The sequence below is a fragment of the Capsicum annuum genome, chromosome 9, assembly GCF_002878395.1.
Source record: "Capsicum annuum cultivar UCD-10X-F1 chromosome 9, UCD10Xv1.1, whole genome shotgun sequence".
In the NCBI taxonomy this organism is placed as follows: domain Eukaryota; kingdom Viridiplantae; phylum Streptophyta; class Magnoliopsida; order Solanales; family Solanaceae; genus Capsicum; species Capsicum annuum.
In genome coordinates, this window is record NC_061119.1 from 177,127,718 (window position 1) to 177,190,274 (window position 62,557).

The window sequence follows — 62,557 nt, forward strand, 5'->3', positions numbered from 1 at the left end:
AGTACCGCGCCACCAGTAAAGACATCTGTTGTGGAGTCAGTCCTCATCTAGTGGGTGACTCCTGGGATCAGTCCTATACACATAAATGTTATAACGCGTGACCCCTGAAATGTCAGTCCTATCTAACGGGTGACATCTCGTACCTACGTTGGCTACGCAATTTTTGAACTTAGGGATTGCTTCTAAGGATCTCAGTCCTAATCTAGCGGGTGAGTCCCCATCCCTAGGCTCACTCGATGCTGAATTCTACTCTCATCTGAAAGACACTGAACTGAATAACTGGGCTGAACTAAATAAGTTAACTGAACTTATTTGCTGAACTGATACGATTAACTGAACTAAAAATAGTGGTATTATTTAGCGGAGCTAAAACTGGGTTTTCTAGATTTCCCTGATGACGGATGGAATATAATGAGTTCTGAGGATTGATTAAGAGTACTGAAGTTACTGAGATTTACTGTGATTACTGAGGTTACTGAGCACTGAAATTACTGAGAATACTGAACTACAGAGATTACTGAGTTTTCCTGAGTCATATGACTGACTGATTTCTATAGATCATGGCTTGACTGAGAGAATCATGAAAACATGACATGGATCTAGGCACACAGCTATATTTTTTGAGTACGAATACCCCCCAGGGCTCGATGGAATAAAACTGACTCACACATGACATGACTTGATCACAAGATCGGAGTCCACAATTCACAATATCATAAGTAGGGGATATTATACTTCATGTATTTATTCAACATCTTAAGCATGGTAGGGGCAAGCATGGATGTATTTCATGTACATAATTCATATCTCCATTATTATACATGCTTCATACCACAACAATAACAACACATAAATAGCATGGAAATCCATATTGAAGTGTATAGATAACATGGACCTATCATTTAGATATCATGGAATCATGTAAATATGAATTTCTAGCATCCTAGGCATTTTATCAAATACTTTGCATGTATTCTTTAAGGCATAGGTGGATTTTATACTTGAATCATATCAAACCACCCAAAGTTTGTGCTTTTCAACTAACAACCACATATATTCCATGAAAACACCTTTAGATATCATCTTGAAACTTAAACAACAATCATCAACAAGTACATGCTCATATCACCACAAAAAGTTTACAAAATAACATTTAAAAGCATGATTCTTGAGCTCTATGAACTAATTGAATCCATAGATGAACATTACGCATACCTTAGATTAAGAATTCATGAAGATTGATGGCAAAATTTCCTTGAAATAGACTTTTCTATGAAAACCCTAGGGCTTGTTCTTGGGAGTTTTGATCTTGAGAGGAAACCCTAATCTTTTGGTTGAGACTGTATGATAGAGCTTTTTGAGATATTTAACTAAAAAGAATGGAAGATAATACTCTCCTTGAAGGTTATAAGTTGTGGGAAATGAAGGAAAAAAAATAAAATACCCTTACTAAAATAAATTCCCAGTTGCTGAAAATCATAGCTGACGACATTTGTGACAAGGTATCAAAAATGTGACCAACCATCAAAAATGTCATCACACAGGAGCTGGAATTGATGGTTTCTGCCTAAGTCTAACGACATTTGTGACAAGGCGAAAAAAATTTCACAGGCCGTCAAAAATATCATCACACAGGAGCTGGAATTGATGGTTTCTGTCTAAGTCTGACGACATTTTAGACAACGCATCACAAATATGGTAAGCTACCACAAATGTCGTGACTTAAGAGTTGGTTTCTACCTAAGGCCGACGACCTTTGTGATAGGGCATCATAAATGTGGTAAGCTACCACGAATGTCGTCACTTAGGAGATGGTTTCTGCCTAAGGCTAACGACCTTCGTGATAGGGTGTCACAAATGTGGTAAGCTACCACGAATGTCATCACACTATTTCCAGCCTGACATGCTGGAGTAAAATAGGAATAACTCTTTGTTTCTAAATCGGATTTAGGAAAAATTGGTATTATTGGAAAGCTAATTCAAATATATTTCATTTGATATTTATTAAACCACACATTTTATCATATACAACAAGTTATGGTTGATTTAATTTGGCCCAAGTTTTGACGCTCACTAAAACTTGAACGATAGGAAAGCTTTCAACTTGTACTTTAGTTAGGGGACCTATATGATCTAAATTCATTCTCAAATAGATTCTCACACTACATAATTGATTAACACACTAAATTTACTTAGAATTCGAGGCTTTTTAAACGTCTACGCATTGGAATGATGGATTTTCATCCTAGTACGAAATGTAGGGTATTACATTAAGGCACATTGTTGACTTGTTTAAGGCATTAAGTCATATGTTGTAGACTTGGTTATGGTATTGGGTCTTGTATTGTTGAATTAAAGTCTTGTTGTTGGACTTAACTTGACTGGAATTATTACTCTTGTTTAACTTATAATGGTTTGTTTAATAAGGCTCTTGAATATGTTTAAGTGTTGTAAACTGAATAGAGGTTTCCAAGTAGTGAGCATTTGCTGGCTTGTTTTATTGTTATAGTTATGTGGTCACATATCTCATCTTGGGTTGGACAAATAACCCTACTAGTACACTATTGTTTTCCTATGTATTGATACTACACTTGCACTTACTTATTTTGAGTGTAGAGCATCTTTCAGTGGCATTTGCAAGACCTCGGTTATGATTCTAACGTTTGATTCAAATTCAAGGGTGAGTTGCATCTTTTGGGCTACCATGGATTCTTCTATTAGTGTTTTAAGTCTCTTGTTCTGGACTTATGCATATTCTTATGTTTTTTGGTTGCCTCCCCTTTTGACATTCTTTATTAGAGTTTTGGTACAAATGACTTTTGGGTTCTAGGGAAACTATAAGTAAAATGTTGTCACAACTTTTATTGTGCTTATGTTTTACTCGTCATTGGATATGGGTTTGGATAAATAGAATTGATTAGATATTTACTTTTGGTTAAGGAATGATTAATGTTGGGATTAGTTAGTTCTCCCATTGGAGGGTTAGTGTGGGTGCCGCTCGCGATGGGTTTGGGTCGTGACATAATTGATATGTCATGTCCCAAAAACCAAGGTTTATGATGGCACTTGTCGCGACAAACCTTGACAAGTAAGACTATCACCCAAACTAATATAACAAGGTAATTTAATACCAAAACCTGAGACAAGGCTTCTAGAGCAAAGTCGAGCCACACAAACATGATAATAGCAGAAATATAATCAAAGATACCTAACCAAATCTCAAAACCTAGTGTGATAGTGTAAGAACTACTAAATACATCTCGAATGTCAAAAAAACAATAACAATATAGAAAGAATCAAAGTCGGTCTAAGAATACTAGATAAGACATGAAATAGATACGAAGTGGTAGTAGGCTAACTCCTGAAGCATAAGATGTCTACTAACTCAAATATATTCCAAATGCCGCCTAAATCAGATATCCATGCGGCATACTCATACCTAGATCTAAATCAAAAAGTGAGCAGTAGGGATGGGTATGATCCACTTGTACTCAGTAATATCATTGGCTGACTGAGTAAAGTTGAAAGTAAAGAATATAAACACAAACTATGGGCATATCACCTGCAATCAGAAAATGTTCCAGACAGTAGCCCACATCGTCTCCACTAATAGTTATACCATATACATATGTAACAAATACAGGTTGGGAAAAGAAGCACAAATATACACGTATGCTAAATACAAGTATAAGAGATAGAACAAATGGACAGATATCAAGTCAATGAAAGAAACACAATCACAGAATAAGCACAACACGTGGAATGAAATGAAGATGATGATGATGATGTGATGCACGAGATTGTTGCATAACCTCTGTATAAACCTACCAAGTTTTTCTTTCGAGGTAGGACCCATGGGTGGTTCGTCAACCCATATAAAAACAATATCCAACACCAATATTCATAACTCCTCTTTGACACATACATCGGTAAAGGGTTTTTAAAGATGTCATTTTTTCTATTAGAAAATACATTGTTTCCAGTATTTCCACAGTGGTTCCAATGTTTAATAAATGAATATGATAGGAGGATGTTATGCTCACAATCAACCAAAATGAGAATATCCAATATCCAACCTATAGACCAACCATGTGATCCAAGAATCTACTCAAGTCATCCAACCATCCATGATCCAATATAATCCAGAAATCATCAAGTGAAACATGCAAGAAAAATGTCATTAATACCACATAAATCCTAAAATCTAGGCTTTTCTACCAAAAGAGTGAAATGAAATATACATATATCAATACCAGGCTACAACATCATATAAGACCCCACATGGTCACACATAGAAAATATTATCTCAAAACCACAAAATATTATCCACATAGACCACCACACAGGCATATAAATCACCAAAACATATTTTCCATCATACAACCCCTTTCCCATAGCATGCTTTTACATTATTATCAACTACCAACCCAGTATGAAGAAAATTAAGCCACAACCTACCTCGAATGCCAAAACTAGAACAATTAAACCTTTATCACCAAGATCCTACCTTAAACATGGACTCAGAATCAGCTAAAACATACAAATGTAGAATCTATATATTAAAAGAAAGCCAACGATACCCACATTGCCCATTTGCAATTCAGGGTCAAAATGAACCCTAAAAATAGGTTTTTGAAAAAAGGGTAAAACTGGAATTTTAGTCCAAAAATATATTTTCCAAGATTAAAGGAACTCGTAACAGAAAATCCAAGTGAACATGGGATTAATTTGGTTTCAATTGAAGAAATATTAATTAGGACCTTTCGGGCCAAAATCCCCAAATTTCATCTTTAAATTCGAGTTTAAACTAGATTTGAATGATAAAAATTGAAGAAAATTTATTAAAATTGGGATTTTGGAGCTTACCCAAGATTAAAAATAGAAGAAAATACCAAAAACTCGAACCCCGAGCTCTAAGTCTCAAAAATAGTGAAAGAGTCTCAATAATTGGAGTTGGTCACTTAAGTGGCTACAGCTTAAACAACCAAGCGTAACTTACACAATGCTCACCTCATTGTATAAGCGACTTAGCTGTCGCTTAAGTGACAGACGTCTGGCATATAAGTGTCGCTGAAGTGACCAGGCCATTGCTTAAGGAACAATCTCTTAAACGAGCATGTGTTGCCTAAGCTATCAAACCAAGTCTCTTAAGGGACCAAAGTATTGGTTAAGAGAGTGGACCAACTGGAGACTTGGAGAATTCCAAGCTTTCGCGAACCCCTCAGAATTTATCCAGAATCTCGAGTACGTAAACAAACTATGATACCCTACTAAATTTGATGCTATGGACTCAAAGGCGATATAAGATTTTTGATAAAATATTGTTTTCATAGAATTGTCCCCTAAAACCCAATTTCACAACTTTTCAAATTGAGGGTCAAAATGAGATATAAAAGTTAAAAAATCACACCAACTATGTCACCAACCTAAAATTGATGTTTTGGATCTACTGGCATAATCTGTTTTGCCACCCGATGTACAGATCAATAAATGTTGACCGAAGTTAACAATAAGCTTTAAGACTACCAAAAATCACAAACTCGCATAAATCACACCAAAATGCATTGGGACCATGCCAATTATTCCCACACTCCATAAATACCACAATGCAACTTTGAGAAGGGTTAAAATAGTTAAATCACACAAAAATAAATATTTCACACAAATCAAAAAAAATTAGGTCATTAAATGATATCAAAACCTGGGTTTTCTGTTTGTGTTGTACTAAAATGGGTCTAGTGGAGTCTTGTAGAATAGTACAGAGATATTTGTACTTTTATTTGAGAGGCTATATGAACTTAGGAAACTATCAAGTTCTTTCCCTTTTAATTCTATAACTTGATTCCAATTGGTATATGGTAGTCCAAATTTATATCTAACCTCATCATTTGTTTGTTTATAGATATGGAACACCAAGTCTAATGGAGCATGAGAATTATCCCTAACATCAATAACTTCAGCTACAAAGCTCACCATTAAGGGGAGAGAATAAACAAAGGTTTAGGAAAAGAGAAAAAGAAGAGTAACACCCATCGAGGGTAGAGCTCAAGTAGTTGTTGACTAGGTTATTTAGAGGTCAGTATCACCCCCTACCCTAGGATTATTTTAAAAAGGTTAAGGTAATGGATTAATATAGTTTAGAGCTAGAGTTAGCGGCACCGACTAGAGGTTTAGCTCTTCCTTGGGTGTCTTCTGAGGTTATTCAATAGGTTTTCATTTTGCTAGCAGGTTGACTGGTGCTGAAGCCACCCCCAATGTGCTGAAACTTTAAGTTCTATATGCTCATTCCACTACTATTTTATCTCCCAAAATAAATAAGATTACGGGTACTGATATGCATTCCTATCCTGTATTAGGCCCCGTCATGACTAGAATCAAGCATGAATTATTGACTAAGTTTTTAAAAATGAATCCTCATTCATTTCATCATACTGAGACTGGGGATTCATTTGAATTTATCATTGGCTGCTATGAGAAACTTCATAAGTTAGAGATTGTGCAACAACAAGGTGTTGAGTTCATAACTTTTTAACTACAAGGGATGCCAAGTAGTGTTGGTGGCCTATGTGGATTATTAATCGCCAATTTTGCCTCTATTGTCTTGGGCTTAATTTTATGCCTTATTTTTGGAGAAGTATGTGCCTTGCTATCTTTGTGACCATAAAAAAGATGAGTCTTGGCCCTTGAACGGGGCAGTATGTCTATTGAGAGATATGACACCAAATTCCATGCTTTGTCTGGCTATGCTACCCAATTGTTAGGAACTGATGAGGAGAAGATCCAGTTATATGTTAGGGCTTGAACACCGATTTTGGGGTTTTGTCTATTTACATGACTTCTATAATAAAAAGCTTCAATGATATATCTGACTATGTGAAGAGGCGTGAGGGGGTTCAATAGGCTAGTCAGACTAAGGTATTACCAAGAAGTCCCAAAAATATGGGCAACTTTGGTGGTTTATGTTCTAGGGGTTACAACCAGTATTCTAATCCAACCCGCTCAATTCAGTCAGCATTGCCAACTTTTATTATGAGTCCAGCAAGGACATCTTCTCAACTGCCAGTTATTAAGGTCTAGGGGGCTTCTTACTTTTCTGTTGATCAGCCTTCTCTTGAGTGACGTTGTTAATATAGTGGTGCTACTAATAATTTAAACAAAAAAAGAGCGCTCTTTGAGACAGTCAAGTGGCCAGGCACAATATAGCAGACTCGAGCTAAAGTTCTAATAGATAGAGGTAAAGGTGGTAATGGCAGGAATCATTAATAAAGTTAACGGGTAATTAGTAAGACAGTAGGGGTGGTCGAGGAAATTATAGTAAAGAGAAGGGTAGTTATCAGCCATTGAGGGATTTAGCCTAGATTAATGATTGGGCTAACTAATATGCCTTTCCAAGCAAGTACGGCGTTATGGATTTTGATATAGTTACTACGAGTAATATTGTAGTTTGTGATCAGATGACTCTTGTTTTATTTGATTCGGGGTATACCTTTTCATATGTATTTATTATGTTTTCTTTAGGTCTTAACTTGGTCAATGATGTACTTGATTCTTCTGTGCATGTGTCTGCTTTGATTGGAGAATTTGTGGTGGTGACCTATGTTTATCATTCTTGCTCTGTGTTATTTATGAGGTTTTACATTTAGGTAGATTTAATCATTTTAGACTTGCTGGACTTTGATGTTATTCTGGGTATGACTTGGATAGTTACGTATCATGCTATCTTGAATTGTAATGCCAAGAAAGTGACTCTAGTTATGCCTAGGATGGATAAAATAGAGCGAGAGGGTATGTACAAGGCCAAACCTGTGGAAATCATATCCTCTAGTTGGGCTAGAAAGCTAGTGGGAAGGGGGTGTTCAGTCTTCCTGGCTCATCTTTTGGGTGTGTGTACCGACCCTCTTTATATTGAGTCAGTTTATGTGGTTTCATAACTTCAGGAGGCATTTTCCATGGATTTCCTAGTATACCTCTAGATAGGGATCTTGATTTTTGCATTGGCTTAGAGTTGGACACTCCCTCAATTTTAATTCCTATGTATTGCATGGCTCTAGCTAAGTTGAAAGAACTCAAAACTCAATTGCAGGAACTTTTGGATAAGGGATTTATTTATTCAAGTGCTTTGCCTTGGGGTGCATAGTTGATGACGTCCGAGCAACACCTCATTTTAGATGATGGTACAATCGTTGTCAAGATATAGTAACCCAACTAAGGTTGGGTCAAATATCAAGGGAACACATGGAATTGTGGTTATCAGTATTTGTAATCTACAGGAAGTACTGGAAAGTAAATGGGGGGATATGTTTATAGTAATCAATAGCAAGTAGAAATATTAACTCTGGTTGAAATCGGTTATGGGTGGACACTAGGATTGTGTTCCCCTGGCGTCTCTACTCCGTAGGTTTATCGTGCTATGTCGAACCAACCCAATACCTCCTACAATCTTTTGGATAAGTAGGAGGATTTCACCCTTTACCTTTTGAGTCTTGGGATATCATATTACTAACCCTTACCCTAATCCCAATTAACTATCACCTTTTGAGTCTCAAGTTATTCGATGAAAGCTAATAATCATTCAAATATACTGTTGTACTGCAATAGATCGACTATTAACTCTCAAATTATTGTTGTCATTATATTTTCCTAGTCACTACACTTTTTTCGGAGTAAGTAGCAATATCTAGGTGGGATCCTAAAGTTTTCAACCGTAAAGACAACTATTATAATGAAGATAATACAATCCATGCCATGAGTATTGGTTCAATTCAATAATCACACTTTCCTACTTCATCAGTCAGCCAGGGTTTGCACAACCCTAGCTATGGGTTTTAGACTCATGCTTTTGAAGAAATAAATAATATTCATATTGGAAAACAAAGATGAAATCACAATGATAAGATAAAGAAAAACTCACAACCGTAAACTAAATAATCAGTCAAAGTCAATACAATAAAATCCCTAGATCAAAGATGGATCTTGAAATCAAAATATGTTTCTAAGTGTTAAAAGTGCGTAAACTCTACTAAAAGTACATAGGGGGTATTTATAGTAGAAGAAAAAACCCTAAAAACTAAGCCCGGGATAAATAGGAGAAAACAGGGTCGGTGGCCACCTGCTTCCTGCACCTGTTATTTGGGCATGGGCGCCGGTGGTACCTGCGGTCTGCTCTGAGCGCAGGTAAGGACCGCAGGAATTGGATGGAAAATTTTCTTCAAGTTAGCCCTCAGGATTTTGGACTTTTGGTACCCGCTTTATATACCTGTGGTTCGTAGGTACTTCCTGCAGTTTGTGGGTCAACTTAGTAGGTGCCGAGAGTCAGTTTTTCAGTTCTTTTTTTATGCTTGAATATGCTTTGATCACGATCAAACTAGAAAATATCCCAATCATCCATGATCACTCCAAAAGTATCCAAAAACACCTGTTTTTACCATTTTCACGAACTTATCATCCAAATCATGGTTTTCTGCAAAATATACTCAAAAGAAATCATAACTAACAAAAATCCTCAGAAACTTGCTTATTTTCCAAATTTAAAGTGTCAAAAGTGATATATTTCTATAGCACATCAACACCCTCAACATAGAACGTTCGCATGTACTCAGGCAACAAAAACACAACACAACAAAAATGACACTTAACTAAGAGAATTTAAGATATTCAAGGTTGTCAGTCATCACATTAAGTTCAAATCATAACATCCCTTCCTATAACTCTCTTCAGAACTAACGGTGTATGAACATGAAGTGCAACAATGTGACATAAAGGAATCAAGCTATGGCAATTACATTAGCAATAGACAACTATTCATATGTACAAATTATACTACCAAAAAAAAGCAAATAGTTAGCGCATGACTCAAGTGCGCTCACAACAAAAATGTCCCACTCACTCATATGAAAACATGCATTTTAATGCATGGACAGTCAAGAGACACTCACACTCAACAAAGAAGTTCCAATCGATGCATGTCAAATACCATAGGCTTGCCCTTATTTTCTTTACCTTAGCACTTAGATAGTCAAGTCGGGATCACTAGATGACTTTTCTCAACTTGTAATGTAGGCTTGGAGCTGGTTAGATAGATATGGACATTTAAGTGACTAAGCCTCCTTGGCACTACACTAACTTTAGGGTCTCACTTACTAACGAATTTCTTTTTTAATCCACACTTATTTCTTATTTTTATTCTTTTATTGTACATTCAGGTTAGGTATGGTCTTTTTATTCTTTCTTTTTCACTTTTTCACAATTTTTTCTCTGTTTTTTCATACCCAACCTTACTTTCTTTTCCTCTTATTTTACCCTTCTTCATACCCATTTTATACTACGTACCCCTATGATATCCACCCTCAACTTAGGCTTTTTGTCTGTGTTGAGCTTCATACTGTCCAAGGAGAAACTGGGCCAAAATAGGTAAATTGTAACACAAATGGGAAGGTGAATGGTTAAAACAAGAAAAATAGGCTTACAAGGCTCAAAATAGGGATCAAGGGATACAATTTGCACATGGAATATCATTTAGGCTAAAAGTAGACTAAAATAAAAAATGGTCTATGATCATTTCCTAACCCGTTTATCCTTCAACCTAGGCAAGACTAACCAGGAAAGTTCTGAATTTAACATACAAAGGAAACTAGGTAGTATCTCACAATTACATAGCATAGAGTCAATGTCACCAACTACTACTTGTCGAACAAATGGTCATCATGTCCCTAGTACTAATTCCATAACAAAATCCACAAATTTCACACATATGTACACATCAACAGAGTTCTAAAAACTCATATTGTTGGAGGGATATCAAAAATCAGTCAAAATCTGACTACTGCCCTCAATACTCAAAATCTCCTAATTACACAAAACATCACAAAACAAAACACAATATGCCTAAATATGTTGGATCTAATAGGAACAAAACTCCGGTGAAAAGAGGCACGACAACAAAAACCCCAAGAGGATATCAAGACCCACAAGTAGCCCCAACCCCAACTGAAAATCATGCATTTTCCCCAATGCATCAAACCAAAATGAGAGAGATAGGAACATACCTGCGACACCATAGGTGCAAAGATCTGATGTCAATCATACAATATGAATACAAACAACACAATACCTTAGGATGCCTCCCACGAAGCGCCTAATTTACTATCGCAGCATGACTCAGCTCTCTTTACTACTCAGACTTCGTCAAGTTCCGTCCCCTCACAAACTCTAACTTGTTCCAGGTGTCCCATGTAATGATTCAAACACTCCCTGTTCACTTTAAACGGGACATCACCGTCATGCTTTACCTCAATAGCACCATATGGGGACACCTTAACCATAGTGAATGGTCAAGTCCATCTCGACCTCAGCTCTCCAGGAAATAAGCATAGTCTTAAATTGTATAGCAATACCAAATCACCAGGTTTGAACATTTTCTTTACTATCTTCTTGTCATGGTACAGCTTTATTCTCTCCTTGTATATGGCCGAGCTCTCATAATCACAGAGTTGAACTTTATCCAACTCATTCACCTTGCTCAACGTTAAATTTGTTGCATCACACCATTCAAAATCTATCTTTTTTAATGCCCAAAGTGCTTTATGCTCTAGCTTAACTGATAAACGACATGATTTTTCATATAGAAGCTGATATGGAGAGGTATGTATGGGGTCTTATACATTGTATGGTAGGCCCACAATACATTATGTATCTTTCTAGACCATTCAGTCCTGGTGGCATTCACAGTCTTCGCCAATATGAACTTTATTTCTCTATTGGAGACTTCTATTTGCCCACTAGTCTCTAGATAGTAAGTTGTTGCCACCGTATGCCTTATACCATATCTATCAAGCAAAGCCTTAAACAATCAATTGCAAAACTGAGAGCTACCATTGCTAATAATTGCATGTGAGGTGCCAAATCTGGAAAAGATGTTTCTCTTTAGAAAAATAGTAACACTTCTGCCTTCATTGTCTAGAAGTGCAATTACCTCCACCCATTTTGATACATAGTCAACCCCTCCCATAATGTACCTCATGTTGTATGAGCTTATAAATGGACCCATGAAATCGATTTCCTATACATCAAATAGCTCCAATTCTAAGATAGGTGTTATGAGGAGTTCATAGCATAGAGAAATATTACCTTGACACTGACACTGGTCATAGGCTTATGCAAAGTTATGAGAATCCTTTTAGAATGTAGTCTAATAGAACCCACATTGTAGAATCTTATGGGTTGTGCGTCTACTACTATGATGACCCCAACTGGTGAAGAATGATAAGCCTCTAGAGTGCTCATCATATCCACCTCTAGTATACATCTTTGAATTACTCCATCGGCCCAAACCCTTAACAGAATGGGTTATCCCAAAAGAATTTCCTTACCTCATGCATGAATCTCCATCGCTACTGGAAGGATAAATTCTGGAATGGGATAACTTGCCAAGTAATTGGCAAAATCAGCAAACCAAGGAATAAAATCACGAGATGTTGCTAGCACATACTCATCTAGAAAATAATCTTTTATCTCAAGATCATCCCTTGGTTTCTAGATCATCTCCTCTTCAAGTCTAGATATATGGTCCATGACTTGATTCTCTTTCCCTTTTCAGTCCTTGACTTTAAAATCAAACTCTTTTAGCAAGAATACCCAATGAATCAATCGAGGTTTGGCATCTTTCTTTGTCATCAAGTACCTCAATGTTGCATAGTCAGTATGAACTATCACCTTGGTCCCAATCAAGTAGGAATAAACTTCTCAAAAGAGAAAACCACCACAAGTAGCTCTTATTCTATAATAGTGTAATTTTTCTGTGCGGGATTTAGAGCTTTGCTTGCATAATAGATGGGGTGCAAGATCTTCTTTGGACAAGGACAGCACCCAAGGCCACTTTGCTTGCATCACACATTACCTCAAAAAGTATAGACTAGTCTAGTTACACAATACTAAGCGCTGAAATCAATCAATCCTTTAGGAATGTGAAAGCCTTGAGACACTCATCACCAAACACAAATTTCACCTATTTCTCTAAAAGTTTGCATAGGGGAGTTGCAATTTTAGAAAAGTCCTTGATGAATCTTCTATAAAAACCGGTGGGACACAAAAAGCTTCGTATAACTTTAACTAATAGTGGTGGTGGAAATTTCTTAATCACCTCTATCTATGCTTTTTCTACCCCAATGCCATGTTTTGAGATCTTGTGCCCTAGCACTATACCTTCTTTCACCATAAAGTGATATTTTTCGTAATTTAGCCCCAAATTGCACTCTTCACATCTCTTCAGTGCACTGGCTAGATGGGATACACAATCATCAAAAGAATTTCCAACCACTAAAAAGTCATCCATGAATACCTCGATCGTATCTTCCACCAAATCAGAGAATATGGACATCATACATCTCTGGGAAGTGGCAGGTGCATTGCAAAGCTTGAACGACATCCTTTTGAATGCAAAGGTCCCATAGGGGAAATTAAAGTTAGTCTTTTCATGGTCCTCGAGAGCAATCATAATTTGATTGTATCCTAAGTACCCATTAAGAAAATATTACCAACCCCTACCGGCAAGTCTGTCCAGCATCTAATCTATGAATGGCATTGGGAAATGGTATTTTTGTGTCCACTTGTTTAGCTTTTTATAGTCCATGCATACTCTCTATCCAGTCACTGGCCTCATTAGTACTAATTCATTTTTCTCATTTGGAACCATTGTGATTCCCTTTTTTTGGTACGTATTGAACCAGGCTAACCCACCTACTATTTGTAATAGGGAAAACTATCTATACGTCTAACCACTTAATTATATCTATTTTAACCACTTCTTGCATAGAAGGGTTTAATCGTCTATGATGCTTAATACTGGAATGTTGTTCAGCTCAAGCTATATCTTATGTGTGCATATACCTGGTGGGATCCTCATAATATCAGTAATGGTCCATACAATATCTCTCTTGAACTTTTGCAATGTAGAACCTTAACCATCTCACCATAGTCAGCTATTCCATCGCTCTCAAAGTTTATGATTATTGCAGCCAATGTCTCTCCCCCTAATATTTCCTCAATAGGCATATCAACTATGATCAAGTCATCATCCACTGCATCTATCACTGGCACAACTCTTATGTCATCTAGTTATGGTACTGTCATGCATGTATTCAACATAACTTGCTCATTCTTCCACATAAAAGTGACTCTTCCAAGTCCATGTCGATCAATACTTTGTCAGTAGCTAGGAAGAGTCTACCCAATATAATTGGAGAATGGGTATCCACTTCATAATCTAGAATCATAAAATCTATCGGATGGATGAATGATGCAATGTTTACCTTCACATCACGCATAATACACACTGGCTGCTTTATAGATGAGTCAGCCATCAACAACCTTGCAGAAGTAGGCTTAAGTTTTCCTAATCAAATCACCTTGTATATTACCAGTGTCATAGCATTTATTCCTGCTCCCAGATCATATAGGGCCTGGTTAATCGTAAGGCCTAATAAAATATGGGATGGTCACTGTGCCTAGATCCCCTTTTTTTTTAATTGAAGTACTAGGAAAACTTAAGCTAAATTCATTAACTATGTTTTGGAGCTCTTTGCTAATCTAGTCATTGTCACCATCATTATCAAAATCATCATCAGTACAGCTCAGCTTCTCAAGCTCTACCTCAGATGGTTTATCCTCATTAACATCCTTTTTCTTAGGCTCATCAGTAGAAGGTAAATAGTACTCCTCAAGTGAGGAGTCATCCTAAGTATCAATGTCCATACGGTGAATAAGTGTTTGAGGGATCTTCACATTATCATCGGGTACTGCTTCTGACTATCTCTCCACCAAAGCGATAAAGATTTGCCTATACTTCTGCTCTAACTGCTTGATAGCAGTTTCATATGACTCCATATTTTAGGCTAGTCCTGAAATTTTAGCTTTAAGTTTGCTCAAGCAAGCAGCTTGGTTTGCTTGACCCTTTATCAACAAGGCCAATATCTCTTCTATTCTAGAATCTGCCTCTCGTCTGCCAGGTGGGATATACTTATCTTTCTCATCATGATTGTTCCGACCTTGATTTCCTTGCCCTTAGGCTTGGAAACCCGACAACTGACGATTCACATAGTTTACCTTCTCATATATCCCAAATTCATACACTTTAAATGAATTGATTGTTGTAAATTGCTTAACCAACTCACCAATTTTTATCCATAATAATGAAATCTCCTGGGATACAGCGTCCTCAGCTACTCTTTGTGTATCAAAAACTCCAATGTCATGAATATCAGAACCTCTCTCAACCTCCCAAGTTTGCCACCTCTGGTTAGTTAATGAGATTTGATCCATAATACCCGATGCTATCTCCTATCGTAACTTATAAAGGCTTCTCTGAAAATAGTGTTTGCTATTGCTCTAGAACTGGTAGTCAGGGCTTTATAAAATATCTCTGACAAGCTCGTCCCTGATATCCAGTAGTTAGGTACCATACTAAGCCTCTTCCTAAATTGAAACCATGCATCATACATAGACTCTGAGGATTTCACCCTTTACCTTTGAGTCTCGGGATATCGCATTACTAACCCTTAACCTGATCCCGGTTAACTATCACCTTTTGAGTCTCAAGTTATTAGATGAAATCTAATAATCATTCAAATATATTGTTGTACTGCAACAGATCGAGTATTAACTCCCAAATTACTGGTAGCATTATCTTTTCCTAGTCACTACTCTTTCTTTGGAGTAAGTAGCAATATCTAGGTGGGATCCTTACATTTTCAACCGCTAAGACAACTATTATAATGAAGATAATACAATGCATATCATGGGTATTGGTTCAATTTAACAATCATACTTTTTTACTTTGTTAGTCAGCCAGGGTTTGCACAACCCTAGCTATGGGTTTTAGCATCTCATACTTGAAGAAATCAATAATATTTATGTTGGAAAGCAAATATGAAATCATAATGATAAGATGAAGAAAAACCTACAACCGTAAACTAAATAATCAGTCAAAATCAATAAAATGAAATCCCAAGATCAAAGATGAATCTTAAAATCAAAATATATTTCTAAGTGTTAAAGGTGTGTAAACTCTACTAAAAAGTACATTAGGGGTATTTATAGTACAAGAGAAAACCCTAAAACCTAAGCCCTGATGACATAGGAGAAAATAGGGTCGGTGGCCACCTACTTCTTACACTTGCAGTTTGGGCATGGGCGCAGGTGGTACCTGCGGTCTTCTCCAACTTAGCGGACCGCAGGTACCGAATGGAAAATTTCCTGCAAGTCAGCTCTTGGGATAATATATTAAAATTAATAATGAAGAAATAAACAACCAAGAACCTAAAATAAATATGAAGGGTCTTAATTAAGGAACACAAGATTTGATAATATTCCCAGGTCTGGAGGTCATAATACAAGCCTCTAAATCATGAGAAAGTACAAGGAAAGGTCCAACAATGTGAAAACCCACATAAGACTAGGAAAATATAGAGAATACAAGTATATCTAGGGCCAACAACTAGTGCCTCAGAATCTCTAGGAAATCACCAACATTGTAACACTCAACAACTAGGGATCACCGGCCTAATACCTGCACATAAGGTGAAAAAAGCAAAAAGCAAGTATGAGTACATAATCACTTATAATTAGTAGCATCATCGACCAACACTAATTCAAATAGATGGCAAGAACACTGACACCAACAATCCAATACAACCATAAACCTGCACTCGGGAATGGCACCCTAATCTAACAATATAAATAGGCCATACAATCATACAGATATCTTACCACAGTCTAAGAGAGCCTTGAACCAATAAAAGCAGACAACAATTGGTTGGTTTCTCAGTCAATAGCAGAAAATCAACAATTACACAGTATCCCACTTGAATCAGAAATGAATGTATTGCATACGGATGTCAAATTATGGAGAAATACATTGGAGTACTGATGCCTATTATGCACCCGAATTTACATACGGTAATGTCTATCTATTACCAAAAACAAGTTATTTATGGATATTATTAGGAAGGTCGTGCAGATGCAATCTAGTCTACCTTTTGATCCATAAGGATCAAGATCAAATGAATGTGTGTGCATGTGTATGTGTGTATGTGTTTGTGTGTGTGTGTATGTTTATATATATATATATATATGCATGTACGTGCGAATTTCAAATCAAAAATATAATAAATCAAAGAATTTTATATCACATGTCAAATTATATATCAATCCAACACTGGCTCAACTTTTCAAATGGGAGTATAACACTAGCTCAACTTTAACAATATATTTAATAATTCATTGCACTTAAAATAGATCACAAAGCCCATATTTTTTATCAGTTCCATCTAATGTGTTCAAGCCTTCAATTTAATGCTCAATGCTAACCATCGTGATCAATAAGCAATTCTTTCCACACAAAGTCACCATACCCATACCAACAATTTAGAAGAACAACCAAGACAAAGTAATTTGTTAAGTTTTAACCCTTTATGCAACATCTGTAACCATATAGGTGTTCATCACTTCACCTATACAGGACCCACATTCCCCATTACTCCCTTGTACAAGCAACTAACACAACACTTTGAAATAATGTCAAAGGAAAGTCTCAACTTGCTTTAAATGAAGTCCAGTGAATTAATTCAAAGCTCTTACCTTCCAAGTCAGCTCCAAACAAGCCCAATCTATTTAAAAAGAACACTCCTTTGGAAACAAAAAATAAATTAGCTAGTTCGGATCTGAAATTTCATAAAAAATGGGGTTAAAATTGAGTTTAATCCAAAATTTAAGGTTTGAAAAATAAGGATTTAAAGGTAAAAATCATGAAAAATTTAGTGGGGAATGATGAAATCAAGATTTAGGAACTTACCTAAGGGTTGAATCTCAAAAATCACCTTGAAAATCCTCAAAATCATAAGCTCTAAGATCAAAAATGATGGAAATAGGATTTGGATTTGAAATGGACTATCATCGCATTCGCGGTCCACCGGTCACGATTGCGATGTGACCTAATCTGAAAATGAATGCAAAGATCTAGTCGTGAATAGGATATCAAAGCCAAAGGCGCAAATTAGACCCAACTATTAATTTTTTGCAAATATAGCTTTCCCCGCTTGCATTCATGATGCCCAAATAAAATCCTTCTTGGCAAATGTGAGAGGCCTATCGTAAATGCAAAGAAGGAATGGTTATGCACCAGATTTTATTGAAATAGCTAAGAAAACAAGATAAGAACTTTCTGATTTGACCCTATAAATGAGTTCGAAATCCCACAAAAATAATTCCACTATGCTACTAGACCAAATTCGACATTCCAGACTCAATATGCAGTCAAAATTTCCAATGAGGGATGGTTTCATCAAATGTTAACCAAAGCCAAACCTATACCTTAACTTTCCAACATCTCATTTAAATATTTGAAATCATACTGAACACCTCAATACTAAAACCAACTAAATTACCCACCCAAAATTGATGTTGTAAAGATTATGAAACTAATGAAATTCGCATACGACACTAGGATCTCCAAATATGGACAAAAGTCAACCATTCCAACTCTAAAGTCTTCCAAAAATGCAAACTCACTTAAAACTTAACCAAGAACCTCAAAATTGTGCCACCTACTTCTACACACCACAAACATGAATATGCAACTACAAAGAGAGGTAAAATGGACAAAATGCTAAAAAATCTTAATTTCGCTACATGGATCATTACATTATCCACCACAAAAAAGACTCATTCATGCTCAAACATAAAGGTAAGAAAGGTGTCTAGACTGTCAAGCAATTGTAAGAATGTCATGACTTGATTTACGGGTCATGATGACATCTAATTTACCCCACCAGTAGATAAGTAAAACCATAGCTTAGAGCTATAATCAATGTGCTAATTTGACAAGAAAAGGCATACAAGTCAGAAATCTACGAGTAAAGGCTTACGATAATAATTCATGTAATAATAATAGTCTGAAAGATAGATAAAACATCAATAATCATCCCACAACCTAGTAGTGTCGATACAAGAGCCACTGACCATAAAGGAATATAAGTATTGTAATAGTCAATATACATCAGTCTCGAATAAAGAAAGACTTGACATTAATAGTAGAGTGAAAAGGGGGGACTATGACTTTAAGAGGTCAACCCATCTCTGAACTCAACTCAGCATAATTCAGGCATCAAAGACAGTCACTAGTACTTGAATCTCTACTAAAAAAATACAGAAGTATAGTATGAGTACCAAAACCATGGGTACTCAATAGACATCATTGACCGACTAAGCTAAATCATATTATAAGTATAATAAAGATGCAAGATAAATAAGCTAAGTCTAGGTAAAAGGGCACACCTGAAATAAAGCTCCAACATTGTAAATGAATGACCGAAATAGATATAATATTAATGAAAGCATATTTAATACTACAAGACGCCCCTATAATCTTGGAGGGTGCAATCAAGAAAGTAAATAATCGGAATTAAGTTTACCAAATATCAAGCCATAACTGTTAATTCTTATGTGCCATGACAAACCATAAATAACCTCTCAATATCGGACTCAAATCGAAACTCAATATCATCATCATCATTTGTTGGACTTGAATCAGAACTCATATCAACTCACAAGTACCAAACTATCATAAACATTCAGAATCTAGTCCCTTGAAACTCTAAAATATAAAACTTTAAGGATATATTATGCTTATTCAGTCTACAAGGAGCTAACAAGAGTCTTGGCCTAAGATGGGATGAAAGGGCCCACTTTTAATCCCTAAAAAATTTGTATCAAGGCAAAATCTACTTGGACTAGGCTAAGGTATCTAAATTTACTTCTAAATGTCAAATAAGCCACAATTAGCCCTAAGATAGCAATTCTACCCTAAACATGAGTAAGTAAACCAACTACGCCTAATTTATGGTTCCAAAATAGCATAAAACAGTCCAACTAATGCTAATTATACCAATTATACCTCCAAGGCCTAAATCTCATCCCATAATTGACATAGTATCATAAGTATACTATGAATTAGTTTAATATATGAGGAAGATAAATCTAGCCTACCTAGCTACGAAATAAAAGCTTTGAGAAATCCTCTAAATCATCATTTACCCTTTCAAGAAGCTTTCACAAGATGCCATGCTATCAAAATCATAATCTACTCATCATAACAAGAACAATGATACCCATATTGCACTTTTGTTATTTGTGTCCAAAATTATGAAAAATCTCATATGGGTCTCATTTGCTGAATCGCACTTTCAAAATTAATAATATGTCCTATGCTCAAAAAACATTTACCCTCAATAATGGGTAAATTTTGAGCTCAAATGGTGCTACAATTAACCCACTAATATTCTAGGGATTTTGGGGAAATTATGAGAAATTAACCAAGAAATTGATGGAAACTTAGAAAGAATTTGGAGAAGAAATGCATTAATCGAGATTATGAACACTGCCAAAATAACCTATAAATGTTTCTCCTAAGTTTTCACACCTTCTAGGATTCTACTCTGTTGGAAATGGGTGAGAAATAGGAGAAAATAGGCTAAGTAGGGTATTTAGTACTACTAGGTGTCGCCTAAGCGCACACTAGGTAACTTAAGCGGTCATCCATTAAGAGACTAAGTGTCACTTTAGGAGTATTGGTGACTTCTACATATGTCGCTTAAGAGGCCATCGCTTAAGCATCAACGACATCGCTTAAGCGATACCAGTTGTGCAAGCTAGGTCAATTAAGATATCAATTGACCTCTTAAGCAGCCTTCGATTAAACGACCCAATTGAATCTTAAGAAAATGTACCAGCACCAGCTGAAGACTTAAAATTTTTCCAAGTCTCCACTGACCTAAAGATTCCTCTGAAATCCTATATACAGAAACAAACTATGATACCCTATCAAATTCAATGTTCAAAACTCAGTAGCACAGTCAAAATTTCCATATGAGTTCATTTTGATGAAAAGTGGATCCCACACCCATGTGTTATTTTTCTTAACTTTTGGGCAATAGCCCAAAATGAGTTTGGAAGTCTCAGGACCCAAACCAAGAGTCTTCCTAGCCTAAAATCAATGTTTTAGAGTTGTTAGAACCATCAAAATTGGCATATGATGTTGTTTTACTAAAGTTTTTGCCCAGTAGCCAATTTTAACCAGTGAAGATTCCAAAATAGAAAATTGGCTCTAAAAATCAAATAAACTACTCGATAACTAAACTATCAGTCTAGAAAGTCATAAATAACTTAGGACAGCTATAGGAAAGCTCTAAATGGCTAATATGAATGAAAATGCAAAAAATAACCAGGAGAGTCATTATAAATAACTAATGAAGACATCATGTTACACTTCCAAGGTTAATAGTGCAAGCTCCAAGTCTAATAATATTGTTGCTATGAGATGATACTACAGAGTTAGAGATCGATACAAATTCCATTCAAATCTTCAAATGTTATGTCTCAACCACTATTCAGATAAATTATATTACCACACCAAGCTTTAAAGAAAAATCATAAATCTCCCTAAAACTTCTTATGTCATGTGCATGTACCCTCTATATGTCACCAAATATCTCTGTATCCCATCCTAATTGCCTATGCATATTTTTATCAACCAAGTATTATCATCAACCTGAAGTCCTTACAACATTATAGTATGGTATGCTTTTTTTGAGAATACACATGTAAGAAACCTATCATAACATGAAACATTCAATCAAACATAAAAGTGCAAATGACTACATACCACCAGTCGTTGCCTAAACCAAAATCAAATCCTTATAAAAGTCACTACTGAGCCTATTTATAAGTCTATGCATATTTATTCCACAATCTATTAACAAATTGTAACAACCCAGATTTTTGCCTCTAAAATTTTTTACTTTTAAGCTCACTGCCTAGGCTACAACTGACACATCATAAGTCGTAAGGTGTAGAAATGAGTCTTAGGGAGGTACTCCTGACCAAATTAGTGAAGTAGCCAATGTTTTTGTCCTAAGTACAACTAGGACCCTGCAAAGTGTAAGATCTGGTCATGAGTCATAGGGTTTGACTCGTGACCAAACCAATGAAGGTTTCCCTGAGTCAATTTCCATACTACGCTTCTAGGCAATGACTCGTACCCGATTGTGATGTGACCCTTAACAACTGACGACCAATTTCCTACACTTTTAATTACGGGCACTTTGGTCATTTCCCTCTTTCCCCAATAATAACCCACAACCATAAAACATCTAAAGGGGGTTATTTATATCACTTAGAAAATTATAAACCACTCCTAAACTCTCTCTAATTCTCCAACAAAGAACAACAAGGGTTTTCAAAGGATTGAGCATCTAGCACTTTAATTGGTGGTTTTTCTCCATAACTCTTAATATCTCAGGCATGTATCTCTCCCCTAAAACTTGTTTTTCTAAAAACACATGTTTAATATTATTATACATGTAATTTAATTATTGATTTGGAAATTAGGCTAAGGGTTTTTGGGTACTATTGATTGAATGGCTTTTCTCATAGATTTTGTGAATCATTTATGCGTTGAATTGATGAATTTTGAACTAATTGGGTACATGGGTATGGTAAATGGGAATAGGGAGTTGTGAATTCCCCCAAAAAAATGGATTTTAGTAATGTAATTGGTAATAACATCAATGCACTTTATGAAATTGGCTTTGAAACATGGATATATGCATATGGAAATCAAATTTGAACTATTACATTGCATAGAAGGCTAATAGAATACAAAATATTTGAAAGGCCTTTATGGCCATTAATTAATTTTAAAATAAACCTTGAGGGTCGTGGATTCTCCCAAGTTAATGGATAATTGGATCATGGGGGTCATAGATTCCCCCATGTTGGTGAATAATTAGACTATGGGGGTCGTGGATTCCACCAAGTTAGTGGTCAATGGAAATGACATAATGATATTAGCTTTAAGCATAATTGGTATGACGATACCAATAGTATGTGCCTAAATGGATAGTCCTTGGATTAATCAACCCAAATGTGTAAATGATTTAATTGGGTTTAAAAGGGATTGTGTAGCTGGTCGTATAGGTAGAGGTCCAGAGGGACCGATACTGGAAACCTATGTTTGTCGGTATAGGGGTTGGTCTTGATGGCTATGTGCTTGTTTCACACCTTATATATTTATCATAGATTGGCGAAGGGTCATGGATTCCTCGAACTTCCTTGATACCTCTGGTTTATGAAGCTAACATGCACTAAGGAACTTTCTATGGGGGGAGCCAGACCCATATAGCCTGTGGGTGCCTTTATGACGGTTGAAGCTACACAGTTCAGGATAATATTTTAAGTCTCGTGCTAAACCTTGTTCTCTATCCTAGAATATTATATTTATATATAGAGATATATGAATGTATGCATATGGTTTTGAATAATTTTAAACTGATTAGATCATGGCACTATTTTATCCCTTCCCTGAGTTACATGTTAGAGCTCACCCCGCTAACCATTCCCGAATGTTGTATGTCTACACAATGCAGGGTTCAAAGACACTTCTATTTTCTTGTGTAGTGGTATGTGATTTTTGGATTATTCATGTGTCAGATTTGAAGTGGTGAGCTTTCATTCTTTGGAAGGCTCTCATTTCATAGTCTTGACTTTACTTTTATCTTAGACTATTTTGGTGGGCATATCCAGACTTGGGTTGATGTTTGGTTTTGTAGAGGACTTTATGGACAAAGTGTGGGTGGATTGTGTTGTGGATTTTTAATCTCTCTTGTTATTGATGTGTCTATCTTGTTATATGTTTGGAACTCATCTCTATCTTGTTATATATTTGAAACTTATTTGCTGCTAGTTATATTATGTTCTTGTTGGCTAGGCTGATAGTGGTGGCCTTTGATACTTGACAAACTTGAGATATGCATCATGATTAGGCCCTGGTTTAGATCGTGACAAGCTTGGTATTAGAGCCTAGGTTCAATATCATTAGGTGTTCACAAAGATGTGTAGAGTAGAGTCTCTTTTATGGGTGTTCAGCATACAACATTTATAAGGGAGAGGCTATGAGGAATTTAGGAACATTTTCCTTTCTTGTGATTTATTTTTCGGGCTATAGAGTCTAAGGTCTTGAAAACTCCTCTAATCTCCAGTTGCTCGCATTTTAGATTATGCCTCCTCGAAGATCTGATTCTCATGGAAACTCCTCTATCCCACTTAAGGATAATGTGGATAGAACTCACCCTGTTTATAGAGTTCAAACCAGGTCTAGGGTCCCTGCTCCTGACTATACTACCCTTTGTGGAGTTTTACCAATCCGACCAGTCCTTCTTAGGCTTCTCAAGCCGATGAGGTTCATGCCCCATCTTCCCAAGGAGATATTTCTATTGCCAGGTTTTGTCAATCTATTCATTTTCTAACTCAATTAGTGACTTCTCAGTCTCATCGGCCTAACGGTGTTGGTTTTGTTCCTCTACCTTTTGAGGTTACTAGAGTTAGCTAATTTTTGAGGTTAAATCCCCTAACCTTTATAAGCTCTAAGGTTAAGAAGGACTCTCAAAGGTTTGTGGATGAAATAGAGAAGACATTCAGGGTTATGCACGCTTTTGATTCTAAGGGTATGGAGTTTACCGCATACTAGCTGAAAGATGTAGCTTATTAGTGGTAAGAAGGGTGAAAGCCGTTGAGGGGTGATGATACAGAGCTGACTATATGGGATGAGTTTTTTCATGCCTTTGTTGATCACTTCTTTTTGCAAGAGTTAAGGCAGGCAAAAGCTGAGGAGTTTGTGAACTTGAAGTAGAGAAGGATGACTATGAAGAAGAATGCTTTGAAATTCCACCAGCTATCTCATTATGCCCCAGAGATTGTGTCTAGTATGAGCGAAATAATAAGGAAGTTTGCTTTGAGTTTGTCTCGGGACTTGGTACTAGAGAGTAAGGCGGTGATATTGATTAATGATATGGACATTTCCAGACTTGTAGTTTATATGCGGTATTTTGAGGATGAGAAAAAGCAATAGGAAAAGATTGGGAAAGACAGAGTAAGAAGTTTAGGTATTCAGAGAAAGGTGTATATCAACAAGCTAGTGGAAGTGATGGTAGACAGCGGAGTAAGACGAAGAATTGCAAAAACTTTGGTTCATATTCGACGGCTACTGCTCCTTATCCTAAGCCGTCTGGTGATCATCACTTCTATACTAATGGTGGTTTTAAGGCACAGAGTGCCCAGTCTCAGGTTAGTAGAGCCTAGCCAGCCCCACCTTATACTCTTTGTATATTTTGTGGGACATCCATCATGGTTAGTGTGATGAGGGGAAAATAGGTGTTATAATTATGGTCAGTAGGGGCATTCATAGTGACACTATCCAGTGTTGCTTATGGAGCTAATAAGGTTACAATTGATACTTTTACAACTCATATACTAACAAGTACTACTTCACCGAAATTGACTCCATGCTCTTGCCACCCATTAGGAATCCAGGTTATCTCTTGATGTCATTATTGGTATGCTGAAACTTTTCTCTTGTGATGTATATTATCTGCTTGATCCAGGATCTACCCTTTCTTATGTGACCCCTTTATGTGGCTGTTTATTATGGTTTTGGTCGGGAGTATTTTTTAGCCTTTTTTCTATGTCTACCTCGGTAGATGATTCTGTTTTGGAAAGAAGGGTCTATAGGGGATGTGTGGTGTCTATATTTCATAAGAAGACATTGGTCGATTTGATAGAGTTGGATATGGTGGATATTGATGTTATATTGAGGATAGATTAGATTCATTCATGCTACTCTTCTCTAGATTATCGGACCTGTAAGGTTAGTTTTCAATTCCTTAATGAACTGGTAGTAGAATGGGACAGAAGTTCCTTAGTGCCTAAAGGGATATTTATATTGTTAGAGCCCAAAAGTTGATTTTCAAAGGGTGCCTATGTCATTTAGTTTAGGTTAAGGATTCTAATTCTAAAAGTCCTTCCTTGCAATCTGTCTCGGTGGTTAATGAATTTCCTGAAGTGTTACATATTTTTCTCATTTTAAGCGTTGAAAGTGCTATATCTCTATAGCATATCACCACTGTTTCTCCTTGTGGTGCCTCAGTGTTGTTTGTTAAAAAGTGGTGATTTAGCAAATCAGTAGGCCGTAAACATAACACATTATGATATGCCTTTCAAAAATAACACCAAATTCCTAGATACGGGTAACTCACTACTTCAAATTGATAAATAATTTCACAGACCCTTAACAATAGTAACTATTTCCCGATGATCTTCCTGGTATTCCTCCCAATAGGAAAATAAACTTTGGGATTAATCTTCTACCAGATACTCGTCCTATCTTTATCCATCTATATAGAATGGCTCCAACTGAGTTGAAAGAACTTAAAGAGCAGTTAAAGGATCTTTATGATAAGGGTTTCATCCGTCCTAGTATCTCTCCATGGGGTGCTTCTATGTTTCTCATACGTAAGAAGGATGGGTCTCTTCCGATATGCATAGACTGTCGGTGGTTGAATAAGGTCACGGTGAAGAATAAGTACTCTCTTCCTAGGATTGCTGATGTTTTTGACCAGCTTCAAGGCTCTAGATGTTTCTCTAAGATTGATCTTTATCGAGTTATAATCAGTTGAAGATTAGGGAGGTAGATATCCCTAAGACTACTTTTAGAACCTGATATGGTCATTATGAGTTTTTGGTTATGTCATTCGAGTTGTCTAACGCTCTGGCGATATTTATGGTTCTTATAAATTGGGTATTTAGATAGTTTTTGGATTTGTTTGTTATTCTATTTATTGATGATATCTTTGTGTATTCTAAGAGCGAGAAGGATCATGGCAATCACCTCCAAGTAGTGCTGCAGACCCTTAAGGATCAGCAATTGTATGCAAGGTTGTCGAAGTATGATTTTTGGTTGAATGTTGTTTTTGGGTCATATTTTTTTCAGTAAGGGGATCATGGTAGATCTACAAAAAGTTGAGGTGGTTAAGAAGTAGCCTAGACCCACGACTCCAACCGACATTCAGAGCTTCTTCGGCTTGGTCGAGTATTATAGGAGGTTTGTGGAGAGCTTTTTTTTATTACTAGAGAATTCCTGGGGATTTCTCCTATATACTATGTTTGTATGATGGCATGATGTTCTACATGAATCCACGGTGTCTTATGGTTCTTCATTATCTGCATATGGCTCCATTGACTAAGTTGACTCAGAAAAGGTAAATTTTTTGTGGTTTAATGCTTGAGAAGGTAGTTTTGGGAAGTTGAAGAATAAGTTAACTTTTGTGCCTATTTTGACCCCGCTTGAGGATACTAATGGTTTTATTGTTTACCGTGATGTGTCTCGTATGGGACTAGGTTATGTCTTGATGTAGCATAGTAAGGTTGTAGCTTATGATTCTAGGTAATTGAAGGTCCATGAAAGGAGTTACTCAACTCATGATCTAGAGTTGGCAATTGTGATATTTGTTTTAAAGATTTGGGGCTATTATTTGTATGGGGTGCATGTTGGCATTTCTTCATATCATAAGAGCTTTTAGTATATGCTTACTTAAAAGAAATTGAATCTTGCACAGAGACAATGGCTTGAATTGCTCAAGGACTATTATATGAATCTACATTATCAACCAGGTAAATCTAATATGGTTGCTAATACTCTTAGTAGGTTGCTCATAGGGAGTTTATCTCATATGGATGAGGGAAAAGGGGGTTGGTGGGATATTCATCGGTTGGCTAACCTGGGAGTTCGTCTTTTGGACTTTGAAAACTAAGGGGTGATTGTTCAATAAGTAGTTGAATCATCTCATGGTGCTGAGGTAAAGGAGAAGTAGTCTTTGGATCTTATTCTTATGTAGATTAAGGCTGAAGTGGATCAGCAAAAGGTTATGGCTTTTGAGATTGGTAGTGATAGTATCTTGAGGTACCAAGGTAGATTATGTGTTCCTGATATTGATGGGCTATGAGAAAGGAATTTAGTTGAATCTCACGAGTAAAGGTATATAATTTATTTGGGTTCGATGAAAATGTATCATGACTTGAAGAAGATTTATTGGTGGAATAATATGAAGAAATATGTGGCCAATTTTGTGGCTAAGTGCTTGGTTTGTCAACAGGTGAAGATTAAGAACTTGAGGCCTGGTGGCATGTCTCAAGAGTTTGAGTTGCCTATATGGAAGTGGTATATAATCAACCCGGATTGTATTACTGGTCTTTCACGGTCTTGTAATTAGCATAATTTGATTTGGGTCATCGAGGATAGGATGTCTAAGTCTGCTCACTTTTTGCCTATGAGGACTACTTACACTAGAGAAGATTATTCTAAGTTATTTATTCAGGAGATTGTCAAATTGCATGGTGCTCCAGTTTCTATTATTTCAGATTGAGGTATGCAGTTATCTTCTAACTTTTGGTTTTTATTTCAGAAAGGCCTGGGCACACAGGTGAACTTAGCACCAAATTCCATCCTTAGATGGATGGACAAGCGGAGAGGACCATTCAAACTTTGGAGGATATGCTAAGAGCCTATGTGATTGATTTTGTAGGTAGTTGGGTGGATCATTTGCCTTTCATCGAGTTCGTTTACAATAATAGTTATCACTCTAGTATTGGGATAACTCCTTTTGAAGCTCTTTATAGTAGAAGGTGTAGGTCTCCTATTGGGTGGTTTGAGTTTAGTAAGACTAGATTATTCTGTTTGAACTTGGTTCACCAATCCATGGAGAAAGTGGAGGTGATTAAGGATAGGCTTAAGAATGCTCAGAGTCACCAAAAGTCCTACGCGGATGTAAGGCATAGAGAGTTGGAGTTTGAGGTTGGTGATTGGATGTTCTTAAAGGTATCTTCTATGAAAGAAGTGATGAGATTTGGGAAGAAAGGAAAGCTTAGTCCCCGTTATGTGGGTCCGTACTTGATTTTGAGAAAAGTAGGCAATATTTTTTATGAATTGGATTTGCCTTTGAGTTGTTGAAAAAGTTTGTGGTCGATCCTTCTTGATTATCCCTATTTAAAGTGTTGGTATTTCGAATTCCTTGTCTTATGAGGAAGTTCTAGTTGAGATTTTGGATAAGCAAGTCTATCATTTGAGGACTAAAGATGTAGCTTCAGTAAAGGTCCTTTGGAGGAACCATAAGGTAGAAGATGCTACTTGGGAAGCTAAAGAGGACATGAAGTCCAAGTATCCATTCTTGTTCCCCAAGTTGGATAATCGTGCTTAAGGTATGGGTTTTCCTACTCTTATTGTTTTTTGATTTTTTTTTCATGGTTTTGTGATTGCATTCTTGTGCTACATTCATGCTAATTGATGCCTTGACTCCTCATTTGAGGATGAATGATCCTGGAAGAGAGGAGAGGGGTAATGTAACACCCCAAATTTTTGTCACTAAAATTTTTGAATTTTGAGCTCACAGACCAGGCTACAACTGGCACCTTACGATTCATGAGGTGTGTTCACGAGTAGTAGGGAGGGACTCGTGACCAAACCAATGGAGTAGCCAATATTTTTGTCCTGAGTACTACTAGGACCCTGTGAACCGTAAGGTCTGGTCACGATTCATAGGGTGTGACTAATGACCAAACTAGTGAAGACTGCCCTGAGTCACATCCCATACCACAAGTCTAGGAAATGACCCGTACCCAGTCATTATGAGTCATGGTGTGACTCATAATGGCTGACGGCCTGTACTATTAATTGAGGGCACTTTGATCATTTCCCTCATTCCCCAATCAAAACCCACGACCATAAAACATCTAAAGGTGGTTATTTTCATCACTTAGACAATCATAAACTACTCTTAAACTCTTTATAATTCTCCAAGAAAAACAACTAGGGTTTTCAAGGGATTGAGCATCTAGAGCTTTAATTCGTAGTTTCTCTCCATAACTCTTGGTACCTCAGGCATGTATCTCTCCCCTAAAACTAGCTTTTCTAAAAGAATAGGTTTAAGATTATTATTTATGTGATTTAATTGTTGATTGGGAAATTGGGTTGAGGGATTTTGGGTACTATTGATTGAATTACTTTTGTGAACCATTTATATGTTGAATTGATGTCTTTTGAACTAATTGGGTGTATAGGCATGGTAAATGGGAATAGGGGGTCATGGATTCCCCCAAATAATTGGATTTTGGTAATGGAATTGATAATAACTTCAACCTACCTTATGAAATTGGCTTTGAAACCTAGATATATGCATATTGAAATCAAATTTGAACTATTTCATTGAATAAAAGGCTAATGGAATACAAATGGCTTTGAAAGGCCTTTATGGCCGTGAATTGATTTTAAATTAAACCTTGGGGGTCGTGGATTCCCCCAAGTTAATGGATAATTGGACTATAGGAGTCATGGAATCCCCTGCGTTGGTGAATAATTAGACCATGGGGGTCATTAATTCCCCCAAGTTGGTGGTCAATGGAAATGGCATAATTATATTAGCTTACAAGCGTAATTGGTATGACGATACCAACGGTGTGTGCCTATATAGATGTTCATTGGTTTAATGAACGGGAATGTGGAAATGTTTTAATTGGGCTTAAAGGGGGTTGTGTAACTGGCCATGAAGGTTGAGGGACCGATACTGAAAACCCGTGTTTGCCGGCGTGGGGTTGGTCTTGATCATGTGCTTGTGTCACACCTTATATATATTTATCATGGATTGGATTATGGCACTATTATAATTATATATATATATATATATATATATATATATATATATATATATATATATACATATGATTGTGTGCATATTGTTTTGGATGATTTTAGACTAATTGGATTATGGCACTATTTTATCCTTTCTCTGAGTTACATACTAGAGCTTACCCCGCTAACTATCCTCGGACGTTGTATCTCCACGTGATACAAGGTCCGAAGATACTTCTGTTTCCTTGTGCAGTGGTAGGTGATTTCATGATTGTCCGTGAGTCATCTTTGAAGTGGTGAGCTTCCATGCTCCGGAAGGCCCTCATTTCATGGTCTTATCTTTACTTATGTCTTAGATTATTTCGGTGGGCTTTTTTTTGCTATGGCCGGGGGCTGTCTCGACTAAGTTGATGTTCGGTTTCATGTAGGCTTTTGTTGACAAAGTGTGGGGGGATTGTGTTGTGGATTCTTAGATCCCTCTTGTTATTGATTTATCTATCTTGTTATATGTTCGGAACTCAACTCTATCTTGCTATATGTTTGAAACTCATCCGCTGCTAGTTATATTATGTTCTAGTTGGCTAGGCTAATGGGGGTGGTCTCTGGTCCTCAGCAGATCTGAGATACCCATCACGACTAGTCCCTGGTTCAGGTAGTGACATAAATATTCCAAATTCTATTATCACTTCTGAACTCAAAGGCTTAAATCCACACAAACCCTTCACTTTGCACCAAGGATCTACATATGATGTCTTATTCTCTATGCTTCTCAACTTGTATTAATCGTGTAATGCGGCTAGAATTATAAATTCGTAAATCGTACCCATGGCATAACCCTAAATGCCATGAACTCTAGAATATCCAAGCCTCAAATCCATTCCCTTAACTTGTTCACCGATCTATACCTTTAACACAAGGCCCATAGCATGATATCTCATACGTCAAACCCAAAACCTTTGAGCGAAATAGCTCGTATGCCTTTTAACATCCCAAAGTAATAAATTTTGCCACCTAAGTGTTTTCCTATGAATAAATCCTTCCAAGTCTTCTATAATCAATGTGCTCAAATTTTCTTACCTTACTTATACACACCTTAAACAACTCACTACCACAAACGTGGTCTGCCACAAAAAAATTGAATTCTGATCCAAACCATGAAGATGATCAAACTATGCACTTAGATGCCAAACAATCGCATAATTAAGTATCTAGCCATTCATTTTCCTATTGACCCGAACACTCCTGTCACTTGGAATCTAAATCTTACTAGCTACCCAATTCGAAACCACCATGGAATTTACCCCCACACTTAGTCCCACGTCTGTAGACTTTCTTCCTTAATCATAATCGATAGTTTACAACCCATTCTATAACCTAAACAAGACCTAAGTAACCATATCCCATTGAATACAAGTCCCATTTCTTGTAGATGAACCCCTCACTTTCCAAATCAAAAGTAGATACTCCATTATTAATTATTTTCCAAATATCATACCCCCTTTTCCAATAACCTTTACCTTTACAAGTTTGAATTCATTTAATTCTATTATAGGCTAGAATCAAATCAAATCAATTCGTACACATGCCTAGTACTAGTGGTTGTACTCACCCTACTTTTCTACATCCTTCAAATGCAAACTTTCATGCGAGTGGACAGTGTGGACCTTGATTCATGTGGTTATTTTTGACTTGAAGTTGTGATTATCTCATACTCTCAGAGACTATCCCTACTTCCCCTACATTTATTATGTTTTCTTTACTCTTTTCAGAAAGTGTTGTAGTTTTCAATATGACATTATGTATTAGAGTTACTCTTGTACTTACGACAACTAATTCATGGGATTTTATATTCCTTGTTTAGTTTTATTTGAGTATTGTTGTACTGAGTTGTTGGGTCATGCTTATGTATCATGATTGGGTTGGGGTAGGTGTCATCACAATCTCTGGGATCTTGAGTCGTGACCAAAGCCTCGCTGAACTAAAATTTCCTAAAGGAATCCAAGCCATAGAACAATATCTTTCGTTGAAGATACATCGTCGAATCAAAAAAGGGTCGTCGACATGGTTGCACCAGACACAGTTGAACCAACAAACTCTAAAATAGCTCCTTAACTTGGTTTCAACCATCCCCGCCCCCGCCCCCGCCCCCTCCCCCCCAAAAAAAAGAATCAATAGTGTAAATCTATCATAAAACACATTGTGAATTTATTGGAATCACCAAATTATCCATTTAGGGTCATCTTGACCGAATAATGTGAGAAGTAAAACTCTTAACTTATGAAAAACTACTATTGTGCATACTTACGCGATGCACGGATAATATTAAAATATTATTTCTAATCATTTCATATTGAAATGTTTCGTTCGACAATGTTTAAGCATATTCTCATATTACCTTAAAAAAGTTCAACTATCATATTATTTTTTAATGAAATGTGAGAAAAGAATTTTACCCCTCACTTTCATCTCCATCTCTCCCCCCCCCCCCCCCCCCCCCCCCCCGCAATCTCAACTAAAAGATAAAAATTCTACCCCTCCCCCCACCACCACCACATACCTCCACCCTCACCTACGCAGTCCCCCCTCCCCCTCCACCTAACTAAACTATACAAAAAGAATAATCATGTAATTACAAAAAAAAAAAATTATGTTTCATATTTTACTTAGTTATACTATCACAACTAAAAAATATTAGGTTGTTAATATCCCCCTCCCCCTCCCCCACCTCTAACTAAATCTATATGAGTAAAAACAATCATGTAATTGTAAAAAAAAAAAAATTATGTTTTGAATTTTTCTTTATTATATTATTTATAATTTAAAGATTTCAGATTGTCAATTGCAATTTAAATTTTTATCATACTGTCTCCTCATTTCTTTCGTTAAAATTTATAAATAATAACTTGTGCATCTAAAAACTTGTTTTTATAGCATATTAAACCATAATTCCTTAAAAAAAAGTTCAACTATCATATTATTTTTCGATGAAATGAGGAAAAACAAATCTACCCTCTCCCTTACTCCAATCCCCCCACCTCTAACTAAATATATCCGGAAAAATAATAATCATGTAGTTGTAAAAAAATACATTTTTTCTTTATTATATTATCACAATTAAAAAATATTAGGTTGTTAATATTCTACCCCTTTTCCACCTCTAACTAAATCTATATGAGTAAAAATAATTATGTAATTGTAAAAAAATATTTATGTTTCATAGTTTTCTTTATTATATTATTTACAATTTAATAGATTTCAAGTTGTCAAAAACAATAATTTTTATTCTACTGCTCATCCATCTCTTCCTTTTAAAATTTATGAATAATAATATGTGCATTATCTAATTACTTTATTATATTCTCAAAATTAGTTTGGATCCCCCCACCCCTACCCCTCCAAAAAAAATCCTCAATGTACATTTTTTTAAACTGTATTTTAATTTGGTTACTTCTATCTAATTTGACTTTGAATTAACTACATATATTATAATATTAAAAAGAAGAAGAAGAATATCAAACACATATTTTACAAAAATTAAGCATGTCAACTTTTGATATTGTAGTTACCTATTCTTCTCTTCTCTTTATTTAACTTTATCTCTTTGTAAGTCAACCATAACAACAAAATTCTCACTAAAAAGTAAAAACAACTCTCAAAACAACTTCTTCATAAATTAAATAATAGAAAAAGTATTAATTTGAAGCCGATTTATCTAAAAAATTTACTTAGCGAAGTAGTAGTTTCAATTATTAGAAGTCCAATTCTTTACTTATTTATTTAGAGGGTGTTGTCATTGTAGTGAGAGACGAAGAATTGCGAGAAATGGATAGACATAACATCAATGACTTCAATTTATATTTCACAAATTGCAATTTTATATATATATATATATATATATATATATATATATATATATATATTATTTCCTCCTTTTCAAACTAATTGACAAAATTAAGATTTGCACAATTCTTAAGGAATAATTAATTAGAAATGTGATTTAACTAATATATTCTTTATTAATTCCTTAATCTTCATTAATTTGAGAATAATTTATGATAAGTTAGAGTTGGGAGAGAATAGTTAATTATTTTTTTATCTTTTAAATTGATAATTACTTTGAGACAAATATTTTTAGTAAACATGTCAACTATTCTTTTTATAACTATGATGTTTGAACTTGCTTTCACGCATAAATATGCCAGCCTATTTGAGACAGACAGAGTAGTATCCATTTTAAACGATATGTAACGAAATATTATTAATATTTAACTTTTAATTAGCATGTTACTTGACTTAATATAATTATCCGCTACTTTTCTTTTATACTTCATAAATTCTTATTCCTTATATATTTCCTTTTTATTATTTTTTTCACAATTCTTAAAATGTCTAAATTTGTTAATAATATTTTTGAATATCATTTATTACTTTATTTTACTTTTAAATTAAAGTCTAATATCCTCATCATATATTAGCCCAGCTTTTTTTGTTCATAGGTCATAAGTTTGTTGTTTTTAATTAATATCATACAAACTTATCACCTTGCTTGATTTTGAAATAAAATTTTATATTGAAAATGAAATTTTAATTTAATATTATTTAAATAATTCTTTAAATTTTACAGTTACCTTATCAGACTATTTTTTTTGTGTCACAATTCATACTCAACATGTCTGTATTTAGTAGTGTGAAACAGTAAATTAACATGTACATGTTACATTATTTATATAATTAATCTATACAGATACATTCAAACAATTTTAAATAGACTTCAAACACATATACAAAAAATATAATTTGTCAATAAAAATAATTTTATCTTGATATATGAATAATTTATATGTCAACCACTAAATGATTCACTCTTAATTTTGAATATATATCAAACATTGCTATGATTATAAGGAAAATCAAAACAAATCAAACCAATTAAATACATTATTTTTCATCTTGCATATTTTTCCTGACATAATTTAAAAATGCTCATGTCAAAATCAAATACTTATATTTTTCAAACATATCCTCTTTTTTGTATAAAGCAAATAAATAAAATAATTTAAAAAAAAAGTGTAATGTTTTACATTCCTAGGTATTACTAAGAAGTATCACTATTATTCATGGTTCTAGTGCTACTACGGAAAAAATTAATGAGAATTTTTTAAACATATATTTATGGATAAAATGAAAAATTTCTTGAGAAAAATAAACATCAAGAACAAATATACCACATCAAAGTCATAACAAAAATCCCACCACCAACAATTAAAATTGAAAAATTGATTAGGTTAATTAATACAACTTATCTCTTTGTATTTGTTTTTAATCAAAAATCAAATGAAAACAATCTTAATAGAAAAAATTGCGTACTTAAATTCAAGCTAGACAAATAGATTAGCGTGTAATACCCCACCATTCATCTACATATAAAAAGTGAAATTGTTAAATAAATTCATGAATAAAGTTAATGATCGATAGTAAATAATAAAACAAAATTAAAAAAAAAAAAAAAAAAAAAAAAGCTTAGCATTATGAATAATTGAAGTATAAATAGGAGAAGTTAAGTAGTAGAACTTCATTCCAACTCGAATTTCATTTAAATTTAAATTCAAAAAATTAACTAAATAGGATATTGCTTTGGATAAATTTAACTTTTTAAGAAAATAAAGGAGCAAAACTTATAGTTGTGAAGAAAAAGGAACCTAAAGAGAACTACAATTCTTTTGTCATAAAAATATGCTATAAAAAAGGAGCATTCACAACTAAATAATTGATTTTTAATTTAAATTTAATAATAATTTTTATCAGTGGAATTAATGATGGTATTTTAATGTATATTTAGATTCAACCACCATTGCTTTTGACAAGCAGACAACAGTTATCATTTATTTATTTAATTATTTTTATTTATTATTATTATTATTATTATTACTACTACTACTATGTACGATCACTGCTACTATTTATTTATTTATTTATTTATTATTGTTACATATACTACACGTTGCTACTACTACTTTTACTGTTATTATTTAATATTAGTAGTAGAATTATATTTTTATCTTTTATTTACTATTTAAATAAATTATATTTAGATAGTTTTAAAGCATTTATTTGAATTTTTAAAGAGATAAATACATGAAAGAGTAAGTCCATTTAGAACTTTTTAACCATGAGTTTCTATTTTTAAACTAATGAAAAAAAATTCTAATAAAAGATAATATTTTCAAATTCAAATGTTTCTAATTTTTTAATTCAAATTTTTTATCAAACTATAATTAAATTGTCCTAAATTGCCAAATGACTTCTCAACAGTTTACCACTAGGCTAATTATGATGTTTCGTCCTCTACTTTATAATATTTCTATATATTAGAAGCATCAACTTTAACATGTATGCTTAATGTCAAATAAATCTACAATAGGGGCATTTTGGTCATTACAAAGTGATACATATTACTTTCATCCAATTGTATTTTATGTTGTATTATTTGTACCTTAATAAGAGGCTTAGAAAAAATCCACACTTTTCTATTTAATTACGAACCATGCCACTAAAAAAGATCTCTTTTTCCATTTTATTACCAATCATACCCCTGCAATGAATATATAGGATGGGCCCCTTGTACTTTTCAATTTCCATAAATAACACAGTGGACCCAAAGTCCTTCATATATTTCTCATTTAAGTATTGTTAAATTTAATAATTTAAGTAATTTAATAAGATAATAATTTTTATTAATTAATTATACATAAAAATTTAAAATAAACAAATTTTATTATTTTCATTGGATTTCATATTTAAAAATAATTTTTTTACTTATTTATTTTATAAAAATACTAATATTTAAATTTAAAATTATAAAGTATAGTTAATAAAATTAATTTAAAAAAATAAATTTCTAATAAATATTTTTTTTAGATTTATGTCAAGTGAATATGTATCAAGTAAAATGGAACTAAAGAAAAACATATAGTAGTAAAATTTTATTTTTATGAAAGATAAACATAATTCACTATCAAATAATGCATAATAATGTTGATTTTATATATGTAAAACATATCATTTATGTATTACAAAATTAATATTATTTAATAAAAAATCGTCATTTGACATGTCTATTGCAGTTGTTTCAATCGTAATTAATTATTATGAGTCATCTAAATATTAAAAAATTAATAATATTTAATAAAAAGATAAAATAGACATAAAATGATAAATTAACTTTTGATGCTTTAAATTAAATTTTCGTTCTTCAAACATGATTTTACTATACCACCCCTTATTATAAGTAAAAATATTTAATTTAAAAATAAAAATAGACACTTCTGATATGTCTGTTTCAGCTATTTCAATTGTAATTTACTAAATATTACTCCTAATTAATTATTATGAGTCATCTAAGTATTACAAAATTAATAATATTTATTAAAAAGATAAAATAGAAATAAAATAATAAATTAACTCTAGATCTCTTAAATTAAGTTGATGTCTTATATGAGGTTCACTTAAATTTTTTTCACAAATATTTAAGTGTTGGTTTCAACATGCTTGCCAGTTAGTTGCTCCGTAATTTTACTGTATCATCCCTACTTAATTATTAAAAATCATTCATGTATTGAAAAATTAATAATATTTAATTAAAAGGGGAGAAATAGACATTTATGACATGTCTGTTTCAGCTGCTTCAACCGTAATTTTACTATATCACCTCTAATTAATTATTATAAGTCATTTATGTATTATAACATTAATAATATTTAATTAAAAAAATAAACGTTTATGATATATTTGCTGCAACTGCTTCAAGTGTAATTTTACTAAATATCACTCCTAATTAATTATTATGAGTCATCTAAATATTAATAAATTAATAATATTTAATAAAGCAGATAAAATAGGCATAAAATTATAAATTAACTCTTGATTTTTTAAATTAAACTGATATCCTTCAACCGTGATTTTACTATATCACTCCTAATTAATTGTTATAAGTTATTTATGCATTAAAAATTAATAATATTTAATTTAAAAGAGAAAAATAGACATTTATTACATGTCTGTAGAGCTGCTTCAATCATATTTCCTAAATATCGCTCCTAATTAATTATTATGAGTCATCTAAGTATTAAAATAAAACATTTAATAAAAAAATAAAATAGACATAAAATGATAAATTAACTCTTGATGTTTTAAATTAAGTTGACAACTTATATAAGACATACTTAAATTTTTTTCACAAATATTTTTTACGGTAATTTTGTTATATCACTTCTAATTAGTCGGTGTAAGTTATTTAAGACATATTTGCTTCACTGCTTCAATCATGATTTTACTGTATCATTCCTAATTAGTTATTATGATTATTTGTGCATTGTTTCACTTGAATTGACATTTGTGTAAAGAATGATAAGTAGGTAGTAGATCAACATGTTTGTTAGTCTTGCTTAAGTAGATATTTCATTTTATAAGTATTTGTTTATTTTACTTTTCATTTTAATCTATTATATATTTGAGAATGACGTAAAGTATTACAAATCATAATAATTAACAACTTAAAATAATTAAAAAGACAAAAGATTTGGTTGACTCTCTAAATTTTACTACTGACGTATAAATTGGGATAGAAGAAAAAGTACTATAAATCACAATAATTAATAATTTAAATATTTAAAATATTTAAAAAATTAGTTAACTCTCAAAAATGTATCAATACCACATAAATTGAGATAAAAGGTATAACATATATCATTTAAAAATTACGTAAAAACTATTATAAATCACAATAATTAATCTAAAAATGTTTTTCACGTTGGGTTCGTACTAACACGATCCATGTACCCTCCAGTATATATAGATAATTTCACCCAAAGGTCCAAATTAGGGGCGCGCATCGATCGATTTGGTTCGATTTTATGTATTATCGGTTTTGTTTATCGGTTATCGGTTTTTAAGTATGTTAAACCAATAATCAAGCCAATAAAATAGTTTTTTATCAATTTTTTTCTTTATCAGTTTTTAGTCCTTAACGGTTCGGTTTTCGGTTTAACCGATAAGAAAATATGCATATAATAGAAATAGTAGCAACTAACAAGAAAAGAAACAAAATCTTAGTTGAATAGGTTTTGAAAAATTTAATAGGTTTATTGACTTATGATAAGAAACAACTAACAAATTTTTGTTTCAGTATGTATACAGGAAAAGGAAAAGGCAAGGTTGGGGCCTCGTCCTCCTAAGACTAGTTAAAGACTTTAATGAGTAATACTCATTTCAGACCGCATACATTGTTAGAACATCCAAAGCTGGAGAGGATGATGTTCAGACTGCATAACCTGATAAGCTATGAGGCATCTAACATGAATTTCACGCTAAAACCAGATGTGCGAATAGATAAGCAGCAAACATGCTTAATAGACAATCTATGGATAACTTATAATAAGATACCCAGAGAAACTAGTTATTTTATTTCAGTTTTAAATGCTTTAAGTTACTATTTTACAAAAAAGAATATTACTAATAGATTTAGATTTTATGTTGTCATCAGAGGACAGACGCAAGGAGTATTCCAGGCATGGACGAAAGTAATAGACTCTATTAAAGGTCAGACAACACCTCTTTTCAAAGGTTTCAGCGACCTCATTGAAACGTTAGATTACGCTCGAGGAAATTTGGGACCAAATTTCTATATTACTCCAGCATTAAGACAAAATATGAAAGAAGTTCCTCAGTATAATATCAAGAAAGACACAGATAAAATCATATTTTGTGATCATTTCTCTTCAATGATTGAAGCATTTAAAAGATTGAACCACGCAAATAAAATTTTGAGACAAGACAACGAGAATCTTGTAAATAAGAAAAGAGAAATGACAGAACACATAAGTATATTACAAGATCGTATTAAAATTCTTCATTATTAGTTATCTCAACAAACTCAGACGATTATTTCTACTATTGTACAATTAGTGGAAACTCATTTGATCAGACTCTAGGAAAGAGACTATTTAATAAATTACCAGGAGCTTTAGGAAGTGAAATGGAATAAAAGTGATCCAAAAGAGAAGGAGTATTACAAAACTCAGACACAAAATGGTCAATAGGGCAGAGAATACATGTGATGGAAGTATTACAGGAAAAGTGTACAAATATAAAAACAATTGAAAAGAAGCGATAGAGGTTTTTGTAAAAATATATACACCACACAAATTATGACCAAGACTATAAGAAGAAAAAATATTAAAAAATCATATAAAAGAGATTATCACCCTAAGAAAAGATGTTATTTAAGAAAGTCAGAAGCAAGAAAACCATATCTAAACAGACAAAAACATGTAAGAAAATTCAATATCAATAGAACTTATAAAAATAGACTAGAATGTTTTACTTGTGGAAGTATAGACCATTTGGCAAATATTTGTCCAAAAAAAATATTAGTAGATCCAGAAATACGCAGTTAATAGAAGATGTAAACGAAAATCTAATACGTGTAGATGAATATATGTCAAATAATGGAAGTTAGAAAAAAAATACACTCTAATAGAAATAAACACAGAATTATACAATTTTCAGAAAGGAATACAACAAATAGGAGTAATAAAAGACCAGAAGAACCCCTTAGAAAAAAACTATTTAATTATAGAAACAGATGGAAGTCTTCAAGGATAGGGAACAATATTAAAGGCAAAACCCAATAAATATAGCGATAAAAATAACAAAAAAATTTGCGCTTACCAAAGTGTTAAGTATAAAGGAAAGGTAATATGAATAGTATAGACGCAAAGACTCTATCATTAATTTATGTCTAAATAGTTTCAAACTCTACATATTAAACAAACTAGAAGTATTGGTAAGAACAGACTATGAAGCGATAGCAAAATGCAAAAATAGTAGTAGAAGGAGGTGGTTAAATATTTTAGATGCCACTTCAATCTATAATACTGTGCTAGAACATATTAAAGAAAAAGATAATACCAGACTAGGCCGGAATAGAGTTATATACATTGACATTATGAGAAGGGGTCATTCAGGCCTTTCTAAATAGATACTATGTTTACATATGGATCCCTACATCATTATATTCCATTTAAGATTAGGAATACGCGTAATCAGACTTGATTTTTACATATCTTTATTGGGACCCAATTCACATCTTTGAGTGAATCAAGAAATATGTTTGAGTATCCATTTTTTTTATATATGCCAGGCATTGCATTCTCCAGATAATACAAATCAAAGCAATTGGATGTCCGACTTAGGACTATATGACATTACCGATCAATAGATCCACCTTTTCATCCTAAGGTACTGCTAAATGGATGGATCTTATCAACGTCCATGAATGATAAATCATAGATAGAACCGCCAAATCAGAAAAATTGGGTGTATCATAAAGCTTTATATAGGCTAAGTTCACGAGTTGGAGATAAGCGGACTAGAATTGCTGACATCCACCACAGGGTAAACCACCGTCTCTTAGGTCCCCCGATTGATTCTACCATAGAGGCCAACGATAGACAAGGGTGTGCATTCCCCAAAGAATGTAGAAAGACCCACTGTATCGGGTAACGATATAGCTAGTCCAGTTTAAATGGTAACTGGTAAAGATACACCAAATTCGTTGATAGCTGACACTTTGCCAAAAAGTGTAGGGAGAATTCTCCCACCTAGTTTTAGATGACCAATCTTCTGACACAAGAAGAAAGTCTCTTCAGTTTTAGGTATTTCAATAATATCTTCTTTAATCATACCCCGGGACAATACAACGGTCCTTTCAATTCTCTTCGGACCTTTTAAATCTCTAGGAATTTACAGATTAATCCATCAGTATTGCTAAAACACTGATAGACTAACCATATACTGAAGGTATATTCAATAAGCAATGGACCAAAATTCAAGAAAATTCATATAACAAACATAATTTACATAATAGGGAGAAAAGATACAATGGCTTAAAATAACTACTACTTATATGTCTTAGGGTGAAGTGAGGTTCACCTTTCAGGAGTCCCTTGAAAACTTACAGTTGCTGGTAGAAGAAAAACTATACACAGTCCTGATTGCACACTTTTTTTAACAAACTCTAAATAGACTGAGAAAATAAAATTTATTATGCTTAATTATCTCTTTCTTCTTTTACTCTCTCTCGCTCATTTGTTCTCTTCACTCTAGTCTTTTTAAGTCTGATGAAGTGGGTATTTAGAGGCCTCTTCTGGACTTTAAATTTGGACTTTAAATACGCTGAAGAATCTTTAACATGTCGGGTATGCTTTTGTAGGCCCATCGTCACATGGCTAAGCTTCTTCTTTAATTTATATCTGTCCATCTGTTTTTCATTTAACATCAATTATTTAGTCCTTGCGTGAGAGATGACGTTTATAGTTCTTTGCCTTTTTGTCTGTATCATCATTGCTTACGTATCCAAATTATGTAATGCTTCTGAAGAGAAATTCATTCCAGAATCACCATCTGCATTTGGGTCTTGAGCGAACTGATCCATTGCTGGATCATAGTCTTCATTGTCTCCACTTGAAAGTCCTAATCTTGTTCCAATTCTAGGTCTTGTTTCTTCTCTTGGTATCAAGAAAATCCTTGATCTTGACTCAGGCTCTGGATTTTCCATGACTAATTCTTTAGTTTGTTCTTCTAGTAATTTGTTGATTGTATCTGCTACAATTTGTTCTATATTCTTTTTATCACTTTTCTTTTTTCATAGGTAAAAACCCATCTTAATTTTTCTCTATGTAGAAGTACTTTCTTCTTGTGTCTAGAGATTGGACATCTAAAAACTAGGTGGGAGAATTCTCCCTACACTTTTTGGTAAAGTGTCAACCATCAACGGATTTGGTGTGTCACCAGTTATCGTTTGAAATGGACTAGCTGTATCATTACCCAATATAGTAGGTCTTTCTGCATTCTTTGGGGAATGTACACCCATCTTATCCATTTTTAAAGGATATAGAAAACTCTTTGGAACCGCTTGTAGAGTTTCATGGGTCTGCTGAGTTTGTTGAGATTCCTCATAATGAAGAATTTTAATACGATATTATAATATACTTATGTGTTCTGTCATTGGTCTTTACTCATTTACAAGATTCTCTTTGTCTTGTCTCAAAATTTCATTTGTGTGGTTCAATCTTTTAAAGGCTTCAGTCATTGAAGAGCAATGATCACAAAATATGATTTTATCTATGTCTTTCTTGATATTATATTTAGGAACTTCTTTCATATTTAGTCTTAATGCTGGAGTAATATAGAAATTTGGTCCCAAATTTCCTCGAGTATAATATAATGCTTCAGTGAGGTCATTGAAACCTTTGAAAAGAGGTTTTGTCTGACCTTTAATAGATTCTATTACTTCCGTCCATGTCTAGAATACTCCTTGCGTTTGTCCTCTGATGACAACATAAAATCTAAATCTTTTAGTAGTATTCGTTTCTGTAAAATAGTAACTTAAAGCATTTAAAACTGAAATAAAATAGCTAGTTTATGTGAAGTGAGGTTCCTTTTGGAGGTCCCTTGAAAACTTACAATTGTTGGTAGAAGAAAAACTATACACAGTCCTGATTGCACACTTTGTTATAACAAACTCTAAATAGACTGAGAAAATAAAATTTCTTATGCTTAATTCTCTTTTTCTTCTTTTAGTCTCTCGCTTTTTTGTTCTCTTCACTTTTGTCTTTTTAAGTCTGATGAATTGGGTATTTATAGGCCTATTCCAGACTTCAAATTCGGACTTTAAATAGTTGAAGAATCTTTAGCATGTCGGGTATGCTTTTGTGGGCCCCTCGACACATAGCTAAGCTTCATCCTTAATTTATATTCATCCATCTATTTTCCAGTTAACACCAATTATTTAATCTTTGCATCAGTGCTTATGTTTATAGTTCTTTGTCTTTTTATTTATATCGCCATTGCTTACGTATCCAAATTATGTAATGCTTCTGGAGAGAAACTCATTCCAAAATCGCCATCTGCATTTGGGTCTTGAGCGAACTGATCCATTGCTGGATCATAGTCTTCACTATCTCCACTTGAAAGTCCTAATCTTGTTCTAGTTCTAGGCCTTGTTTCTTCTCTTGGCATCAAGGAAATCCTTAATCTTGACTTAGGCTCTGAATTTTCCATGACTACTTCTTTAGTTTGTTCTTCTAGTATATTTTTTTATTGTGTCTGCTATGATTTGTTCGATATTTTTTTTATCACTTATCTTTTTTCATTGGTAAAAACCTATCTTATTTTTCTCTGTGTAGAAGTACTTTCTTCTTGTGTTTGAAGATTGGCCGTTTGAAAACTAGGTGGGAGAATTCTCCCTACACTTATTGGCAAAGTGTTAGCCATCAACTGATTTGGTGTGTCTTTACCAGTTACCGTTTGAACTGGACCAGCTGTATCATTATCTGCTACAGTGGGTCTTTCTGCATTCTTTGGAGAATGTACACCCGTCTTATCTATTTTTAAAGGAGATGGAAAACTCCTTGGAACCACTTGTAGAGTTTCATGGATTTGCTGAGTTTGTTGAGATGACTCATAATGAAGAATTTTAATACGATCTTGTAATATACTTATGTGTTCTGTCATTTGTCTTTTCTCATTTACAAGATTCTCGTAGTCTTGACTCAAAATTTCATTTGCGTGGTTCAATATTTTAAAGGCTTCAGTCATTGAAGAGCAATGATTACAAAATATGATTTTATCTATGTCTTTCTTGATATTATATTGAGGAACTTCTTTTATATTTAGTCTTAATGCTGGAGTAATATAGAAATTTGGTCCCAAATTTCCTCGAGGGTAATCTAACGCTTCAGTGAGGTCGTGGAAACCTTTGAAAAGGGGTGTTGTCTGACCTTTAATAGAGTCTATTACTTCCGTCCATGTTGGAATACTCTTTACATTTGTTCTCCGGTGACAACATAAAATCTAAATTTGTTAGTAGTATTCTTTTCTGTAAAATAGTAACTTAAAGCATTTAAAACTAAAATAAAATAGCTAGTTTCTTTGGGTATCTTATTATCAGCTATCCATAGATTGTCTATTAAGCATGTTTGCTGCTTATCTATTCGCACATCTGGTTTTAGCCTGAAAGTCATGTTTGATACCTCATAGCTTATCAGGTTATACGATCTGAATATCATCCTCTCCAGCTTTGGATGTTCTAACAATGTATGCGGTCTGAAATGAGTCTTATTCATCAAAGTCTTTAAATAGTCTTGGGAGGATGAGGCCTCAGCCTTGCCTTTTTCCTTTTCTTGTATACATACTGAAACAAAAAACTATTAGTTGTTTCTTATCTTAAGTCTACTAAGTTGATCTGCTAGATTATTATCTTTTTATTTAATATATTCTAGCACAATATTATAAATTAAAGTGGCATCTAAAAAATTTAACCACCTTCTTCTATTACTATTTTTGTCATTTTTCTTTTGATAAAATTTTACTATCGCTTCACAGTTTGTTCTTACCAATACTTCTGGTTTGTTTAATATGTAGAGTTTAAAACTGTTTAGACCATAAATTACTGCTAGAGTCTTTGCGTCTATACTATTCATATTACCTTTCTCTTTATACTTACTACTTTGGTAAGCACAAATTTTTCCGTTCTTTTTATCACTATACTTATTGGATTTTGCCTTTAATATTGTTCCCCATCCTTGGAGACTTCCATCTGTTTCTATAATTAAATAGTCTATTTTTAAGGACATAGACAAATCTGGAATGTCTTGTATCATGTGTTTGAGTGTTTGAACTAATTTTATGTCTTCAGTATTAAAAGCTTTTTGGCCTGTTGATCCAGTTTTGGAATATAAAGGCCCAGCCACTTTTTTTAGATCTTTAATAAAATTTCTAGCATAATTTAACAATCCTAAATATCTCTGCAAGTCTCTAGTTTTGTCTAGTTTTTCTGGCATGTCTAAAACTTTTTTTGCTATATGTGGTTGGAGCTTTATTTTGCCGTCTCCAATAACCACTCCTAAGAAATTAATACTGTTTTTACAAAATTTCATCTTCTTTTTACTTATTATGATTCCATTGTCTACAAATAATCTAAAAACTTATTGTAAATGGCCTAGATATTATTTCATATTATTATTGTAAACTAAAATATCGTCTACATAGACTAATGCAAAAAAATTATAATTTTTAAAAATATTATCCATTTTTCGTTGAAAAATTAAGGGTGCTGTCTTTAGCCCAAATGACATAACTAACCATTCAAAATGTCCTTCAGGACATGTAAAAGTTATCCATTCTATATTGTCTTCATGCATCTTTATTTGTCAATATCCAGATTTACAATCGAACTTACTGTATATTTTTCCTCCTTGTATTCTATTTATTAATTTTGTCTTGTCTGGTAATTTATATTCATTCATAATAGTATTATCATTGAGTCTTTTATCATTTATTACCATCCTAGCCTTTCCTCTTGTAATTTCACTATGGTTTTTTACCATGAAGGCTATTGATCTATGTTTGGACTTAGATCTTTTAATTATTCCTAATTCTAATAGTTTTTTATCTGTATTTCAAAATATTTCAGGCCTTCACTTGTGGCTTCTATAGACGTTGTTTTTATAGTATATTCTGGATTAATTATTTCTAATTTACAGGTAATTTGATTGGAGTCCTAGTGTTACCAAAGTTTTATCCAATTATTTCTAGTTTGTCTAGGATATATATTTTTTTGTCTAGGTCCTTCTGATCTTTTATTACTCCTATTTGTTGTATTCTTTTCTTAAAATTGTATAATTCTGTGTTTATTTTTTATTAGAGTGTATTCTTTTTCTAACTCGTCTATGTATAACAAATCTTGTAATTCTTCATACATTGTTGCCTTTTTAGTGTCTTCGCATGTGCAGTTTTCCTCTTTATCAGATTCTAGTGATTTATCGGATTTTATTTTATTTGATTTATTCAAGTTACTTAGATGATTAGCTTCTTCTGATCCATCTTTAAGATATCTGTATTTAGTTAATGTGGGCTTTGTTATTACTGGTGACTAAGTGATATTGCTTGCAAAGATTATCCAATCTTTAGTAACAAGGCAACCTCCGTTGTTTTGTACCATAAAATCTAATCCTAATACAAAGTTTGTTCTTATATTTAAGTCTCTTACTAATACTCCATCAAGTTTGTATGGCGGCTGATAGAATTTTTCGCAAGTGTTAACATAACTTATTCTTGCTTTAGGTATATTTTGTATAAGTGTTGAAAGTTTCATCCATTTGCATGGATTCTTGTGGCTTTGATAATTCTTTAGTCAGTTTTGATGGTAAAATTTTGCTATTTAATATACTTTTTGTATATCCTGAATCTACTATAGCTAGTGTTTCTATTTTGTAGTCTTGGATTTTTATTCTTGTTAAGACTTTAACTGTACTAACCTTTTTATCTTCATTACATATCATTCCTTCGAATGATATATTCATTAATCTTTTCCGTTGATCTTTTATTATCCATCCTTCTTTCAACGGATGGATTCATTAGTTCTACTTCTTATACTTCTTCTTCTCTAACTACTTCTTTTTGCTTTTCAATGGTATCAACGAATGATATATTCATTAATCTTTTCCGTTGATCTTTTATTATCCATCCTTCTTTCAACGGATGGATTCATTAGTTCTACTTCTTATACTTCTTCTTCTCTAACTACTTCTTTTTGCTTTTCAATGGTATCAATCCTTATTTTCTAACTTTCTTAATCCTTCTTCTAGTCGTAATATTTTTTCTTCAGTCATTCTAGTCATTGGCTCATGTCTATTAAAATTTCTTAAATCATTTTCTGATATTTGAACTTTTGAGATTTTTTCTATACAAGCTATGCATCCTTCTATATAACATTTTGTACATTTTACTCTTTTATTTTTACTCGAAAATCATTTACATTTAAAACACTGGTTACTGTCTAATCTTTTATTTCTTTCAAATTCATGTTCACAATCTTCAATAATATTGACTAAATCATGATATTCTAGATTTATCTTTTGTAATCCTATTTCATTTATAAACTCTGTTCTTTCAGAATCTGAGGAATTTAAAGAATCTTTTTCTTCTTCAAATGCTTCCATACTTTGTATGGAATATATACTTTCATTATCTGATATATATTCATCTATGCTTGTTAGATTTTCATTTACATCTTCTATTAACTGCGCATTTCTGGATCTACTATTATTATTTTTTTGGACAGGTATTCACCAAATCGTCTATACATCCGCAAGTAAAATATTCTAGTCTATTTTTATAAGTTCTATTGGTATTAAATTTTCTTACATGTTTAGATATGGTTTTCGTGCTTATGACTTTCTTAAATAATATCTTTTCGGCGATAATCTATTTTATATGATTTTTTATATTTTTTCTTATTATAGTCTTGATCATAATGTTGTGTGGTGTACATATTTTTACAAAAATCTGTATCACTTCTTTTTAATTATTTTTGTATTTATATATTTGTACACTTTTCCTGTTATACTTCCTTCACATGTTGTATTCTCTATTCTATTGACCATGTGTCTGGGTTTTATATTACTCCTTCTCTTTTAAACCACTTTTCTTCTACTTCCTTTCTAAAGCTCCTAGTAATTTATTAAATAGTCTCTTTCCTAGAGTCTGATCAAACAAGTTTCCACTAATTGTACAATAGTAGAAATAATTGTTTCAGAATTCTTTAATTTTTATCTAATTATTTCTACTTAATTGTTCTAACTCTATTAAGGAACGTTTTTGTAATACTATTAATCCACTATTGGGATCCTCGCCTATTAGTAAACTATGTACTTTATTTACAAAGTTATATGGGTTTGCTCCTATATTTACTAATCCTTGAAAATCTTCGGAAAATTCTGTCTTATATGCTTCCCATAAAATTTTAGTAGTTTCTCCTAGGAATGTTTCTAAATATAGATACATGTTTTTTACATCTGGTTCTTGATTAGTTTGTATATATTCTGCTACAACTACATTTTTGTCTATTACGAAATTCCACATTTGAGGGTCATGAGCCGTCATATTTAGGATTTTTCCTTTATTACCACCTTCTTGTAATTTAATGGGTTCTTCTATTGACATTCTTCTTTCTCTCGATTTTATATTTTGATCTGACTGTTCTTCAGAATTTATTCTATATGCTCTATGTCTTGGTAAATTTCCTGTAGTTATTTCTTCTTGTTGCATGTCAGTCGTCCTTTGAAAAGGGCTTAAAATACTGGATGCACTTTTCATAAATTTTTTTATATTTTTTATTTCGTCTAAATTGTTTCTAGGCCTTCCTCTTTGTATACCCATAATTATCTGTTCTTAACTCACAGTTAATAAAATGTTCTTTCATTTCTGTAAGATTTAGATTCCCTTTTTACAGTCTTTGTATTTAAACGTCCTGTTATTATTTGTCCCGTATATAACTTCTGCCTTCATAATAACTTTATTTACTCTGAAATCATCTTCTTCTATCACTTCTATGTTCATGTAATCATTATTTTCACTTTCTTCATTTTCCTCATCTGTTTCTCTTTCATTTGTATATTTATAATCTGTTAATCTAACTGAGGTTTGTCCCTTATTATTCATATACGTTAAATGGTCTGTTGGCTTCAGTATTTCATTTTTACTAAATTTTTCTAAATTTCATTCCAGGCCTGCATATTCTTCTGAATTTATTTTTAGGGGTTTCATTAGTCATATTTCTTTATTTCTCATTAAACCCACTACATCATCTATTTTTAACTTAAATTTGGTGTTACTGTTAGTGACTAATTTTTCGATAAACCTTACACATATTAGTAAATTATTTTCATTATTCATTTATTCGTATCCTTTAGTCTGGATACCTATTTTTATGTATTTTTCAAACTCTAAGAAATTTATCATAAAATTCAGACTATAATAAAAAATTCCTCTGTTACTTGACATGTCTACTTTTGTTATCCCTATTATAGATCTTTTTGAGTCTGACCATCTGTTATCATATATCGAAACTAATACTTTAGTTCCTAGGTTCTTTCTAGTTAATCCTTTTAAACCTATTACTATGAATCCCATGTGCATAAGGCTCATGTTTGATTTTGCAATTTGTTTTAAAGATTCTGGACTTATTAAATTTATACTGGCGCTATTCTCACCAATAACACACATCTGTTCTTCTCTATAATGTTTATACAATTATGCCTGTGAAAACATTCCTTCATTGTATAATGTCTTAAAACTTACTAATTTTAGTTTATTTTGTTGAAGAAGTTGTATATCTTTATCTACGTCTACTACTTCTTTCAGTTATTGTCTTGAAGTCGATAAAATATTATTTATTAATTTATCTTGGGTAAAGCTTGATTTAGGTTTGCTTGTGGATGTTGAAAAAAGGTCCGTGGTCTAGTTGTTTTTACCTTTTCTTTCTTAGGGGTTAACTCTACTCGTATTAATTGCTCAATTAACTCTTCTATGTTTGTCTTGACTAGCTTGTTTTTCTAGCTGAGCTTTCTCTTGAATTATCTTTTCTAGGTTTTTATTAAGTTCTGCTTTTTCGTTATTTGATTTTTCTAGATTTTTATTACGTTCTAATAGTAATATTATTATGGTATTATTTTATTTTATAATGATAGAATCAGTTTTTCCTTGTGGTTGATGACTTGATAATCCTTCGGGATTTGGTTGAATTTGTTCTGTCTTTTAAAGATGGATAAAGTTGGTTATTTAGCTAAGCATTTATGAGAGTACTATATTCTTTATTTGTTTAAGATCCTTTCTTATTTCTCTTAGCTCCTTTTCAAAAAATTTATATTCTAAGGTACTTTTATCTTTATTAGTTAGATTTTGAATCTTCTTATCTAATTCTGATTGTTGATTTTTTAGGAAATCAAAATTTTGTTCTATTTTGTCTAAAAGTTTCTTCTGTTTGTTTTACAGGTCCTCAAAGATTTAGTATTATCTTTTTAAATAATTTCTTCTAAATTTATTATAAAATTTGTAATAGTATTTAATTGTGGATCTTATCCATGTAATATGTGTTTTCCATTGTTAAAATTACACTTAAGAATTGAATTATCTTTTAAATGTCTGGATTTTTTTCTGTCTGTATTTTAAAATCTAAATAATTTAGTTTCTTTAGGATATCTATTGTTTATCCTAACGGGAATGTATCCCAAGTACACTGTTCACTGGCAAATTTTATTCTATTATTTTTATATTTTATACAATGCCTAGTACTTTTCAATTTATACTTCAATAAAATTATATGATCTGGGTCTACCACTAGTTGAATAGTTTCCAATACTTCTATTTGATTTAGTAGAACTTGCTCTATTTCTAGAATTTCGTTCCTCAGTTTTAATTCTTTATATAGACAATTATATGATTTTTGCCCTTTTAGTAAAAGGATGTGTTTTCATATATTTTTAGAGTATTTTTATTTGTTGTGACTTGTTTTATCCTAAAGGAATAGTTACCCTACAATGTTCTCTATACAATCTTATTTGTCGATTATAGTGTTCTATATCACTTCTAATATCTTCTAACTCCCATTTTAATGTGCTTATGTACTCTTTAACTATTATTTGTAGTGTCTCCGTACTTTCTAGTATATTTAAATAACTACTAAAGACTTTTTCTAATTCTACTGCCTTTCCTTTTAGTATTATTTCTTGATTTACGTATCAATATTTTACTTGTATTCTGTAGCAAACGAGTGTCTTTTCATTAATATTATTTCTAGATTTAAGATGTCCTATTAATTTATATTTTAATTTAGAGATTATAGTGATTAAATGATCTAATCTTAGAGGATCTTCTTTTATTTTATTTAGTGTCTTATATTCTGAGTGTAAGCTATTTAATTTTTATTTAATCTCTTTATAAGACTTCATGTTTTTTAATAGTTTTCTCATTAAGCTAGGTAAATAGCTTTCCTCTTTCTCCACCTTTCTTCGGCTATTATTCCATCTTTGTAATATAATATTTTAACTTCTACCTCTAATATTCTACTGTCTATTTGCCTTATCTCTTAAGTAAACTCTCCACTTGGATCTTCCATGGTTAGCGAAGCTTCAAATAAACTATAGTATAACTGTTTCAGTCCTATTAAGCAGTCTTTTAGATTTATATACTTTTTTTTTTAATTTTTTAAGGTACTAATAATATTTTGAGTCTAGTATTATTTCTCTTTCGTAAGGTCTGAGTATTTTGTTATATATTTTTTAAAAATTTAATATCATAAATAATAATATCTCTTAGAATCTTCAGGTTTTGATATCAATAATAGACAGATAAATATAAAAAGATAAATGTATAATAACAGATAAATTGATAAAGACAAATGGAAAATAATATAATTAAGAATGATCAGTAAATGAGCAAGCAGGTTTCGAGCAGATATTTTTTAAATATAATGTAAAATTTTTGTAGGGATAAAGTGTAATTTAAAATATTCTTATTATGTTATCGGTTTATTCAATAACCTAATAAAAAAAATTAAATCAACCTACAACTCAATATTTTTTTTTATAAAACCATTAAAAACTCATTAACTCAGTAACACAATAACAATAAATCAATAACATTTTTATCAATTCAATTTAAAATCCATTCAATTTTTGCTAACCCTAATCAAAATGCCTCGTAAAGCGTCAGGAACGTGTCAAACCTTCAACTAGTCATAAATCACCCTTAGAAACTAATAAAATCTCAAACTCGCAATTGTCCAACTTTTGGATCCTAATGTTGTCTGCCATTTTATAGACAACTTTTGGCTGAATTAAAGGTTCATTTCTATGAAAAAAAAAAAAGTTGCATCTCTATGATATGAAGCTATGTGAGGAATTTGGTCTGAGCCGTAAATTAGCTCATCAGCTGCCCCATTGCACGGCGAACAGCGAACTCATATGACAAATCCTCTGTTTCGAGGCTTTCAGGTAAACCCAATACTCCTCCGTAAATTTATGTTTCACTTTTCCGGTTCAAATAAGTCTTTTTACTGTTATCTTTCATATATTTTTAACTATTTTGAATTCACGATCAAAATTAAACTGCCTGTCTCTTGTTGAAATTCAAACTGTCCACGTAAATTGAAACAGAGGGTATCTTTTTAAATTTTGATTATTCTATATTCTATTTAGTTTTGATTATGTCGCACTATTGTCTCTATATTCAGACCAATTCTTGGAAATCTAGAAAGCTTTTTGCACTTGCCAAGGTTAATACCACAAAGCCCATGTTGGGAATGGACATGGCAATGGAGGAACTTTAGCCATGGAAGAGTGAATTTTGTGATAACAAGAGATGGGAAACCCAAGTTTGAGACACATGAAGTGGAAGCACCAAAGTAGGAGAAATGGAAGGCAAAGACGAAGCTGAAACTGCAAAGGAAGAGAGAGAAGAAGAAGAAGAGAAAAGCTGCTAACAAGAGAGATCCCAGAAGGCTTGGTGTTAAGGGGATGAATAAGCAGAAGTTTGACACTCCTGAAGAAAGAATTAAACATAAGATTGAGAACGTGAGCTACAGAATTTTATTTTTTATTTTTAAAAGCTCATGGTTGTTTTTTGCCATAATGCTACCGTTGCTGTTATTTTCTCCATTATTTTCAGCATGGATTCTTCATAAGTATATTTCCTTTTCATATTATTGGTCGGGAATCTATGTGTAATTTGGAAATATTTACGTCACTTAGACCATAGTTTGTGTATAAACACATAATTTAACCCGTATTTGTGTATAAACACCTTTTATACACTGTATGTTTTCCCAGGTATAATGTTGTAAGATATTGTATATTGGACTACATGTCGTAAACATTTTCAAAAGTTGTATAATTTCGAAAAAATTTCCCTTATTTGTATATGCGGTTTCTTGGGCCGAGGGTCCTTCCGAAACAACCTCTCTACCTTCACAAGGTAAGGGTAAGACTGCGTAGACGCTACCCTCTCCATACCCCATTTGTGGGATTACACTGGGTATGTTGTTGTTCTTGTTGTTGTAATGCTACTGCTACTACTGAGGATTCATATAGCGTCCCCCGACTTGCTTAAGATTGATGCATAGTTCTTGTTTTTTACAATTACCACTGCAACTACTGAAACTATGGCTCAGTCCCCAACTATTTGGTCTCAACTTTATGACTTCTTGGTATCTACTCCTGTTCCGTTTGGACATGTATGATTGTTGTTGTTATATTAGCTTAATAATTCACAATGACATTAAGAATGAACTGAATTGAAGAACTTGGGGATGAGCTTCAACCAAGTTTCTTCAATTTGGTTGACAAGAAATTAGAAGGGGAAGTCGGAAGAACGCTGGAGGAGAATGACAAATTAGACATATTCATGTGTTTTCTGTTGTTATTGTTAAATTTGTTGAGGACCTTTTATATTACATCTTCTCATTTGGTACTCGGAAATTAAAGTGAGATTGGGTGAAGCGTTATTGATCCTGAATTTGTCTTTTTCCTTCTCTTCTTGGCTGTGGTTGTTGATGCTTAATCTTAGTAGTAATTGCAAAGAAGATCTATTTTGTCTACGGTTTCAGTCGGGGAATATTAGAGTAAGAAACGAGCCTTTGTGCTTACTAATTACTTTCAAGTTTTGTGTTATCTGCTGAAAACTAGGTTAGAACAAGTACCTGTATGCTGCATGGTTGCTGTCGTACCGAGGCAATAATGCCATTACATAGTTAATGTTTTGTAGCTATCTTAACCTTTTCTTGGTTTAGAGATGTGAAGGATTCAGTTTGGTCACGCTATGTTCATGTTTATAGAAGCTAAGATTTGTTTGGTCCCCATTTTCCATTTGCTGCTATACAAAACCTAATGTAGTTTCTTATTTTTACAAAGCTGATATGTTTTGGCTTTGGGTCAGGCAAAAGACAAAGAAGCCATGCGAATTGAGAGATTAAAGCGATATGAGGTTTCCAAAGTTCAAGGTCCTGAGGTTCAGCCGCACTTTCTCACTGGTGAAGAACAATTCTATATTAAAAAGATGGCACAAAAAAAGTCTAATTATGTGCCAATGGCAGAAGGGGAGTCTTTGGCGGTGTTATTCTTAATATGCATCTACATTGGAAAAGGCATGAAACTGTCAAAGTCACATGCAAACCCTGCAAACCTGGTCAAATTCAAGAATATGGTGATGAAATTGCAAGACTGAGTGGTGGAATCCCAATTCAGATAGTTGCAAATGATACAATTGTTTTTTCCCGAGGAAGGGAATATGTGCAGCCCGAAATTATGTATCCTATTGATACACTATCGAAGAAGAGGGTAAGTTTGCTAGAGCTAATTTTCTATAATTACCTCGTAATTGCTTCGCGTGATGCATTAATACAAAATTCACCTTTTCACATCTTATTGTGCATAGCCCTTCTACCATCAACTTCTAATCATCGCCACCAGCTTATTCTTCTTCGATTGATGTGTTGTTTATAGTCTATTTGCGTGGATCCTTCATTTTTTTGATGGACTTATACCAAACATGAATGACATAGGTGTCGCTTGTGTGGATAATTTTACGTTTTTCTAAAAATATTATCAAAAAACTGCACTTACCCGTAATAGATACATATATCTTATCCATATTCGTAGCCAAATCCATGTAACACAACTTATTATTGTTCTGGCTCATAGATGCGGTTGAGTTAATAACTAGGGAAGATCATTTGAAATCCACCTCAACAACCACTCTCCTACCCTTTTGTGACTTGTATTATTCACCCAACATCACAAAAGAATCAGATCCTTCATTGCACCATATATACCCGTAGTGGTTTGCAATGTTCTTTACTGATTCATTCATTATAAATTTACATGAAAATTGGGTTGGTTTTAGCAATTCGTTTGCACAATGTTAATCCAATGATGGTTGTTTAGTTCAAAACTGAAGCTAAACGTTATCAGCTTTACATCATCATTCTTAGGAATATATACCAAAGATGTCGTTTATTTCACGTGGAGAGTTAGCAAAGTTATGTGTCACTTTATATCCAAAAGAGCATAGTAATGATCTTATTTTGGGCAACTGGACTTCTGGATACTTAACCTACCTATTTTTTGCCCTCACTGTCTAGTCACAACCTTTATTAGTCTCATAATCCGTTTCCCACATGTTTAGTGCTTCTTTTTTGGGAATCAGCTTACTACAAGGTATAAGGATTTGGCTTTTAATACTTCTTGACTCTGTCATTTTTACCTACATCTTTGTTTATCTATTTTTGCATTATCCATGGTATGCATTAATTGTCAATTCTCTTTCTCAGGCTTTGGAAAAATCCAAATATGAACAATCGCTAGAGTCTTTGAGACGTTTCATTGCCATTGCTGAGAAGGAACTTGAACTCTACTATAGACATGTTGCCGTATACGATGACCCAAATAATCGAATTGCTTACTCCATCCTTGATGATTCAAGAAGCACAAGTGAAAAGCAAAATGGCAAAATAGGAGAGGAGAACTATTCATCAAGTGAATCTATTGCCTCGGATCTTGAGTTGTCTCAAATTGATGATGGTTGTGTTGTGTAAGATGTAGTTTTGATGATTGACAATCTGATAACGTGATATAAAACATGTCAGTCAACCTGGTTCACAAACACACTGTCTCATGTAGCTAAAACTTGTAGTAAAATCATCAATGATTAAAGACAAGGGTGGAAGAAATCAAGAATCAGATGAGTGGTTAATTCTGATAAACTCAAGGAAATAAATATGTGCAAATTTGAAGAAGTTGAATTTGATTCAAACACTTGATGATACGGGAAAGCAAGTTGAGTTGAAAAAGGAGTCCTATTTGAAGAAGGAGTGTCACTTCTTAGCATATTCTTAAGAGTCCAATGTGTAGAAGGAGAAAATTGAAGAAGTCAAGAGAGTTGGAGTTTGACTACAACACCAAGGAGACAAGAGTTGGAATTGAAGAAGGAATCTCACTTGAAGTAAAATTCTATGCAATGAGAGTTTTGATTAAAGGAGGAGTTTGAAATAAAGAATGATTCTTTGGAGAGTTGTGCTTAAATAGAAGATGTAGCAATCAGAATCATTCACACACTTACAAAGCAGAAAAGCACAATCGACAGATTGACTTCACGAAGTGCTACTCAATCACCGAAGAAACACGTTGAAGAACCTGGTCCTAAGTATAGAATCAAGCTAAGAGTTTTAGCGTTGGTTTTTAGAGTTGTTCATTGTGTTTGAACTATTGATGTAATATTAGTTTCAGTGTGTTATAAACTGAATTAGGAGCTGAGGTGTGTGTAGTTATGAATTAGAGTTTATAATTTCTAGTTGTTGAGTTTATAATTTCTAGTTGTTGACTCAAAGGAATTAGTGTTTATAATTACTAGTTGTTGAGTTATAGGGATTAGAGTTTATGATTCCTATTTGTTGGTTACAAGAGTTATGTAATCAGTCGTTGTTGAGGCTCGGAGTGATTTAGTGAAGTTGAGGTTAAATCCTGTAGAGGTACAGGTGGTTTTTTACATATTTTTTAGCTGAGTGTTTTCCACGTAAAAATCATTGTGTTCTTACTTTCTGTTTTACTACTTCTTTGGAACACGTCAGTGAAACACGTCAGGCAACCCGTTCCATCGATAAGCAACAGTTAGGCGAAAATAAGATAATCAGTAGGGCATGAATTCTTAACAGGTTGTTCTGATGACAAACAATCTTTAACCGAATCTGAGTTCGAGGATACTGACGAATCAAGTAGTGATGACTTGGATTCTGGAGAGGGACACTAGTAATTGTTCAGGTAGCATACAGGGAAATATTTGAAATTGAAACCTGAAACGATGTGGTTTTAATTCCTGGTCTTATAATTGAGGGATCGGAATAGAATAGGGGTTTTCCAATTCTAAATCTTCTGTTTGGTTATCCTGAAATTGGCACAATAATTATAATTTGATCTTTAATTTGTTTGGCCCAATTTCATGAGCTTACTCTATAGCTTAGGTAAAAATTTCTGATTCTTATTTGTATTTGCCTTCTCCAATTGATTTGCTAGTATGGACTTATTAGACTCTAACCAGAACGATTGCTGATAAGATTATCGAGGGGTTCCTCCCCTTGTGTTGGCAACAAGCTGACCTGATTGGCTGAGTGTTGATGTTTGTAACTTGACTGTAGAATTTTACTTTTTGTATCTTCGATATCTTTTGATGGCTGAAGGATTTCTTTAAAGCTTGTACAAAATCTTCATGGGCAAATCGTGATTACAGATTTGATTTCAATGGCACATGCTTCATTCACGCGGAACTACAATAAAGGGCATTCGGGCTGGTTGAAGAGAAGGCCCAGATATTTTCCTGGTATGTATTTTCTGTGTAAATACATATGTATATTTGCACCTTACCTTTTGCTGACGCTGGGTCAAACATAGAATTGGTTCTGCAATGTGTTTCATTTTCTTTTTTTTTTTTAAAACCTTCGTTTTATCCCATGCACTAAGTTCTTTTACGTCCCTGATTATTTAGTTTAGAGAACCACTATTCTGGAACTCCCACTTGAGCTTCTTTCCACCTACTTTTGCCTTGAATTTCAAAATTTCATATTGACAAGTTCAAAATTGGTTTTGTCACTGTAAGGATCAAACCAGCAAACTTGATGTGCCTGATCATCTCATGAATGCTTTCTGACAAATTTAACCCCTTAAGTAGCTTGATTTCCAGTATAGTGCTTTTTGTGCTACTCGACCTTATATTCTTGATCAACACTTTTTTCTTCTAAATATGAAATGGCGATTACATAACGGTTTAGCAATATATACTTTTGTTATCTGCTTGAGTTTTATATGCTAGGATACTTATTATATCTCGCTTACGATCGTAAGAGTTCGCAATATGCCTTGTCATCAGACTGCAAAACCTTTTTGCCCTTTCGCGTTGTTGGTAGATACTTTGTTCTTTTAATATGGCATGCATGTTTATGCTTGTGTCATGTTGCTCTTAAGGTTCATTGAATAATTGTTGGTTGAAGTGTTTCGGTAAATGGTAAACCAACCTCATTTCAGAATTGACTAGAGGTACAATAACACCTCAGTTTGTGTGTATCTCAAGTTTCTAACGACATAATACGTGAAGCTGATAAGTGCCTTTGAGTTCTTAAGCAACTTTGCGAACCTGATTAAATCATAATTTTCGACCTCTTCTCTAGATATTGTGTGGTTAAACTATATTTGTTGCTTTTAGCTTGGTAGATCTTGAATTATTATCTGCCGCTTGTTCCCTGATTGTCTTGGTTGACTTTGGTTATTTTTTATCTCTCCTCACCTATTTTGCAGAAAACCAACATAATCTGATTTGACAAATCAGACGTCTGTAAAGAAAAGCATCATGTCAAGGAGGACCGCGTGAGTTCATAACAGCATAATAAAAAAATGCTAGGTGATTTCTTCTCATTCATTTATACCTTGGTCGGCAGCACTTGCCGATACCTGTGACTTTGGAAGATGAGAAGTAGAAGATATTTGATGGAATAAGTGAGATAGCGCAGAAAAAAAAAAAAAAAGTGGATAGAATATGGGAGAATTCTGAAGAGTAAAGAACATGCAAAATTCTCATTATTGGAATTTTTACGGAAAGAAAAAAACTATTTTATGAGAAAACAAGCCCTGAATGCCTCTATACCTTTATGGTTGGTTTCTTGAGACATGTTGAAAGTTTGAAGGATGTAATTTTGAACTTTATTTGTTGGGTACTCTTAACTTTAACATTGTTGGTAAAGGTTTGATTTCCTATTTCTTATTCCCTCCTATGTATGAAAAAAAAAATGGAAAAAGCCTTGGAAAAGAAGTATATTTGAAAGATCTACAGCCCTGTAATTTTCTAAGCCTAATCGCATTGATTTTGGACTTAGCAACGTAATCAGTAGGTTATTAGAGTTACTGATACCGAGGACGTATGTGAAATGTTGTATTTGAATAGGTATGTAATGTTAATTGGAAAGTGATTCAAGGTTACAAGGTTTGTCTAAGGAAAGAAATGGAGTGTTTGACCAATATCATCCTCATTGTTTTACCCCAAATTTCATTGCATCTTCATACTATCTCACTTAACAGATAACATTTGTTCCTTCTTAGCTAGAAATCAAAAGAACCGAATACTATATTCCACATTTTACGTTTTGAATTTTGCCCCAAAAAAATTAAAAAAAAAAAAAACATGATCTTAATGTGTGGACTCATTAAATATTGGTTCATTTTAATCTTTTTTCCTGTGACTACAATTTACTGAGAAAGAGATCCAAGTAACGCTGCCAAAATGTTAAATCATTGGATCAAAACGAAAAGACAAAAAGTTTAAATATGTCATTAAACTATTAAAAATGACTTACCTATGCTATTTGTTTTAAATTTGACTCATCTATGTCATCATTCTTAAAAGTTTAACTCATCTATACCACTGTCGTTATAGAAAAAACATTTTGTGACATTATTTTACAATGGTGATTTTGCAAATCTATCTTTGCCACATGACCTCATATTACAAGTCCACGTCACTAAATTAAATCAACCAATATTACTTAAATTAAAATAACAAATCATACTCATTACAATAAAACTCGACACAATTAATGGGTTTGCTTTTTATTTTTAATTGATTTGACTTTTATTTTTAATAAATCCAATTTTTATTTTAACTATGTGGATCAAACTTTATTTTAACTGTGGTCCAATCTTGAATTTTTTATTTTAAATAATATTGGTTGATTTGAATTTGGTAATGCAGACCTCTAATAAGAGGTCACGTGGTAAAAATAATTTTACAAAAATCACCATTGAAAAAAAAGGTATGAATAAACCTTTCTGTAATGACAGTAACATAGATGAGCCAAGCTTTCAATAGCAATGGCATAGATGGGTCATTTTCAATAGTTCAATGACATATTTAAGCCTTTTTCCAAAACAAAAAAAAAAAAGGACTCATGTTTTGTTAGTGGCGTATGCATGCGAGTTTTAAAAATGTGACTATTTTCGTCTTTTTCTTAAAAAGATTTTTTTCGATTCTTTTATGACTCAAACTCATTATGTTAGGAGTGGAAGTAAGGGTGGTTATCATAGGAGCAATTCCATCTTATCTATCTTTGTTTTATTAGAATTTGCATACTATGATAGTATCTATCTTCGTGTTATTAGAATTTGCATATAATAGAAAAAGAAGTTGATAAGTGACAAGTATGGAAACAAAAGAGAATATGCGTACTTTCATGAATTTCATAAAAACAAAAAAAATTAATCATCCATAAATCAAAAGTGAAGCAGGCAGGAAACGGTTGTCCTGTGAGCTTAGCTAAATGATATTTTTGTCATTTTACAATAATTTCAATCATCACAAAACCACCTTCTAAAAGCATTTTGTCATATCACAGCAATTTCAACACCTACAAAACTCATTTTTGGATTCAATCGCCAAAAACGATGATGATGGTAACAACAGAGAAGAAGTGAAAGAGTAGATCGTAAACCCTATACTCTTCTTCCTATAAAACTTTCAATTCTGAGACTCGGATAAAAAATTCAGTCGCACAATCAGAGATAAAAAGATCATAACATCGATGAAAATTAAATCATATAATTTGTTGTCAGTATCATAACTTTGAAGAGGAAAAATGCTAATTAGATCTAATTATTGAGAGAAGACAAATTTTAATTCATCAAATATCCAAAATTATATAGTATGTATTATATCTCTCTTTTCAAACTGAAGATTTTCCTTTCTTCTCTTATGAGTTCATGGATGAACTCTTCAAGAGTAATGCAGAAGCAGTAACAAGAGAGCAAAGAGAAAGAAGGGATTGAACAGAGAAAAAGAATGAAATGATTTTATTAATTTGAAAAACTTGATCATACAATGAGATAGTCATAGGTATATATATACAATGTGCTAGTGTTAAGCTTAGTCATCAGCCTTTTAACTAACTTCTATAACCGACTTAGTTTGTCAGTTAATTAGAGAATTTTAACTATTTTTTCGAATTAGTGTAATTACTAAAGTGACCTTTATCTACACTAATCTTTATTATCTTAACATTCCCCT

The 62,557-nt window shown here is 33.2% G+C and overlaps 1 pseudogene; it reads left to right on the top strand.

Moving 5' to 3' along the window:
- The first annotated feature begins 24,742 nt into the window (after positions 1-24,742).
- On the top strand, positions 24,743-58,357 carry LOC107841270 (annotated as a pseudogene).
- The last annotated feature ends 4,200 nt before the right edge of the window (positions 58,358-62,557 follow it).